General features: G+C 63.6%; 17 non-coding genes across 17 annotated transcripts; all 17 read left to right on the forward strand.

The window, feature by feature from the left end:
- The first annotated feature begins 1,232 nt into the window (after positions 1-1,232).
- On the forward strand, positions 1,233-1,351 carry LOC142874598 (5S ribosomal RNA). The gene has a single exon (XR_012922275.1). It is a non-coding gene; the product is annotated as a 5S ribosomal RNA (ribosomal RNA).
- A 3,474-nt stretch (positions 1,352-4,825) lies between these two features.
- Positions 4,826-4,944, forward strand: LOC142874602 (5S ribosomal RNA). Its single transcript, XR_012922277.1, has one exon. It is a non-coding gene; the product is annotated as a 5S ribosomal RNA (ribosomal RNA).
- A 3,508-nt stretch (positions 4,945-8,452) lies between these two features.
- On the forward strand, positions 8,453-8,571 carry LOC142874413 (5S ribosomal RNA). The gene has a single exon (XR_012922230.1). It is a non-coding gene; the product is annotated as a 5S ribosomal RNA (ribosomal RNA).
- A 3,504-nt stretch (positions 8,572-12,075) lies between these two features.
- On the forward strand, positions 12,076-12,194 carry LOC142874421 (5S ribosomal RNA). The gene has a single exon (XR_012922238.1). It is a non-coding gene; the product is annotated as a 5S ribosomal RNA (ribosomal RNA).
- A 3,506-nt stretch (positions 12,195-15,700) lies between these two features.
- LOC142874614 (5S ribosomal RNA) lies at positions 15,701-15,819 on the forward strand. Its single transcript, XR_012922282.1, has one exon. It is a non-coding gene; the product is annotated as a 5S ribosomal RNA (ribosomal RNA).
- A 3,474-nt stretch (positions 15,820-19,293) lies between these two features.
- On the forward strand, positions 19,294-19,412 carry LOC142874626 (5S ribosomal RNA). Its single transcript, XR_012922289.1, has one exon. It is a non-coding gene; the product is annotated as a 5S ribosomal RNA (ribosomal RNA).
- Positions 19,413-22,916: 3,504 nt separating this feature from the next.
- Positions 22,917-23,035, forward strand: LOC142874638 (5S ribosomal RNA). The gene has a single exon (XR_012922297.1). It is a non-coding gene; the product is annotated as a 5S ribosomal RNA (ribosomal RNA).
- A 3,473-nt stretch (positions 23,036-26,508) lies between these two features.
- Positions 26,509-26,627, forward strand: LOC142874650 (5S ribosomal RNA). Its single transcript, XR_012922308.1, has one exon. It is a non-coding gene; the product is annotated as a 5S ribosomal RNA (ribosomal RNA).
- Positions 26,628-30,116: 3,489 nt separating this feature from the next.
- LOC142874430 (5S ribosomal RNA) lies at positions 30,117-30,235 on the forward strand. The gene has a single exon (XR_012922247.1). It is a non-coding gene; the product is annotated as a 5S ribosomal RNA (ribosomal RNA).
- Positions 30,236-33,745: 3,510 nt separating this feature from the next.
- On the forward strand, positions 33,746-33,864 carry LOC142874662 (5S ribosomal RNA). Its single transcript, XR_012922318.1, has one exon. It is a non-coding gene; the product is annotated as a 5S ribosomal RNA (ribosomal RNA).
- A 3,503-nt stretch (positions 33,865-37,367) lies between these two features.
- Positions 37,368-37,486, forward strand: LOC142874420 (5S ribosomal RNA). The gene has a single exon (XR_012922237.1). It is a non-coding gene; the product is annotated as a 5S ribosomal RNA (ribosomal RNA).
- Positions 37,487-40,987: 3,501 nt separating this feature from the next.
- On the forward strand, positions 40,988-41,106 carry LOC142874675 (5S ribosomal RNA). The gene has a single exon (XR_012922326.1). It is a non-coding gene; the product is annotated as a 5S ribosomal RNA (ribosomal RNA).
- A 3,503-nt stretch (positions 41,107-44,609) lies between these two features.
- On the forward strand, positions 44,610-44,728 carry LOC142874688 (5S ribosomal RNA). Its single transcript, XR_012922331.1, has one exon. It is a non-coding gene; the product is annotated as a 5S ribosomal RNA (ribosomal RNA).
- A 3,489-nt stretch (positions 44,729-48,217) lies between these two features.
- LOC142874700 (5S ribosomal RNA) lies at positions 48,218-48,336 on the forward strand. The gene has a single exon (XR_012922342.1). It is a non-coding gene; the product is annotated as a 5S ribosomal RNA (ribosomal RNA).
- A 3,503-nt stretch (positions 48,337-51,839) lies between these two features.
- Positions 51,840-51,958, forward strand: LOC142874414 (5S ribosomal RNA). Its single transcript, XR_012922231.1, has one exon. It is a non-coding gene; the product is annotated as a 5S ribosomal RNA (ribosomal RNA).
- Positions 51,959-55,454: 3,496 nt separating this feature from the next.
- LOC142874415 (5S ribosomal RNA) lies at positions 55,455-55,573 on the forward strand. Its single transcript, XR_012922232.1, has one exon. It is a non-coding gene; the product is annotated as a 5S ribosomal RNA (ribosomal RNA).
- A 3,496-nt stretch (positions 55,574-59,069) lies between these two features.
- LOC142874416 (5S ribosomal RNA) lies at positions 59,070-59,188 on the forward strand. The gene has a single exon (XR_012922233.1). It is a non-coding gene; the product is annotated as a 5S ribosomal RNA (ribosomal RNA).
- The last annotated feature ends 1,929 nt before the right edge of the window (positions 59,189-61,117 follow it).

A 61,117-nucleotide genomic window follows, 5' to 3' on the forward strand; every position in this document is an offset into this window, starting at 1 on the left:
GCTTCGCATTCCCCCAGCAGCCAGTCGTGGGCTGAGGACACCTGGGGCGTTGGGAACTCCCTGGCTTCTCCTTGGCTTAACATCTGGAGCTGCTTGTGAATCGTGCCGCCACACACACCCAAGTGCAGGTGTCTTCTGCACAGACTGCGGGCCTCGCTCTTCTGAATGCCGCTAGCTCGCCACCCACCCACGGGTGAACCTGGTCAGGGTACTTTCTCTCGGGGGCAGACTCTGATCCCGGCGGGCTACCGGTGTCTCTGTTTGCTCGTTTCTTTCTTCCATTTCGGGAAAGGCTTCCTTACTGGGTGTGGAAATCTCCTATGCCTTTCCTCGCCTATTCTGTCAGCTTTAAAATTCTCTTTCAGTTGCCACCCTCACAGATGGATTAGGAAACTCTTTCCGGTGCACTCATTAGTGAAATGTCCTCAATGAAGCTGGAATCCAATATCTAATCGCCGATTTTTAGCGAGTCCACACGCCAGGGGGGTCGGGGTCCAATGCAGCCCCGGCCAGGCCCAGGCCCCTTGGACTGGGCCACAGGAGGACACAGAGGAGGGTCCCGGCCCCCACGGTCGCGTTGCCGGCAGTTCTCCAAGGGCTTGGGCGTTTTCCAGAGGTAGGAGATGGAGGGGACTGATTTCTTCAGCGCCCCACTAACCACGCCACCCCACCCATGGGACACATCCCAAGAGAGAGAGAGAGACGCCCCATACACTCGCTCCCCTCCCCCATGCGCTGTGCCCCAGCCCGGGCCCGGGGGAATAGGCGGCAGCCCACCCACAGGGTGGGGGGCGCAGCTGAAAGGGGTTGTCGGGGAGGGCGGCCCCTGCCTGGGGTCAAAGGGCGGGCGACCCGCGCGTGCGCAATCGGCGGCGGCGGCGGGGGCGGCCACGAGCTGGGGGTGGGCCAGGCGAGGAGAGGAAGGGGGCTGGAAGGTCTCCACCTTGGCGAGTCCAGCCGTGGAGGCGCATCTTGTGTGAGTGTGAGTGAGTGAGTGTGAGTGTGAGTGTGTGTGTGTGTGTGTGTGTGTGTATAGAGAGACAGCCCCCCACCCCGGCCCGCCGCTCCCTGCCCGCCCCGCCCCGCCCCGCCTGTCACCCCCGTCCCTCGGAGCCCGCCGGACCCGCCCGCCCGGTGCGGGTCAGCGCCGGCGCGGGGCCTGGGGCGGGAGGAGGCGGCGGGGAAGCGCAGAGAGGCTCGGCTTCTTGAGCGGGGCAGGGGCGCCCTCCGCCGTCTAGGGCCACACCACCCTGAACGCGCCCGATCTCGTCTGGTCTCGGAAGCTAAGCAGGGTCGGGCCTGGTTAGTACTTGGATGGGAGACCGCCTGGGAATACCGGGTGCCGTAGGCTTCTTTTTTTTTTTTTTTTTTTTTGCCTCTTGTTCTGTCCCCTCTCTGGGAGCGAGGCGGCGGCCCGGGGCGGGGGTCACCCCCACCCTCAGCGCCCGCCGCGGTGCCTGGCGCCCCAGCCCGCACCGTGGGGCCTCCTCTTGTCCCAAGCCGCGACACCGCCGTCACGCGGCAGCATGCGTGGCTTCTGGACTGTCAGGTCTCAGACCAAAGGTCTGCTCCGTGGGAACCGACACGCTGGAGGAAACCTTGAGAGTCTGAGAGGGGAGGGAGTTCCAGAAGAAGGCCAGGATGTCATTTTGAGGGAGTATGTGACCAGAACTCGTCCCGTTGCTTTTGGGGTTCTATGGGCTACACGTAGGAATCTTTGGTGGTGGCACCTGATGTTGGGGGATCCGGAGTCACACCCAGACCTGCCCCACAGGCCTCCTTTTACTTTTCTCTTCGGATTCATTATGTTTAAAAAGTGTCTCTTATCTCTATGATTGCATTTTCTTTTCTCTCTCTTTTCAAGCAGATGATGGGAGTCCAAGTATTAAGGTGACATGTGTTGCCCGTGCCCCCCTCCCCCCTGTGTTCTTATTCATTAACCTCTGATGTTGTTCCAGCGTATTGTGGGGGTACCAATGTTAAGGTCGGGTACGTTGCCCTCTCCCAGCCTCCCCCCTCGGGTCAGAGCCTCAAGTGCGCCCATCCCCCAGTCGGTGCGCACCCACCCCATTCCTAATGGAGGTGTATGCCCATCCCCTCCCCCCACCCGCCCGACACCCACCCGATGAAGGTGATTCCTCTGTGTCCACTTGGGTGTCCGTCGGTTCGTACCCATTTGCTGGTGAGCGCGAGCACGTGGTGCTCGTGTGTCCATTCTTGGGCTACCTGGCTTACTGGAACGGGTTCCAGCTCTGGCCAGGAGAACCACGAGAGGTGCCCTCTCACCGCTGCTCCTCCTAGCTGAATAGCACTCCGTGGTGTCCACGCGCCACATTTCATTTACGCACTCGTGGGTCGATGGGCACTCGGGTCGCTTCCAGGTCTTTGCGATTGTGACTTGTGCCCTGACTCTAACCCTAACCCTTACCCAGCCCCGTCTCCTCCTCGGCCCCTGCCTGACTGACTCCTTCCCGCCCGGCCTGTCACCTGTCACCGTCCTCTGCCCCTGCCTGACACGCTCCTCCCCGCCCGGGCCGTCACCGTCCTCGGCCCCTGCCTGACGGGGCTCCTCCGTCGCCTGGGCCTTCCAAGGGCTTGGTGTGGACGCTGGTTCCAGGACGCCCTCCCAGGAACCCGGTAGCAGGGCGGCCGCAGCGTCTCGCGCCACCCAACCGTCCGCCGGCCGGCGGCCGTCGCTAAGTGGCCTGCGGGGGACGTGCCCCCACTGTGGGGCGGGCGCCCAGCCTGGTGTCTTCTCTGAGGCCCCGTGGCTGCTTTTCCCCCCCCCGCAAGGGGAGAGCCGCGGAGGTGGGGACCGCCTCCTCGTGGGGACGTACACCCAGCTCTCCACGTCGGATTCCGGGGCTCTCTGTCCTGCCAGAAGGCCCAGCTGGCCTGCGGGTCCTTAGAGTGGCAAAAACATCCGAAAACTGAGATTGAGGGTCCGGTGGTTGTCTGCACTTTTGTGCTGGGCACCCCAGGGAGGCCCGGGGGCTGGCTGGACAACGCGGTCTGCTGGGCGGGGGGGGGGTTTGGAGGAGCAACTGATGCCCTTTGCACTTTGGGTAGCAAGTGTCTGAGGTGTCTCTGAGCCCTGCGCCATGTCGGGGGTGGGGGTGGGAGGTCGGGGGGGGGGTGGAGGAGCAGGAGGAGGAGGAGGTGGGAAGGGCCGTGGCCTGCAGTCGTGTTCCCGGGGTGGCTTCTTCCACAGGCTGCTTGGCCTGGGCTCCCTGCACCTGGGCCTTTGGAGGACTGGCCCTGTGCTTGCCAACGCTTCCCCTGCAGGGACCCAGAGCTGGGAGGTTGCATCTCTCAGCCCTGGGTCGGGCAGAGCCCCAGCGGGCCATGCCCACAACCTCTCTCAGCACGGGTCCCCCAGAAGGCTCCTTTGGGACCAGGATTCTCTTGCGGGTGACTCTTTAAGGTCTGGCCCCTGGATGGAGGGGCACCAGGAGTAGAGGAGCAGGAAGGGGAAGGGGTGGCCGTGCGAGGGGACACTTTCAGGCCAAGTCCCAGCTTCAGCCTGATCCTCCTGGGAACCCCGGGGTGTACGTCACACCTCCTGGTTGTCCCGCTCTGAGACAAGGAGCCGGGCTTCGCATTCCCCCAGCAGCCAGTCGTGGGCTGAGGACACCTGGGGCGTTGGGAACTCCCTGGCTTCTCCTTGGCTTAACATCTGGAGCTGCTTGTGAATCGTGCCGCCACACACACCCGAGTGCAGGTGTCTTCTGCACAGACTGCGGGCCTCGCTCTTCTGAATGCCGCTAGCTCGCCACCCACCCACGGGTGAACCTGGTCAGGGTACTTTCTCTCGGGGGCAGACTCTGATCCTGGCGGGCTACCGGTGTCTCTGTTTGCTCGTTTCTTTCTTCCATTTCGGGAAAGGCTTCCTTACTGGGTGTGGAAATCTCCTATGCCTTTCCTCGCCTATTCTGTCAGCTTTAAAATTCTCTTTCAGTTGCCACCCTCACAGATGGATTAGGAAACTCTTTCCGGTGCACTCATTAGTGAAATGACCTCAATGAAGCTGGAATCCAATATCTAATCGCCGATTTTTAGCGAGTCCACACGCCAGGGGGGTCGGGGTCCAATGCAGCCCCGGCCAGGCCCAGGCCCCTTGGAATGGGCCACAGGAGGACACAGAGGAGGGTCCCGGCCCCCACGGTCGCGTTGCCGGCAGTTCTCCAAGGGCTTGGGCGTTTTCCAGAGGTAGGAGATGGAGGGGACTGATTTCTTCAGCGCCCCACTAACCACGCCACCCCACCCATGGGACACATCCCAAGAGAGAGAGAGAGACGCCCCATACACTCGCTCCCCTCCCCCATGCGCTGTGCCCCAGCCCGGGCCCGGGGGAATAGGCGGCAGCCCACCCACAGGGTGGGGGGCGCAGCTGAAAGGGGTTGTCGGGGAGGGCGGCCCCTGCCTGGGGTCAAAGGGCGGGCGACCCGCGCGTGCGCAATCGGCGGCGGCGGCGGGGGCGGCCACGAGCTGGGGGTGGGCCAGGCGAGGAGAGGAAGGGGGCTGGAAGGTCTCCACCTTGGCGAGTCCAGCCGTGGAGGCGCATCTTGTGTGAGTGTGAGTGAGTGAGTGTGAGTGTGAGTGTGTGTGTGTGTGTGTGTGTGTGTATAGAGAGACAGCCCCCCACCCCGGCCCGCCGCTCCCTGCCCGCCCCGCCCCGCCCCGCCTGTCACCCCCGTCCCTCGGAGCCCGCCGGACCCGCCCGCCCGGTGCGGGTCAGCGCCGGCGCGGGGCCTGGGGCGGGAGGAGGCGGCGGGGAAGCGCAGAGAGGCTCGGCTTCTTGAGCGGGGCAGGGGCGCCCTCCGCCGTCTAGGGCCACACCACCCTGAACGCGCCCGATCTCGTCTGGTCTCGGAAGCTAAGCAGGGTCGGGCCTGGTTAGTACTTGGATGGGAGACCGCCTGGGAATACCGGGTGCCGTAGGCTTCTTTTTTTTTTTTTTTTTTTTTGCCTCTTGTTCTGTCCCCTCTCTGGGAGCGAGGCGGCGGCCCGGGGCGGGGGTCACCCCCACCCTCAGCGCCCGCCGCGGTGCCTGGCGCCCCAGCCCGCACCGTGGGGCCTCCTCTTGTCCCAAGCCGCGACACCGCCGTCACGCGGCAGCATGCGTGGCTTCTGGACTGTCAGGTCTCAGACCAAAGGTCTGCTCCGTGGGAACCGACACGCTGGAGGAAACCTTGAGAGTCTGAGAGGGGAGGGAGTTCCAGAAGAAGGCCAGGATGTCATTTTGAGGGAGTATGTGACCAGAACTCGTCCCGTTGCTTTTGGGGTTCTATGGGCTACACGTAGGAATCTTTGGTGGTGGCACCTGATGTTGGGGGATCCGGAGTCACACCCAGACCTGCCCCACAGGCCTCCTTTTACTTTTCTCTTCGGATTCATTATGTTTAAAAAGTGTCTCTTATCTCTATGATTGCATTTTCTTTTCTCTCTCTTTTCAAGCAGATGATGGGAGTCCAAGTATTAAGGTGACATGTGTTGCCCGTGCCCCCCTCCCCCCTGTGTTCTTATTCATTAACCTCTGATGTTGTTCCAGCGTATTGTGGGGGTACCAATGTTAAGGTCGGGTACGTTGCCCTCTCCCAGCCTCCCCCCTCGGGTCAGAGCCTCAAGTGCGCCCATCCCCCAGTCGGTGCGCACCCACCCCATTCCTAATGGAGGTGTATGCCCATCCCCTCCCCCCACCCGCCCGACACCCACCCGATGAAGGTGATTCCTCTGTGTCCACTTGGGTGTCCGTCGGTTCGTACCCATTTGCTGGTGAGCGCGAGCACGTGGTGCTCGTGTGTCCATTCTTGGGCTACCTGGCTTACTGGAACGGGTTCCAGCTCTGGCCAGGAGAACCACGAGAGGTGCCCTCTCACCGCTGCTCCTCCTAGCTGAATAGCACTCCGTGGTGTCCACGCGCCACATTTCATTTACGCACTCGTGGGTCGATGGGCACTCGGGTCGCTTCCAGGTCTTTGCGATTGTGACTTGTGCCCTGACTCTAACCCTAACCCTTACCCAGCCCCGTCTCCTCCTCGGCCCCTGCCTGACTGACTCCTTCCCGCCCGGCCTGTCACCTGTCACCGTCCTCTGCCCCTGCCTGACACGCTCCTCCCCGCCCGGGCCGTCACCGTCCTCGGCCCCTGCCTGACGGGGCTCCTCCGTTGCCTGGGCCTTCCAAGGGCTTGGTGTGGACGCTGGTTCCAGGACGCCCTCCCAGGAACCCGGTAGCAGGGCGGCCGCAGCGTCTCGCGCCACCCAACCGTCCGCCGGCCGGCGGCCGTCGCTAAGTGGCCTGCGGGGGACGTGCCCCCACTGTGGGGCGGGCGCCCAGCCTGGTGTCTTCTCTGAGGCCCCGTGGCTGCTTTTCCCCCCCCCGCAAGGGGAGAGCCGCGGAGGTGGGGACCGCCTCCTCGTGGGGACGTACACCCAGCTCTCCACGTCGGATTCCGGGGCTCTCTGTCCTGCCAGAAGGCCCAGCTGGCCTGCGGGTCCTTAGAGTGGCAAAAACATCCGAAAACTGAGATTGAGGGTCCGGTGGTTGTCTGCACTTTTGTGCTGGGCACCCCAGGGAGGCCCGGGGGCTGGCTGGACAACGCGGTCTGCTGGGCGGGGGGGGGGGTTTGGAGGAGCAACTGATGCCCTTTGCACTTTGGGTAGCAAGTGTCTGAGGTGTCTCTGAGCCCTGCGCCATGTCGGGGGTGGGGGTGGGAGGTCGGGGGGGGGGGGGTGGAGGAGCAGGAGGAGGAGGAGGAGGAGGAGGTGGGAAGGGCCGTGGCCTGCAGTCGTGTTCCCGGGGTGGCTTCTTCCACAGGCTGCTTGGCCTGGGCTCCCTGCACCTGGGCCTTTGGAGGACTGGCCCTGTGCTTGCCAACGCTTCCCCTGCAGGGACCCAGAGCTGGGAGGTTGCATCTCTCAGCCCTGGGTCGGGCAGAGCCCCAGCGGGCCATGCCCACAACCTCTCTCAGCACGGGTCCCCCAGAAGGCTCCTTTGGGACCAGGATTCTCTTGCGGGTGACTCTTTAAGGTCTGGCCCCTGGATGGAGGGGCACCAGGAGTAGAGGAGCAGGAAGGGGAAGGGGGTGGCCGTGCGAGGGGACACTTTGAGGCCAAGTCCCAGCTTCAGCCTGATCCTCCTGGGAACCCCGGGGTGTACGTCACACCTCCTGGTTGTCCCGCTCTGAGACAAGGAGCCGGGCTTCGCATTCCCCCAGCAGCCAGTCGTGGGCTGAGGACACCTGGGGCGTTGGGAACTCCCTGGCTTCTCCTTGGCTTAACATCTGGAGCTGCTTGTGAATCGTGCCGCCACACACACCCGAGTGCAGGTGTCTTCTGCACAGACTGCGGGCCTCGCTCTTCTGAATGCCGCTAGCTCGCCACCCACCCACGGGTGAACCTGGTCAGGGTACTTTCTCTCGGGGGCAGACTCTGATCCTGGCGGGCTACCGGTGTCTCTGTTTGCTCGTTTCTTTCTTCCATTTCGGGAAAGGCTTCCTTACTGGGTGTGGAAATCTCCTATGCCTTTCCTCGCCTATTCTGTCAGCTTTAAAATTCTCTTTCAGTTGCCACCCTCACAGATGGATTAGGAAACTCTTTCCGGTGCACTCATTAGTGAAATGACCTCAATGAAGCTGGAATCCAATATCTAATCGCCGATTTTTAGCGAGTCCACACGCCAGGGTGGTCGGGGTCCAATGCAGCCCCGGCCAGGCCCAGGCCCCTTGGACTGGGCCACAGGAGGACACAGAGGAGGGTCCCGGCCCCCACGGTCGCGTTGCCGGCAGTTCTCCAAGGGCTTGGGCGTTTTCCAGAGGTAGGAGATGGAGGGTACTGATTTCTTCAGCGCCCCACTAACCACGCCACCCCACCCATGGGACACATCCCAAGAGAGAGAGAGAGACGCCCCATACACTCGCTCCCCTCCCCCATGCGCTGTGCCCCAGCCCGGGCCCGGGGGAATAGGCGGCAGCCCACCCACAGGGTGGGGGGCGCAGCTGAAAGGGGTTGTCGGGGAGGGCGGCCCCTGCCTGGGGTCAAAGGGCGGGCGACCCGCGCGTGCGCAATCGGCGGCGGCGGCGGGGGCGGCCACGAGCTGGGGGTGGGCCAGGCGAGGAGAGGAAGGGGGCTGGAAGGTCTCCACCTTGGCGAGTCCAGCCGTGGAGGCGCATCTTGTGTGAGTGTGAGTGAGTGAGTGTGAGTGTGAGTGTGTGTGTGTGTGTGTGTGTGTGTGTATAGAGAGACAGCCCCCCACCCCGGCCCGCCGCTCCCTGCCCGCCCCGCCCCGCCCCGCCTGTCACCCCCGTCCCTCGGAGCCCGCCGGACCCGGCCGGTGAACTCAACAGGCCCGCCCGGTGCGGGTCAGCGCCGGCGCGGGGCCTGGGGCGGGAGGAGGCGGCGGGGAAGCGCAGAGAGGCTCGGCTTCTTGAGCGGGGCAGGGGCGCCCTCCGCCGTCTAGGGCCACACCACCCTGAACGCGCCCGATCTCGTCTGGTCTCGGAAGCTAAGCAGGGTCGGGCCTGGTTAGTACTTGGATGGGAGACCGCCTGGGAATACCGGGTGCCTTAGGCTTCTTTTTTTTTTTTTTTTTTTTTTGCCTCTTGTTCTGTCCCCTCTCTGGGAGCGAGGCGGCGGCCCGGGGCGGGGGTCACCCCCACCCTCAGCGCCCGCCGCGGTGCCTGGCGCCCCAGCCCGCACCGTGGGGCCTCCTCTTGTCCCAAGCCGCGACACCGCCGTCACGCGGCAGCATGCGTGGCTTCTGGACTGTCAGGTCTCAGACCAAAGGTCTGCTCCGTGGGAACCGACACGCTGGAGGAAACCTTGAGAGTCTGAGAGGGGAGGGAGTTCCAGAAGAAGGCCAGGATGTCATTTTGAGGGAGTATGTGACCAGAACTCGTCCCGTTGCTTTTGGGGTTCTATGGGCTACACGTAGGAATCTTTGGTGGTGGCACCTGATGTTGGGGGATCCGGAGTCACACCCAGACCTGCCCCACAGGCCTCCTTTTACTTTTCTCTTCGGATTCATTATGTTTAAAAAGTGTCTCTTATCTCTATGATTGCATTTTCTTTTCTCTCTCTTTTCAAGCAGATGATGGGAGTCCAAGTATTAAGGTGACATGTGTTGCCCGTGCCCCCCTCCCCCCTGTGTTCTTATTCATTAACCTCTGATGTTGTTCCAGCGTATTGTGGGGGTACCAATGTTAAGGTCGGGTACGTTGCCCTCTCCCAGCCTCCCCCCTCGGGTCAGAGCCTCAAGTGCGCCCATCCCCCAGTCGGTGCGCACCCACCCCATTCCTAATGGAGGTGTATGCCCATCCCCTCCCCCCACCCGCCCGACACCCACCCGATGAAGGTGATTCCTCTGTGTCCACTTGGGTGTCCGTCGGTTCGTACCCATTTGCTGGTGAGCGCGAGCACGTGGTGCTCGTGTGTCCATTCTTGGGCTACCTGGCTTACTGGAACGGGTTCCAGCTCTGGCCAGGAGAACCACGAGAGGTGCCCTCTCACCGCTGCTCCTCCTAGCTGAATAGCACTCCGTGGTGTCCACGCGCCACATTTCATTTACGCACTCGTGGGTCGATGGGCACTCGGGTCGCTTCCAGGTCTTTGCGATTGTGACTTGTGCCCTGACTCTAACCCTAACCCTTACCCAGCCCCGTCTCCTCCTCGGCCCCTGCCTGACTGACTCCTTCCCGCCCGGCCTGTCACCTGTCACCGTCCTCTGCCCCTGCCTGACACGCTCCTCCCCGCCCGGGCCGTCACCGTCCTCGGCCCCTGCCTGACGGGGCTCCTCCGTCGCCTGGGCCTTCCAAGGGCTTGGTGTGGACGCTGGTTCCAGGACGCCCTCCCAGGAACCCGGTAGCAGGGCGGCCGCAGCGTCTCGCGCCACCCAACCGTCCGCCGGCCGGCGGCCGTCGCTAAGTGGCCTGCGGGGGACGTGCCCCCACTGTGGGGCGGGCGCCCAGCCTGGTGTCTTCTCTGAGGCCCCGTGGCTGCTTTTCCCCCCCCCGCAAGGGGAGAGCCGCGGAGGTGGGGACCGCCTCCTCGTGGGGACGTACACCCAGCTCTCCACGTCGGATTCCGGGGCTCTCTGTCCTGCCAGAAGGCCCAGCTGGCCTGCGGGTCCTTAGAGTGGCAAAAACATCCGAAAACTGAGATTGAGGGTCCGGTGGTTGTCTGCACTTTTGTGCTGGGCACCCCAGGGAGGCCCGGGGGCTGGCTGGACAACGCGGTCTGCTGGGCGGGGGGGGGGGTTTGGAGGAGCAACTGATGCCCTTTGCACTTTGGGTAGCAAGTGTCTGAGGTGTCTCTGAGCCCTGCGCCATGTCGGGGGTGGGGGTGGGAGGTCGGGGAAGGGGTGGAGGAGCAGGAGGAGGAGGAGGAGGAGGAGGTGGGAAGGGCCGTGGCCTGCAGTCGTGTTCCCGGGGTGGCTTCTTCCACAGGCTGCTTGGCCTGGGCTCCCTGCACCTGGGCCTTTGGAGGACTGGCCCTGTGCTTGCCAACGCTTCCCCTGCAGGGACCCAGAGCTGGGAGGTTGCATCTCTCAGCCCTGGGTCGGGCAGAGCCCCAGCGGGCCATGCCCACAACCTCTCTCAGCACGGGTCCCCCAGAAGGCTCCTTTGGGACCAGGATTCTCTTGCGGGTGACTCTTTAAGGTCTGGCCCCTGGATGGAGGGGCACCAGGAGTAGAGGAGCAGGAAGGGGAAGGGGGTGGCCGTGCGAGGGGACACTTTGAGGCCAAGTCCCAGCTTCAGCCTGATCCTCCTGGGAACCCCGGGGTGTACGTCACACCTCCTGGTTGTCCCGCTCTGAGACAAGGAGCCGGGCTTCGCATTCCCCCAGCAGCCAGTCGTGGGCTGAGGACACCTGGGGCGTTGGGAACTCCCTGGCTTCTCCTTGGCTTAACATCTGGAGCTGCTTGTGAATCGTGCCGCCACACACACCCGAGTGCAGGTGTCTTCTGCACAGACTGCGGGCCTCGCTCTTCTGAATGCCGCTAGCTCGCCACCCACCCACGGGTGAACCTGGTCAGGGTACTTTCTCTCGGGGGCAGACTCTGATCCTGGCGGGCTACCGGTGTCTCTGTTTGCTCGTTTCTTTCTTCCATTTCGGGAAAGGCTTCCTTACTGGGTGTGGAAATCTCCTATGCCTTTCCTCGCCTATTCTGTCAGCTTTAAAATTCTCTTTCAGTTGCCACCCTCACAGATGGATTAGGAAACTCTTTCCGGTGCACTCATTAGTGAAATGACCTCAATGAAGCTGGAATCCAATATCTAATCGCCGATTTTTAGCGAGTCCACACGCCAGGGGGGTCGGGGTCCAATGCAGCCCCGGCCAGGCCCAGGCCCCTTGGAATGGGCCACAGGAGGACACAGAGGAGGGTCCCGGCCCCCACGGTCGCGTTGCCGGCAGTTCTCCAAGGGCTTGGGCGTTTTCCAGAGGTAGGAGATGGAGGGGACTGATTTCTTCAGCGCCCCACTAACCACGCCACCCCACCCATGGGACACATCCCAAGAGAGAGAGAGAGACGCCCCATACACTCGCTCCCCTCCCCCATGCGCTGTGCCCCAGCCCGGGCCCGGGGGAATAGGCGGCAGCCCACCCACAGGGTGGGGGGCGCAGCTGAAAGGGGTTGTCGGGGAGGGCGGCCCCTGCCTGGGGTCAAAGGGCGGGCGACCCGCGCGTGCGCAATCGGCGGCGGCGGCGGGGGCGGCCACGAGCTGGGGGTGGGCCAGGCGAGGAGAGGAAGGGGGCTGGAAGGTCTCCACCTTGGCGAGTCCAGCCGTGGAGGCGCATCTTGTGTGAGTGTGAGTGAGTGAGTGTGAGTGTGAGTGTGTGTGTGTGTGTGTGTGTGTGTATAGAGAGACAGCCCCCCACCCCGGCCCGCCGCTCCCTGCCCGCCCCGCCCCGCCCCGCCTGTCACCCCCGTCCCTCGGAGCCCGCCGGACCCGGCCGGTGAACTCAACAGGCCCGCCCGGTGCGGGTCAGCGCCGGCGCGGGGCCTGGGGCGAGAGGAGGCGGCGGGGAAGCGCAGAGAGGCTCGGCTTCTTGAGCGGGGCAGGGGCGCCCTCCGCCGTCTAGGGCCACACCACCCTGAACGCGCCCGATCTCGTCTGGTCTCGGAAGCTAAGCAGGGTCGGGCCTGGTTAGTACTTGGATGGGAGACCGCCTGGGAATACTGGGTGCCGTAGGCTTCTTTTTTTTTTTTTTTTTTTTTTGCCTCTTGTTCTGTCCCCTCTCTGGGAGCGAGGCGGCGGCCCGGGGCGGGGGTCACCCCCACCCTCAGCGCCCGCCGCGGTGCCTGGCGCCCCAGCCCGCACCGTGGGGCCTCCTCTTGTCCCAAGCCGCGACACCGCCGTCACGCGGCAGCATGCGTGGCTTCTGGACTGTCAGGTCTCAGACCAAAGGTCTGCTCCGTGGGAACCGACACGCTGGAGGAAACCTTGAGAGTCTGAGAGGGGAGGGAGTTCCAGAAGAAGGCCAGGATGTCATTTTGAGGGAGTATGTGACCAGAACTCGTCCCGTTGCTTTTGGGGTTCTATGGGCTACACGTAGGAATCTTTGGTGGTGGCACCTGATGTTGGGGGATCCGGAGTCACACCCAGACCTGCCCCACAGGCCTCCTTTTACTTTTCTCTTCGGATTCATTATGTTTAAAAAGTGTCTCTTATCTCTATGATTGCATTTTCTTTTCTCTCTCTTTTCAAGCAGATGATGGGAGTCCAAGTATTAAGGTGACATGTGTTGCCCGTGCCCCCCTCCCCCCTGTGTTCTTATTCATTAACCTCTGATGTTGTTCCAGCGTATTGTGGGGGTACCAATGTTAAGGTCGGGTACGTTGCCCTCTCCCAGCCTCCCCCCTCGGGTCAGAGCCTCAAGTGCGCCCATCCCCCAGTCGGTGCGCACCCACCCCATTCCTAATGGAGGTGTATGCCCATCCCCTCCCCCCACCCGCCCGACACCCACCCGATGAAGGTGATTCCTCTGTGTCCACTTGGGTGTCCGTCGGTTCGTACCCATTTGCTGGTGAGCGCGAGCACGTGGTGCTCGTGTGTCCATTCTTGGGCTACCTGGCTTACTGGAACGGGTTCCAGCTCTGGCCAGGAGAACCACGAGAGGTGCCCTCTCACCGCTGCTCCTCCTAGCTGAATAGCACTCCGTGGTGTCCACGCGCCACATTTCATTTACGCACTCGTGGGTCGATGGGCACTCGGGTCGCTTCCAGGTCTTTGCGATTGTGACTTGTGCCCTGACTCTAACCCTAACCCTTACCCAGCCCCGTCTCCTCCTCGGCCCCTGCCTGACTGACTCCTTCCCGCCCGGCCTGTCACCTGTCACCGTCCTCTGCCCCTGCCTGACACGCTCCTCCCCGCCCGGGCCGTCACCGTCCTCGGCCCCTGCCTGACGGGGCTCCTCCGTTGCCTGGGCCTTCCAAGGGCTTGGTGTGGACGCTGGTTCCAGGACGCCCTCCCAGGAACCCGGTAGCAGGGCGGCCGCAGCGTCTCGCGCCACCCAACCGTCCGCCGGCCGGCGGCCGTCGCTAAGTGGCCTGCGGGGGACGTGCCCCCACTGTGGGGCGGGCGCCCAGCCTGGTGTCTTCTCTGAGGCCCCGTGGCTGCTTTTCCCCCCCCCGCAAGGGGAGAGCCGCGGAGGTGGGGACCGCCTCCTCGTGGGGACGTACACCCAGCTCTCCACGTCGGATTCCGGGGCTCTCTGTCCTGCCAGAAGGCCCAGCTGGCCTGCGGGTCCTTAGAGTGGCAAAAACATCCGAAAACTGAGATTGAGGGTCCGGTGGTTGTCTGCACTTTTGTGCTGGGCACCCCAGGGAGGCCCGGGGGCTGGCTGGACAACGCGGTCTGCTGGGCGGGGGGGGGGGTTTGGAGGAGCAACTGATGCCCTTTGCACTTTGGGTAGCAAGTGTCTGAGGTGTCTCTGAGCCCTGCGCCATGTCGGGGGTGGGGGTGGGAGGTCGGGGGGGGGGGGTGGAGGAGCAGGAGGAGGAGGAGGAGGAGGAGGTGGGAAGGGCCGTGGCCTGCAGTCGTGTTCCCGGGGTGGCTTCTTCCACAGGCTGCTTGGCCTGGGCTCCCTGCACCTGGGCCTTTGGAGGACTGGCCCTGTGCTTGCCAACGCTTCCCCTGCAGGGACCCAGAGCTGGGAGGTTGCATCTCTCAGCCCTGGGTCGGGCAGAGCCCCAGCGGGCCATGCCCACAACCTCTCTCAGCACGGGTCCCCCAGAAGGCTCCTTTGGGACCAGGATTCTCTTGCGGGTGACTCTTTAAGGTCTGGCCCCTGGATGGAGGGGCACCAGGAGTAGAGGAGCAGGAAGGGGAAGGGGGTGGCCGTGCGAGGGGACACTTTCAGGCCAAGTCCCAGCTTCAGCCTGATCCTCCTGGGAACCCCGGGGTGTACGTCACACCTCCTGGTTGTCCCGCTCTGAGACAAGGAGCCGGGCTTCGCATTCCCCCAGCAGCCAGTCGTGGGCTGAGGACACCTGGGGCGTTGGGAACTCCCTGGCTTCTCCTTGGCTTAACATCTGGAGCTGCTTGTGAATCGTGCCGCCACACACACCCGAGTGCAGGTGTCTTCTGCACAGACTGCGGGCCTCGCTCTTCTGAATGCCGCTAGCTCGCCACCCACCCACGGGTGAACCTGGTCAGGGTACTTTCTCTCGGGGGCAGACTCTGATCCTGGCGGGCTACCGGTGTCTCTGTTTGCTCGTTTCTTTCTTCCATTTCGGGAAAGGCTTCCTTACTGGGTGTGGAAATCTCCTATGCCTTTCCTCGCCTATTCTGTCAGCTTTAAAATTCTCTTTCAGTTGCCACCCTCACAGATGGATTAGGAAACTCTTTCCGGTGCACTCATTAGTGAAATGACCTCAATGAAGCTGGAATCCAATATCTAATCGCCGATTTTTAGCGAGTCCACACGCCAGGGTGGTCGGGGTCCAATGCAGCCCCGGCCAGGCCCAGGCCCCTTGGACTGGGCCACAGGAGGACACAGAGGAGGGTCCCGGCCCCCACGGTCGCGTTGCCGGCAGTTCTCCAAGGGCTTGGGCGTTTTCCAGAGGTAGGAGATGGAGGGGACTGATTTCTTCAGCGCCCCACTAACCACGCCACCCCACCCATGGGACACATCCCAAGAGAGAGAGAGAGACGCCCCATACACTCGCTCCCCTCCCCCATGCGCTGTGCCCCAGCCCGGGCCCGGGGGAATAGGCGGCAGCCCACCCACAGGGTGGGGGGCGCAGCTGAAAGGGGTTGTCGGGGAGGGCGGCCCCTGCCTGGGGTCAAAGGGCGGGCGACCCGCGCGTGCGCAATCGGCGGCGGCGGCGGGGGCGGCCACGAGCTGGGGGTGGGCCAGGCGAGGAGAGGAAGGGGGCTGGAAGGTCTCCACCTTGGCGAGTCCAGCCGTGGAGGCGCATCTTGTGTGAGTGTGAGTGAGTGAGTGTGAGTGTGAGTGTGTGTGTGTGTGTGTGTGTGTGTATAGAGAGACAGCCCCCCACCCCGGCCCGCCGCTCCCTGCCCGCCCCGCCCCGCCCCGCCTGTCACCCCCGTCCCTCGGAGCCCGCCGGACCCGGCCGGTGAACTCAACAGGCCCGCCCGGTGCGGGTCAGCGCCGGCGCGGGGCCTGGGGCGGGAGGAGGCGGCGGGGAAGCGCAGAGAGGCTCGGCTTCTTGAGCGGGGCAGGGGCGCCCTCCGCCGTCTAGGGCCACACCACCCTGAACGCGCCCGATCTCGTCTGGTCTCGGAAGCTAAGCAGGGTCGGGCCTGGTTAGTACTTGGATGGGAGACCGCCTGGGAATACCGGGTGCCGTAGGCTTCTTTTTTTTTTTTTTTTTTTTGCCTCTTGTTCTGTCCCCTCTCTGGGAGCGAGGCGGCGGCCCGGGGCGGGGGTCACCCCCACCCTCAGCGCCCGCCGCGGTGCCTGGCGCCCCAGCCCGCACCGTGGGGCCTCCTCTTGTCCCAAGCCACGACACCGCCGTCACGCGGCAGCATGCGTGGCTTCTGGACTGTCAGGTCTCAGACCAAAGGTCTGCTCCGTGGGAACCGACACGCTGGAGGAAACCTTGAGAGTCTGAGAGGGGAGGGAGTTCCAGAAGAAGGCCAGGATGTCATTTTGAGGGAGTATGTGACCAGAACTCGTCCCGTTGCTTTTGGGGTTCTATGGGCTACACGTAGGAATCTTTGGTGGTGGCACCTGATGTTGGGGGATCCGGAGTCACACCCAGACCTGCCCCACAGGCCTCCTTTTACTTTTCTCTTCGGATTCATTATGTTTAAAAAGTGTCTCTTATCTCTATGATTGCATTTTCTTTTCTCTCTCTTTTCAAGCAGATGATGGGAGTCCAAGTATTAAGGTGACATGTGTTGCCCGTGCCCCCCTCCCCCCTGTGTTCTTATTCATTAACCTCTGATGTTGTTCCAGCGTATTGTGGGGGTACCAATGTTAAGGTCGGGTACGTTGCCCTCTCCCAGCCTCCCCCCTCGGGTCAGAGCCTCAAGTGCGCCCATCCCCCAGTCGGTGCGCACCCACCCCATTCCTAATGGAGGTGTATGCCCATCCCCTCCCCCCACCCGCCCGACACCCACCCGATGAAGGTGATTCCTCTGTGTCCACTTGGGTGTCCGTCGGTTCGTACCCATTTGCTGGTGAGCGCGAGCACGTGGTGCTCGTGTGTCCATTCTTGGGCTACCTGGCTTACTGGAACGGGTTCCAGCTCTGGCCAGGAGAACCACGAGAGGTGCCCTCTCACCGCTGCTCCTCCTAGCTGAATAGCACTCCGTGGTGTCCACGCGCCACATTTCATTTACGCACTCGTGGGTCGATGGGCACTCGGGTCGCTTCCAGGTCTTTGCGATTGTGACTTGTGCCCTGACTCTAACCCTAACCCTTACCCAGCCCCGTCTCCTCCTCGGCCCCTGCCTGACTGACTCCTTCCCGCCCGGCCTGTCACCTGTCACCGTCCTCTGCCCCTGCCTGACACGCTCCTCCCCGCCCGGGCCGTCACCGTCCTCGGCCCCTGCCTGACGGGGCTCCTCCGTCGCCTGGGCCTTCCAAGGGCTTGGTGTGGACGCTGGTTCCAGGACGCCCTCCCAGGAACCCGGTAGCAGGGCGGCCGCAGCGTCTCGCGCCACCCAACCGTCCGCCGGCCGGCGGCCGTCGCTAAGTGGCCTGCGGGGGACGTGCCCCCACTGTGGGGCGGGCGCCCAGCCTGGTGTCTTCTCTGAGGCCCCGTGGCTGCTTTTCCCCCCCCCGCAAGGGGAGAGCCGCGGAGGTGGGGACCGCCTCCTCGTGGGGACGTACACCCAGCTCTCCACGTCGGATTCCGGGGCTCTCTGTCCTGCCAGAAGGCCCAGCTGGCCTGCGGGTCCTTAGAGTGGCAAAAACATCCGAAAACTGAGATTGAGGGTCCGGTGGTTGTCTGCACTTTTGTGCTGGGCACCCCAGGGAGGCCCGGGGGCTGGCTGGACAACGCGGTCTGCTGGGCGGGGGGGGGGGTTTGGAGGAGCAACTGATGCCCTTTGCACTTTGGGTAGCAAGTGTCTGAGGTGTCTCTGAGCCCTGCGCCATGTCGGGGGTGGGGGTGGGAGGTCGGGGGGGGGGTGGAGGAGCAGGAGGAGGAGGAGGTGGGAAGGGCCGTGGCCTGCAGTCGTGTTCCCGGGGTGGCTTCTTCCACAGGCTGCTTGGCCTGGGCTCCCTGCACCTGGGCCTTTGGAGGACTGGCCCTGTGCTTGCCAACGCTTCCCCTGCAGGGACCCAGAGCTGGGAGGTTGCATCTCTCAGCCCTGGGTCGGGCAGAGCCCCAGCGGGCCATGCCCACAACCTCTCTCAGCACGGGTCCCCCAGAAGGCTCCTTTGGGACCAGGATTCTCTTGCGGGTGACTCTTTAAGGTCTGGCCCCTGGATGGAGGGGCACCAGGAGTAGAGGAGCAGGAAGGGGAAGGGGTGGCCGTGCGAGGGGACACTTTCAGGCCAAGTCCCAGCTTCAGCCTGATCCTCCTGGGAACCCCGGGGTGTACGTCACACCTCCTGGTTGTCCCGCTCTGAGACAAGGAGCCGGGCTTCGCATTCCCCCAGCAGCCAGTCGTGGGCTGAGGACACCTGGGGCGTTGGGAACTCCCTGGCTTCTCCTTGGCTTAACATCTGGAGCTGCTTGTGAATCGTGCCGCCACACACACCCGAGTGCAGGTGTCTTCTGCACAGACTGCGGGCCTCGCTCTTCTGAATGCCGCTAGCTCGCCACCCACCCACGGGTGAACCTGGTCAGGGTACTTTCTCTCGGGGGCAGACTCTGATCCTGGCGGGCTACCGGTGTCTCTGTTTGCTCGTTTCTTTCTTCCATTTCGGGAAAGGCTTCCTTACTGGGTGTGGAAATCTCCTATGCCTTTCCTCGCCTATTCTGTCAGCTTTAAAATTCTCTTTCAGTTGCCACCCTCACAGATGGATTAGGAAACTCTTTCCGGTGCACTCATTAGTGAAATGACCTCAATGAAGCTGGAATCCAATATCTAATCGCCGATTTTTAGCGAGTCCACACGCCAGGGGGGTCGGGGTCCAATGCAGCCCCGGCCAGGCCCAGGCCCCTTGGAATGGGCCACAGGAGGACACAGAGGAGGGTCCCGGCCCCCACGGTCGCGTTGCCGGCAGTTCTCCAAGGGCTTGGGCGTTTTCCAGAGGTAGGAGATGGAGGGGACTGATTTCTTCAGCGCCCCACTAACCACGCCACCCCACCCATGGGACACATCCCAAGAGAGAGAGAGAGACGCCCCATACACTCGCTCCCCTCCCCCATGCGCTGTGCCCCAGCCCGGGCCCGGGGGAATAGGCGGCAGCCCACCCACAGGGTGGGGGGCGCAGCTGAAAGGGGTTGTCGGGGAGGGCGGCCCCTGCCTGGGGTCAAAGGGCGGGCGACCCGCGCGTGCGCAATCGGCGGCGGCGGCGGGGGCGGCCACGAGCTGGGGGTGGGCCAGGCGAGGAGAGGAAGGGGGCTGGAAGGTCTCCACCTTGGCGAGTCCAGCCGTGGAGGCGCATCTTGTGTGAGTGTGAGTGAGTGAGTGTGAGTGTGAGTGTGTGTGTGTGTGTGTGTGTGTGTATAGAGAGACAGCCCCCCACCCCGGCCCGCCGCTCCCTGCCCGCCCCGCCCCGCCCCGCCTGTCACCCCCGTCCCTCGGAGCCCGCCGGACCCGCCCGCCCGGTGCGGGTCAGCGCCGGCGCGGGGCCTGGGGCGGGAGGAGGCGGCGGGGAAGCGCAGAGAGGCTCGGCTTCTTGAGCGGGGCAGGGGCGCCCTCCGCCGTCTAGGGCCACACCACCCTGAACGCGCCCGATCTCGTCTGGTCTCGGAAGCTAAGCAGGGTCGGGCCTGGTTAGTACTTGGATGGGAGACCGCCTGGGAATACCGGGTGCCGTAGGCTTCTTTTTTTTTTTTTTTTTTTTTGCCTCTTGTTCTGTCCCCTCTCTGGGAGCGAGGCGGCGGCCCGGGGCGGGGGTCACCCCCACCCTCAGCGCCCGCCGCGGTGCCTGGCGCCCCAGCCCGCACCGTGGGGCCTCCTCTTGTCCCAAGCCGCGACACCGCCGTCACGCGGCAGCATGCGTGGCTTCTGGACTGTCAGGTCTCAGACCAAAGGTCTGCTCCGTGGGAACCGACACGCTGGAGGAAACCTTGAGAGTCTGAGAGGGGAGGGAGTTCCAGAAGAAGGCCAGGATGTCATTTTGAGGGAGTATGTGACCAGAACTCGTCCCGTTGCTTTTGGGGTTCTATGGGCTACACGTAGGAATCTTTGGTGGTGGCACCTGATGTTGGGGGATCCGGAGTCACACCCAGACCTGCCCCACAGGCCTCCTTTTACTTTTCTCTTCGGATTCATTATGTTTAAAAAGTGTCTCTTATCTCTATGATTGCATTTTCTTTTCTCTCTCTTTTCAAGCAGATGATGGGAGTCCAAGTATTAAGGTGACATGTGTTGCCCGTGCCCCCCTCCCCCCTGTGTTCTTATTCATTAACCTCTGATGTTGTTCCAGCGTATTGTGGGGGTACCAATGTTAAGGTCGGGTACGTTGCCCTCTCCCAGCCTCCCCCCTCGGGTCAGAGCCTCAAGTGCGCCCATCCCCCAGTCGGTGCGCACCCACCCCATTCCTAATGGAGGTGTATGCCCATCCCCTCCCCCCACCCGCCCGACACCCACCCGATGAAGGTGATTCCTCTGTGTCCACTTGGGTGTCCGTCGGTTCGTACCCATTTGCTGGTGAGCGCGAGCACGTGGTGCTCGTGTGTCCATTCTTGGGCTACCTGGCTTACTGGAACGGGTTCCAGCTCTGGCCAGGAGAACCACGAGAGGTGCCCTCTCACCGCTGCTCCTCCTAGCTGAATAGCACTCCGTGGTGTCCACGCGCCACATTTCATTTACGCACTCGTGGGTCGATGGGCACTCGGGTCGCTTCCAGGTCTTTGCGATTGTGACTTGTGCCCTGACTCTAACCCTAACCCTTACCCAGCCCCGTCTCCTCCTCGGCCCCTGCCTGACTGACTCCTTCCCGCCCGGCCTGTCACCTGTCACCGTCCTCTGCCCCTGCCTGACACGCTCCTCCCCGCCCGGGCCGTCACCGTCCTCGGCCCCTGCCTGACGGGGCTCCTCCGTTGCCTGGGCCTTCCAAGGGCTTGGTGTGGACGCTGGTTCCAGGACGCCCTCCCAGGAACCCGGTAGCAGGGCGGCCGCAGCGTCTCGCGCCACCCAACCGTCCGCCGGCCGGCGGCCGTCGCTAAGTGGCCTGCGGGGGACGTGCCCCCACTGTGGGGCGGGCGCCCAGCCTGGTGTCTTCTCTGAGGCCCCGTGGCTGCTTTTCCCCCCCCCGCAAGGGGAGAGCCGCGGAGGTGGGGACCGCCTCCTCGTGGGGACGTACACCCAGCTCTCCACGTCGGATTCCGGGGCTCTCTGTCCTGCCAGAAGGCCCAGCTGGCCTGCGGGTCCTTAGAGTGGCAAAAACATCCGAAAACTGAGATTGAGGGTCCGGTGGTTGTCTGCACTTTTGTGCTGGGCACCCCAGGGAGGCCCGGGGGCTGGCTGGACAACGCGGTCTGCTGGGCGGGGGGGGGGGTTTGGAGGAGCAACTGATGCCCTTTGCACTTTGGGTAGCAAGTGTCTGAGGTGTCTCTGAGCCCTGCGCCATGTCGGGGGTGGGGGTGGGAGGTCGGGGGGGGGGGTGGAGGAGCAGGAGGAGGAGGAGGAGGAGGAGGTGGGAAGGGCCGTGGCCTGCAGTCGTGTTCCCGGGGTGGCTTCTTCCACAGGCTGCTTGGCCTGGGCTCCCTGCACCTGGGCCTTTGGAGGACTGGCCCTGTGCTTGCCAACGCTTCCCCTGCAGGGACCCAGAGCTGGGAGGTTGCATCTCTCAGCCCTGGGTCGGGCAGAGCCCCAGCGGGCCATGCCCACAACCTCTCTCAGCACGGGTCCCCCAGAAGGCTCCTTTGGGACCAGGATTCTCTTGCGGGTGACTCTTTAAGGTCTGGCCCCTGGATGGAGGGGCACCAGGAGTAGAGGAGCAGGAAGGGGAAGGGGGTGGCCGTGCGAGGGGACACTTTCAGGCCAAGTCCCAGCTTCAGCCTGATCCTCCTGGGAACCCCGGGGTGTACGTCACACCTCCTGGTTGTCCCGCTCTGAGACAAGGAGCCGGGCTTCGCATTCCCCCAGCAGCCAGTCGTGGGCTGAGGACACCTGGGGCGTTGGGAACTCCCTGGCTTCTCCTTGGCTTAACATCTGGAGCTGCTTGTGAATCGTGCCGCCACACACACCCGAGTGCAGGTGTCTTCTGCACAGACTGCGGGCCTCGCTCTTCTGAATGCCGCTAGCTCGCCACCCACCCACGGGTGAACCTGGTCAGGGTACTTTCTCTCGGGGGCAGACTCTGATCCTGGCGGGCTACCGGTGTCTCTGTTTGCTCGTTTCTTTCTTCCATTTCGGGAAAGGCTTCCTTACTGGGTGTGGAAATCTCCTATGCCTTTCCTCGCCTATTCTGTCAGCTTTAAAATTCTCTTTCAGTTGCCACCCTCACAGATGGATTAGGAAACTCTTTCCGGTGCACTCATTAGTGAAATGACCTCAATGAAGCTGGAATCCAATATCTAATCGCCGATTTTTAGCGAGTCCACACGCCAGGGTGGTCGGGGTCCAATGCAGCCCCGGCCAGGCCCAGGCCCCTTGGACTGGGCCACAGGAGGACACAGAGGAGGGTCCCGGCCCCCACGGTCGCGTTGCCGGCAGTTCTCCAAGGGCTTGGGCGTTTTCCAGAGGTAGGAGATGGAGGGGACTGATTTCTTCAGCGCCCCACTAACCACGCCACCCCACCCATGGGACACATCCCAAGAGAGAGAGAGAGACGCCCCATACACTCGCTCCCCTCCCCCATGCGCTGTGCCCCAGCCCGGGCCCGGGGGAATAGGCGGCAGCCCACCCACAGGGTGGGGGGCGCAGCTGAAAGGGGTTGTCGGGGAGGGCGGCCCCTGCCTGGGGTCAAAGGGCGGGCGACCCGCGCGTGCGCAATCGGCGGCGGCGGCGGGGGCGGCCACGAGCTGGGGGTGGGCCAGGCGAGGAGAGGAAGGGGGCTGGAAGGTCTCCACCTTGGCGAGTCCAGCCGTGGAGGCGCATCTTGTGTGAGTGTGAGTGAGTGAGTGTGAGTGTGAGTGTGTGTGTGTGTGTGTGTGTGTGTATAGAGAGACAGCCCCCCACCCCGGCCCGCCGCTCCCTGCCCGCCCCGCCCCGCCCCGCCTGTCACCCCCGTCCCTCGGAGCCCGCCGGACCCGGCCGGTGAACTCAACAGGCCCGCCCGGTGCGGGTCAGCGCCGGCGCGGGGCCTGGGGCGGGAGGAGGCGGCGGGGAAGCGCAGAGAGGCTCGGCTTCTTGAGCGGGGCAGGGGCGCCCTCCGCCGTCTAGGGCCACACCACCCTGAACGCGCCCGATCTCGTCTGGTCTCGGAAGCTAAGCAGGGTCGGGCCTGGTTAGTACTTGGATGGGAGACCGCCTGGGAATACCGGGTGCCGTAGGCTTCTTTTTTTTTTTTTTTTTTTTGCCTCTTGTTCTGTCCCCTCTCTGGGAGCGAGGCGGCGGCCCGGGGCGGGGGTCACCCCCACCCTCAGCGCCCGCCGCGGTGCCTGGCGCCCCAGCCCGCACCGTGGGGCCTCCTCTTGTCCCAAGCCACGACACCGCCGTCACGCGGCAGCATGCGTGGCTTCTGGACTGTCAGGTCTCAGACCAAAGGTCTGCTCCGTGGGAACCGACACGCTGGAGGAAACCTTGAGAGTCTGAGAGGGGAGGGAGTTCCAGAAGAAGGCCAGGATGTCATTTTGAGGGAGTATGTGACCAGAACTCGTCCCGTTGCTTTTGGGGTTCTATGGGCTACACGTAGGAATCTTTGGTGGTGGCACCTGATGTTGGGGGATCCGGAGTCACACCCAGACCTGCCCCACAGGCCTCCTTTTACTTTTCTCTTCGGATTCATTATGTTTAAAAAGTGTCTCTTATCTCTATGATTGCATTTTCTTTTCTCTCTCTTTTCAAGCAGATGATGGGAGTCCAAGTATTAAGGTGACATGTGTTGCCCGTGCCCCCCTCCCCCCTGTGTTCTTATTCATTAACCTCTGATGTTGTTCCAGCGTATTGTGGGGGTACCAATGTTAAGGTCGGGTACGTTGCCCTCTCCCAGCCTCCCCCCTCGGGTCAGAGCCTCAAGTGCGCCCATCCCCCAGTCGGTGCGCACCCACCCCATTCCTAATGGAGGTGTATGCCCATCCCCTCCCCCCACCCGCCCGACACCCACCCGATGAAGGTGATTCCTCTGTGTCCACTTGGGTGTCCGTCGGTTCGTACCCATTTGCTGGTGAGCGCGAGCACGTGGTGCTCGTGTGTCCATTCTTGGGCTACCTGGCTTACTGGAACGGGTTCCAGCTCTGGCCAGGAGAACCACGAGAGGTGCCCTCTCACCGCTGCTCCTCCTAGCTGAATAGCACTCCGTGGTGTCCACGCGCCACATTTCATTTACGCACTCGTGGGTCGATGGGCACTCGGGTCGCTTCCAGGTCTTTGCGATTGTGACTTGTGCCCTGACTCTAACCCTAACCCTTACCCAGCCCCGTCTCCTCCTCGGCCCCTGCCTGACTGACTCCTTCCCGCCCGGCCTGTCACCTGTCACCGTCCTCTGCCCCTGCCTGACACGCTCCTCCCCGCCCGGGCCGTCACCGTCCTCGGCCCCTGCCTGACGGGGCTCCTCCGTCGCCTGGGCCTTCCAAGGGCTTGGTGTGGACGCTGGTTCCAGGACGCCCTCCCAGGAACCCGGTAGCAGGGCGGCCGCAGCGTCTCGCGCCACCCAACCGTCCGCCGGCCGGCGGCCGTCGCTAAGTGGCCTGCGGGGGACGTGCCCCCACTGTGGGGCGGGCGCCCAGCCTGGTGTCTTCTCTGAGGCCCCGTGGCTGCTTTTCCCCCCCCCGCAAGGGGAGAGCCGCGGAGGTGGGGACCGCCTCCTCGTGGGGACGTACACCCAGCTCTCCACGTCGGATTCCGGGGCTCTCTGTCCTGCCAGAAGGCCCAGCTGGCCTGCGGGTCCTTAGAGTGGCAAAAACATCCGAAAACTGAGATTGAGGGTCCGGTGGTTGTCTGCACTTTTGTGCTGGGCACCCCAGGGAGGCCCGGGGGCTGGCTGGACAACGCGGTCTGCTGGGCGGGGGGGGGGTTTGGAGGAGCAACTGATGCCCTTTGCACTTTGGGTAGCAAGTGTCTGAGGTGTCTCTGAGCCCTGCGCCATGTCGGGGGTGGGGGTGGGAGGTCGGGGGGGGGGTGGAGGAGCAGGAGGAGGAGGAGGTGGGAAGGGCCGTGGCCTGCAGTCGTGTTCCCGGGGTGGCTTCTTCCACAGGCTGCTTGGCCTGGGCTCCCTGCACCTGGGCCTTTGGAGGACTGGCCCTGTGCTTGCCAACGCTTCCCCTGCAGGGACCCAGAGCTGGGAGGTTGCATCTCTCAGCCCTGGGTCGGGCAGAGCCCCAGCGGGCCATGCCCACAACCTCTCTCAGCACGGGTCCCCCAGAAGGCTCCTTTGGGACCAGGATTCTCTTGCGGGTGACTCTTTAAGGTCTGGCCCCTGGATGGAGGGGCACCAGGAGTAGAGGAGCAGGAAGGGGAAGGGGTGGCCGTGCGAGGGGACACTTTCAGGCCAAGTCCCAGCTTCAGCCTGATCCTCCTGGGAACCCCGGGGTGTACGTCACACCTCCTGGTTGTCCCGCTCTGAGACAAGGAGCCGGGCTTCGCATTCCCCCAGCAGCCAGTCGTGGGCTGAGGACACCTGGGGCGTTGGGAACTCCCTGGCTTCTCCTTGGCTTAACATCTGGAGCTGCTTGTGAATCGTGCCGCCACACACACCCGAGTGCAGGTGTCTTCTGCACAGACTGCGGGCCTCGCTCTTCTGAATGCCGCTAGCTCGCCACCCACCCACGGGTGAACCTGGTCAGGGTACTTTCTCTCGGGGGCAGACTCTGATCCTGGCGGGCTACCGGTGTCTCTGTTTGCTCGTTTCTTTCTTCCATTTCGGGAAAGGCTTCCTTACTGGGTGTGGAAATCTCCTATGCCTTTCCTCGCCTATTCTGTCAGCTTTAAAATTCTCTTTCAGTTGCCACCCTCACAGATGGATTAGGAAACTCTTTCCGGTGCACTCATTAGTGAAATGACCTCAATGAAGCTGGAATCCAATATCTAATCGCCGATTTTTAGCGAGTCCACACGCCAGGGGGGTCGGGGTCCAATGCAGCCCCGGCCAGGCCCAGGCCCCTTGGAATGGGCCACAGGAGGACACAGAGGAGGGTCCCGGCCCCCACGGTCGCGTTGCCGGCAGTTCTCCAAGGGCTTGGGCGTTTTCCAGAGGTAGGAGATGGAGGGGACTGATTTCTTCAGCGCCCCACTAACCACGCCACCCCACCCATGGGACACATCCCAAGAGAGAGAGAGAGACGCCCCATACACTCGCTCCCCTCCCCCATGCGCTGTGCCCCAGCCCGGGCCCGGGGGAATAGGCGGCAGCCCACCCACAGGGTGGGGGGCGCAGCTGAAAGGGGTTGTCGGGGAGGGCGGCCCCTGCCTGGGGTCAAAGGGCGGGCGACCCGCGCGTGCGCAATCGGCGGCGGCGGCGGGGGCGGCCACGAGCTGGGGGTGGGCCAGGCGAGGAGAGGAAGGGGGCTGGAAGGTCTCCACCTTGGCGAGTCCAGCCGTGGAGGCGCATCTTGTGTGAGTGTGAGTGAGTGAGTGTGAGTGTGAGTGTGTGTGTGTGTGTGTGTGTGTGTATAGAGAGACAGCCCCCCACCCCGGCCCGCCGCTCCCTGCCCGCCCCGCCCCGCCCCGCCTGTCACCCCCGTCCCTCGGAGCCCGCCGGACCCGCCCGCCCGGTGCGGGTCAGCGCCGGCGCGGGGCCTGGGGCGGGAGGAGGCGGCGGGGAAGCGCAGAGAGGCTCGGCTTCTTGAGCGGGGCAGGGGCGCCCTCCGCCGTCTAGGGCCACACCACCCTGAACGCGCCCGATCTCGTCTGGTCTCGGAAGCTAAGCAGGGTCGGGCCTGGTTAGTACTTGGATGGGAGACCGCCTGGGAATACCGGGTGCCGTAGGCTTCTTTTTTTTTTTTTTTTTTTTTGCCTCTTGTTCTGTCCCCTCTCTGGGAGCGAGGCGGCGGCCCGGGGCGGGGGTCACCCCCACCCTCAGCGCCCGCCGCGGTGCCTGGCGCCCCAGCCCGCACCGTGGGGCCTCCTCTTGTCCCAAGCCGCGACACCGCCGTCACGCGGCAGCATGCGTGGCTTCTGGACTGTCAGGTCTCAGACCAAAGGTCTGCTCCGTGGGAACCGACACGCTGGAGGAAACCTTGAGAGTCTGAGAGGGGAGGGAGTTCCAGAAGAAGGCCAGGATGTCATTTTGAGGGAGTATGTGACCAGAACTCGTCCCGTTGCTTTTGGGGTTCTATGGGCTACACGTAGGAATCTTTGGTGGTGGCACCTGATGTTGGGGGATCCGGAGTCACACCCAGACCTGCCCCACAGGCCTCCTTTTACTTTTCTCTTCGGATTCATTATGTTTAAAAAGTGTCTCTTATCTCTATGATTGCATTTTCTTTTCTCTCTCTTTTCAAGCAGATGATGGGAGTCCAAGTATTAAGGTGACATGTGTTGCCCGTGCCCCCCTCCCCCCTGTGTTCTTATTCATTAACCTCTGATGTTGTTCCAGCGTATTGTGGGGGTACCAATGTTAAGGTCGGGTACGTTGCCCTCTCCCAGCCTCCCCCCTCGGGTCAGAGCCTCAAGTGCGCCCATCCCCCAGTCGGTGCGCACCCACCCCATTCCTAATGGAGGTGTATGCCCATCCCCTCCCCCCACCCGCCCGACACCCACCCGATGAAGGTGATTCCTCTGTGTCCACTTGGGTGTCCGTCGGTTCGTACCCATTTGCTGGTGAGCGCGAGCACGTGGTGCTCGTGTGTCCATTCTTGGGCTACCTGGCTTACTGGAACGGGTTCCAGCTCTGGCCAGGAGAACCACGAGAGGTGCCCTCTCACCGCTGCTCCTCCTAGCTGAATAGCACTCCGTGGTGTCCACGCGCCACATTTCATTTACGCACTCGTGGGTCGATGGGCACTCGGGTCGCTTCCAGGTCTTTGCGATTGTGACTTGTGCCCTGACTCTAACCCTAACCCTTACCCAGCCCCGTCTCCTCCTCGGCCCCTGCCTGACTGACTCCTTCCCGCCCGGCCTGTCACCTGTCACCGTCCTCTGCCCCTGCCTGACACGCTCCTCCCCGCCCGGGCCGTCACCGTCCTCGGCCCCTGCCTGACGGGGCTCCTCCGTCGCCTGGGCCTTCCAAGGGCTTGGTGTGGACGCTGGTTCCAGGACGCCCTCCCAGGAACCCGGTAGCAGGGCGGCCGCAGCGTCTCGCGCCACCCAACCGTCCGCCGGCCGGCGGCCGTCGCTAAGTGGCCTGCGGGGGACGTGCCCCCACTGTGGGGCGGGCGCCCAGCCTGGTGTCTTCTCTGAGGCCCCGTGGCTGCTTTTCCCCCCCCCGCAAGGGGAGAGCCGCGGAGGTGGGGACCGCCTCCTCGTGGGGACGTACACCCAGCTCTCCACGTCGGATTCCGGGGCTCTCTGTCCTGCCAGAAGGCCCAGCTGGCCTGCGGGTCCTTAGAGTGGCAAAAACATCCGAAAACTGAGATTGAGGGTCCGGTGGTTGTCTGCACTTTTGTGCTGGGCACCCCAGGGAGGCCCGGGGGCTGGCTGGACAACGCGGTCTGCTGGGCGGGGGGGGGGTTTGGAGGAGCAACTCATGCCCTTTGCACTTTGGGTAGCAAGTGTCTGAGGTGTCTCTGAGCCCTGCGCCATGTCGGGGGTGGGGGTGGGAGGTCGGGGGGGGGTGGAGGAGCAGGAGGAGGAGGAGGTGGGAAGGGCCGTGGCCTGCAGTCGTGTTCCCGGGGTGGCTTCTTCCACAGGCTGCTTGGCCTGGGCTCCCTGCACCTGGGCCTTTGGAGGACTGGCCCTGTGCTTGCCAATGCTTCCCCTGCAGGGACCCAGAGCTGGGAGGTTGCATCTCTCAGCCCTGGGTCGGGCAGAGCCCCAGCGGGCCATGCCCACAACCTCTCTCAGCACGGGTCCCCCAGAAGGCTCCTTTGGGACCAGGATTCTCTTGCGGGTGACTCTTTAAGGTCTGGCCCCTGGATGGAGGGGCACCAGGAGTAGAGGAGCAGGAAGGGGAAGGGGTGGCCGTGCGAGGGGACACTTTCAGGCCAAGTCCCAGCTTCAGCCTGATCCTCCTGGGAACCCCGGGGTGTACGTCACACCTCCTGGTTGTCCCGCTCTGAGACAAGGAGCCGGGCTTCGCATTCCCCCAGCAGCCAGTCGTGGGCTGAGGACACCTGGGGCGTTGGGAACTCCCTGGCTTCTCCTTGGCTTAACATCTGGAGCTGCTTGTGAATCGTGCCGCCACACACACCCGAGTGCAGGTGTCTTCTGCACAGACTGCGGGCCTCGCTCTTCTGAATGCCGCTAGCTCGCCACCCACCCACGGGTGAACCTGGTCAGGGTACTTTCTCTCGGGGGCAGACTCTGATCCTGGCGGGCTACCGGTGTCTCTGTTTGCTCGTTTCTTTCTTCCATTTCGGGAAAGGCTTCCTTACTGGGTGTGGAAATCTCCTATGCCTTTCCTCGCCTATTCTGTCAGCTTTAAAATTCTCTTTCAGTTGCCACCCTCACAGATGGATTAGGAAACTCTTTCCGGTGCACTCATTAGTGAAATGACCTCAATGAAGCTGGAATCCAATATCTAATCGCCGATTTTTAGCGAGTCCACACGCCAGGGGGGTCGGGGTCCAATGCAGCCCCGGCCAGGCCCAGGCCCCTTGGAATGGGCCACAGGAGGACACAGAGGAGGGTCCCGGCCCCCACGGTCGCGTTGCCGGCAGTTCTCCAAGGGCTTGGGCGTTTTCCAGAGGTAGGAGATGGAGGGGACTGATTTCTTCAGCGCCCCACTAACCACGCCACCCCACCCATGGGACACATCCCAAGAGAGAGAGAGAGACGCCCCATACACTCGCTCCCCTCCCCCATGCGCTGTGCCCCAGCCCGGGCCCGGGGGAATAGGCGGCAGCCCACCCACAGGGTGGGGGGCGCAGCTGAAAGGGGTTGTCGGGGAGGGCGGCCCCTGCCTGGGGTCAAAGGGCGGGCGACCCGCGCGTGCGCAATCGGCGGCGGCGGCGGGGGCGGCCACGAGCTGGGGGTGGGCCAGGCGAGGAGAGGAAGGGGGCTGGAAGGTCTCCACCTTGGCGAGTCCAGCCGTGGAGGCGCATCTTGTGTGAGTGTGAGTGAGTGAGTGTGAGTGTGAGTGTGTGTGTGTGTGTGTGTGTGTATAGAGAGACAGCCCCCCACCCCGGCCCGCCGCTCCCTGCCCGCCCCGCCCCGCCCCGCCTGTCACCCCCGTCCCTCGGAGCCCGCCGGACCCGGCCGGTGAACTCAACAGGCCCGCCCGGTGCGGGTCAGCGCCGGCGCGGGGCCTGGGGCGGGAGGAGGCGGCGGGGAAGCGCAGAGAGGCTCGGCTTCTTGAGCGGGGCAGGGGCGCCCTCCGCCGTCTAGGGCCACACCACCCTGAACGCGCCCGATCTCGTCTGGTCTCGGAAGCTAAGCAGGGTCGGGCCTGGTTAGTACTTGGATGGGAGACCGCCCGGGAATACCGGGTGCGGTAGGCTTCTTTTTTTTTTTTTTTTTTTTTTTGCCTCTTGTTCTGTCCCCTCTCTGGGAGCGAGGCGGCGGCCCGGGGCGGGGGTCACCCCCACCCTCAGCGCCCGCCGCGGTGCCTGGCGCCCCAGCCCGCACCGTGGGGCCTCCTCTTGTCCCAAGCCGCGACACCGCCGTCACGCGGCAGCATGCGTGGCTTCTGGACTGTCAGGTCTCAGACCAAAGGTCTGCTCCGTGGGAACCGACACGCTGGAGGAAACCTTGAGAGTCTGAGAGGGGAGGGAGTTCCAGAAGAAGGCCAGGATGTCATTTTGAGGGAGTATGTGACCAGAACTCGTCCCGTTGCTTTTGGGGTTCTATGGGCTACACGTAGGAATCTTTGGTGGTGGCACCTGATGTTGGGGGATCCGGAGTCACACCCAGACCTGCCCCACAGGCCTCCTTTTACTTTTCTCTTCGGATTCATTATGTTTAAAAAGTGTCTCTTATCTCTATGATTGCATTTTCTTTTCTCTCTCTTTTCAAGCAGATGATGGGAGTCCAAGTATTAAGGTGACATGTGTTGCCCGTGCCCCCCTCCCCCCTGTGTTCTTATTCATTAACCTCTGATGTTGTTCCAGCGTATTGTGGGGGTACCAATGTTAAGGTCGGGTACGTTGCCCTCTCCCAGCCTCCCCCCTCGGGTCAGAGCCTCAAGTGCGCCCATCCCCCAGTCGGTGCGCACCCACCCCATTCCTAATGGAGGTGTATGCCCATCCCCTCCCCCCACCCGCCCGACACCCACCCGATGAAGGTGATTCCTCTGTGTCCACTTGGGTGTCCGTCGGTTCGTACCCATTTGCTGGTGAGCGCGAGCACGTGGTGCTCGTGTGTCCATTCTTGGGCTACCTGGCTTACTGGAACGGGTTCCAGCTCTGGCCAGGAGAACCACGAGAGGTGCCCTCTCACCGCTGCTCCTCCTAGCTGAATAGCACTCCGTGGTGTCCACGCGCCACATTTCATTTACGCACTCGTGGGTCGATGGGCACTCGGGTCGCTTCCAGGTCTTTGCGATTGTGACTTGTGCCCTGACTCTAACCCTAACCCTTACCCAGCCCCGTCTCCTCCTCGGCCCCTGCCTGACTGACTCCTTCCCGCCCGGCCTGTCACCTGTCACCGTCCTCTGCCCCTGCCTGACACGCTCCTCCCCGCCCGGGCCGTCACCGTCCTCGGCCCCTGCCTGACGGGGCTCCTCCGTTGCCTGGGCCTTCCAAGGGCTTGGTGTGGACGCTGGTTCCAGGACGCCCTCCCAGGAACCCGGTAGCAGGGCGGCCGCAGCGTCTCGCGCCACCCAACCGTCCGCCGGCCGGCGGCCGTCGCTAAGTGGCCTGCGGGGGACGTGCCCCCACTGTGGGGCGGGCGCCCAGCCTGGTGTCTTCTCTGAGGCCCCGTGGCTGCTTTTCCCCCCCCCGCAAGGGGAGAGCCGCGGAGGTGGGGACCGCCTCCTCGTGGGGACGTACACCCAGCTCTCCACGTCGGATTCCGGGGCTCTCTGTCCTGCCAGAAGGCCCAGCTGGCCTGCGGGTCCTTAGAGTGGCAAAAACATCCGAAAACTGAGATTGAGGGTCCGGTGGTTGTCTGCACTTTTGTGCTGGGCACCCCAGGGAGGCCCGGGGGCTGGCTGGACAACGCGGTCTGCTGGGCGGGGGGGGGGGGTTTGGAGGAGCAACTGATGCCCTTTGCACTTTGGGTAGCAAGTGTCTGAGGTGTCTCTGAGCCCTGCGCCATGTCGGGGGTGGGGGTGGGAGGTCGGGGGGGGGGGGTGGAGGAGCAGGAGGAGGAGGAGGAGGAGGAGGTGGGAAGGGCCGTGGCCTGCAGTCGTGTTCCCGGGGTGGCTTCTTCCACAGGCTGCTTGGCCTGGGCTCCCTGCACCTGGGCCTTTGGAGGACTGGCCCTGTGCTTGCCAACGCTTCCCCTGCAGGGACCCAGAGCTGGGAGGTTGCATCTCTCAGCCCTGGGTCGGGCAGAGCCCCAGCGGGCCATGCCCACAACCTCTCTCAGCACGGGTCCCCCAGAAGGCTCCTTTGGGACCAGGATTCTCTTGCGGGTGACTCTTTAAGGTCTGGCCCCTGGATGGAGGGGCACCAGGAGTAGAGGAGCAGGAAGGGGAAGGGGGTGGCCGTGCGAGGGGACACTTTGAGGCCAAGTCCCAGCTTCAGCCTGATCCTCCTGGGAACCCCGGGGTGTACGTCACACCTCCTGGTTGTCCCGCTCTGAGACAAGGAGCCGGGCTTCGCATTCCCCCAGCAGCCAGTCGTGGGCTGAGGACACCTGGGGCGTTGGGAACTCCCTGGCTTCTCCTTGGCTTAACATCTGGAGCTGCTTGTGAATCGTGCCGCCACACACACCCGAGTGCAGGTGTCTTCTGCACAGACTGCGGGCCTCGCTCTTCTGAATGCCGCTAGCTCGCCACCCACCCACGGGTGAACCTGGTCAGGGTACTTTCTCTCGGGGGCAGACTCTGATCCTGGCGGGCTACCGGTGTCTCTGTTTGCTCGTTTCTTTCTTCCATTTCGGGAAAGGCTTCCTTACTGGGTGTGGAAATCTCCTATGCCTTTCCTCGCCTATTCTGTCAGCTTTAAAATTCTCTTTCAGTTGCCACCCTCACAGATGGATTAGGAAACTCTTTCCGGTGCACTCATTAGTGAAATGACCTCAATGAAGCTGGAATCCAATATCTAATCGCCGATTTTTAGCGAGTCCACACGCCAGGGTGGTCGGGGTCCAATGCAGCCCCGGCCAGGCCCAGGCCCCTTGGACTGGGCCACAGGAGGACACAGAGGAGGGTCCCGGCCCCCACGGTCGCGTTGCCGGCAGTTCTCCAAGGGCTTGGGCGTTTTCCAGAGGTAGGAGATGGAGGGTACTGATTTCTTCAGCGCCCCACTAACCACGCCACCCCACCCATGGGACACATCCCAAGAGAGAGAGAGAGACGCCCCATACACTCGCTCCCCTCCCCCATGCGCTGTGCCCCAGCCCGGGCCCGGGGGAATAGGCGGCAGCCCACCCACAGGGTGGGGGGCGCAGCTGAAAGGGGTTGTCGGGGAGGGCGGCCCCTGCCTGGGGTCAAAGGGCGGGCGACCCGCGCGTGCGCAATCGGCGGCGGCGGCGGGGGCGGCCACGAGCTGGGGGTGGGCCAGGCGAGGAGAGGAAGGGGGCTGGAAGGTCTCCACCTTGGCGAGTCCAGCCGTGGAGGCGCATCTTGTGTGAGTGTGAGTGAGTGAGTGTGAGTGTGAGTGTGTGTGTGTGTGTGTGTGTGTGTGTATAGAGAGACAGCCCCCCACCCCGGCCCGCCGCTCCCTGCCCGCCCCGCCCCGCCCCGCCTGTCACCCCCGTCCCTCGGAGCCCGCCGGACCCGGCCGGTGAACTCAACAGGCCCGCCCGGTGCGGGTCAGCGCCGGCGCGGGGCCTGGGGCGGGAGGAGGCGGCGGGGAAGCGCAGAGAGGCTCGGCTTCTTGAGCGGGGCAGGGGCGCCCTCCGCCGTCTAGGGCCACACCACCCTGAACGCGCCCGATCTCGTCTGGTCTCGGAAGCTAAGCAGGGTCGGGCCTGGTTAGTACTTGGATGGGAGACCGCCTGGGAATACCGGGTGCCGTAGGCTTCTTTTTTTTTTTTTTTTTTTTTGCCTCTTGTTCTGTCCCCTCTCTGGGAGCGAGGCGGCGGCCCGGGGCGGGGGTCACCCCCACCCTCAGCGCCCGCCGCGGTGCCTGGCGCCCCAGCCCGCACCGTGGGGCCTCCTCTTGTCCCAAGCCGCGACACCGCCGTCACGCGGCAGCATGCGTGGCTTCTGGACTGTCAGGTCTCAGACCAAAGGTCTGCTCCGTGGGAACCGACACGCTGGAGGAAACCTTGAGAGTCTGAGAGGGGAGGGAGTTCCAGAAGAAGGCCAGGATGTCATTTTGAGGGAGTATGTGACCAGAACTCGTCCCGTTGCTTTTGGGGTTCTATGGGCTACACGTAGGAATCTTTGGTGGTGGCACCTGATGTTGGGGGATCCGGAGTCACACCCAGACCTGCCCCACAGGCCTCCTTTTACTTTTCTCTTCGGATTCATTATGTTTAAAAAGTGTCTCTTATCTCTATGATTGCATTTTCTTTTCTCTCTCTTTTCAAGCAGATGATGGGAGTCCAAGTATTAAGGTGACATGTGTTGCCCGTGCCCCCCTCCCCCCTGTGTTCTTATTCATTAACCTCTGATGTTGTTCCAGCGTATTGTGGGGGTACCAATGTTAAGGTCGGGTACGTTGCCCTCTCCCAGCCTCCCCCCTCGGGTCAGAGCCTCAAGTGCGCCCATCCCCCAGTCGGTGCGCACCCACCCCATTCCTAATGGAGGTGTATGCCCATCCCCTCCCCCCACCCGCCCGACACCCACCCGATGAAGGTGATTCCTCTGTGTCCACTTGGGTGTCCGTCGGTTCGTACCCATTTGCTGGTGAGCGCGAGCACGTGGTGCTCGTGTGTCCATTCTTGGGCTACCTGGCTTACTGGAACGGGTTCCAGCTCTGGCCAGGAGAACCACGAGAGGTGCCCTCTCACCGCTGCTCCTCCTAGCTGAATAGCACTCCGTGGTGTCCACGCGCCACATTTCATTTACGCACTCGTGGGTCGATGGGCACTCGGGTCGCTTCCAGGTCTTTGCGATTGTGACTTGTGCCCTGACTCTAACCCTAACCCTTACCCAGCCCCGTCTCCTCCTCGGCCCCTGCCTGACTGACTCCTTCCCGCCCGGCCTGTCACCTGTCACCGTCCTCTGCCCCTGCCTGACACGCTCCTCCCCGCCCGGGCCGTCACCGTCCTCGGCCCCTGCCTGACGGGGCTCCTCCGTCGCCTGGGCCTTCCAAGGGCTTGGTGTGGACGCTGGTTCCAGGACGCCCTCCCAGGAACCCGGTAGCAGGGCGGCCGCAGCGTCTCGCGCCACCCAACCGTCCGCCGGCCGGCGGCCGTCGCTAAGTGGCCTGCGGGGGACGTGCCCCCACTGTGGGGCGGGCGCCCAGCCTGGTGTCTTCTCTGAGGCCCCGTGGCTGCTTTTCCCCCCCCCGCAAGGGGAGAGCCGCGGAGGTGGGGACCGCCTCCTCGTGGGGACGTACACCCAGCTCTCCACGTCGGATTCCGGGGCTCTCTGTCCTGCCAGAAGGCCCAGCTGGCCTGCGGGTCCTTAGAGTGGCAAAAACATCCGAAAACTGAGATTGAGGGTCCGGTGGTTGTCTGCACTTTTGTGCTGGGCACCCCAGGGAGGCCCGGGGGCTGGCTGGACAACGCGGTCTGCTGGGCGGGGGGGGGGGTTTGGAGGAGCAACTGATGCCCTTTGCACTTTGGGTAGCAAGTGTCTGAGGTGTCTCTGAGCCCTGCGCCATGTCGGGGGTGGGGGTGGGAGGTCGGGGAAGGGGTGGAGGAGCAGGAGGAGGAGGAGGAGGAGGAGGTGGGAAGGGCCGTGGCCTGCAGTCGTGTTCCCGGGGTGGCTTCTTCCACAGGCTGCTTGGCCTGGGCTCCCTGCACCTGGGCCTTTGGAGGACTGGCCCTGTGCTTGCCAACGCTTCCCCTGCAGGGACCCAGAGCTGGGAGGTTGCATCTCTCAGCCCTGGGTCGGGCAGAGCCCCAGCGGGCCATGCCCACAACCTCTCTCAGCACGGGTCCCCCAGAAGGCTCCTTTGGGACCAGGATTCTCTTGCGGGTGACTCTTTAAGGTCTGGCCCCTGGATGGAGGGGCACCAGGAGTAGAGGAGCAGGAAGGGGAAGGGGGTGGCCGTGCGAGGGGACACTTTGAGGCCAAGTCCCAGCTTCAGCCTGATCCTCCTGGGAACCCCGGGGTGTACGTCACACCTCCTGGTTGTCCCGCTCTGAGACAAGGAGCCGGGCTTCGCATTCCCCCAGCAGCCAGTCGTGGGCTGAGGACACCTGGGGCGTTGGGAACTCCCTGGCTTCTCCTTGGCTTAACATCTGGAGCTGCTTGTGAATCGTGCCGCCACACACACCCGAGTGCAGGTGTCTTCTGCACAGACTGCGGGCCTCGCTCTTCTGAATGCCGCTAGCTCGCCACCCACCCACGGGTGAACCTGGTCAGGGTACTTTCTCTCGGGGGCAGACTCTGATCCTGGCGGGCTACCGGTGTCTCTGTTTGCTCGTTTCTTTCTTCCATTTCGGGAAAGGCTTCCTTACTGGGTGTGGAAATCTCCTATGCCTTTCCTCGCCTATTCTGTCAGCTTTAAAATTCTCTTTCAGTTGCCACCCTCACAGATGGATTAGGAAACTCTTTCCGGTGCACTCATTAGTGAAATGACCTCAATGAAGCTGGAATCCAATATCTAATCGCCGATTTTTAGCGAGTCCACACGCCAGGGTGGTCGGGGTCCAATGCAGCCCCGGCCAGGCCCAGGCCCCTTGGACTGGGCCACAGGAGGACACAGAGGAGGGTCCCGGCCCCCACGGTCGCGTTGCCGGCAGTTCTCCAAGGGCTTGGGCGTTTTCCAGAGGTAGGAGATGGAGGGGACTGATTTCTTCAGCGCCCCACTAACCACGCCACCCCACCCATGGGACACATCCCAAGAGAGAGAGAGAGACGCCCCATACACTCGCTCCCCTCCCCCATGCGCTGTGCCCCAGCCCGGGCCCGGGGGAATAGGCGGCAGCCCACCCACAGGGTGGGGGGCGCAGCTGAAAGGGGTTGTCGGGGAGGGCGGCCCCTGCCTGGGGTCAAAGGGCGGGCGACCCGCGCGTGCGCAATCGGCGGCGGCGGCGGGGGCGGCCACGAGCTGGGGGTGGGCCAGGCGAGGAGAGGAAGGGGGCTGGAAGGTCTCCACCTTGGCGAGTCCAGCCGTGGAGGCGCATCTTGTGTGAGTGTGAGTGAGTGAGTGTGAGTGTGAGTGTGTGTGTGTGTGTGTGTGTGTGTATAGAGAGACAGCCCCCCACCCCGGCCCGCCGCTCCCTGCCCGCCCCGCCCCGCCCCGCCTGTCACCCCCGTCCCTCGGAGCCCGCCGGACCCGGCCGGTGAACTCAACAGGCCCGCCCGGTGCGGGTCAGCGCCGGCGCGGGGCCTGGGGCGGGAGGAGGCGGCGGGGAAGCGCAGAGAGGCTCGGCTTCTTGAGCGGGGCAGGGGCGCCCTCCGCCGTCTAGGGCCACACCACCCTGAACGCGCCCGATCTCGTCTGGTCTCGGAAGCTAAGCAGGGTCGGGCCTGGTTAGTACTTGGATGGGAGACCGCCTGGGAATACCGGGTGCCATAGGCTTCTTTTTTTTTTTTTTTTTTTTGCCTCTTGTTCTGTCCCCTCTCTGGGAGCGAGGCGGCGGCCCGGGGCGGGGGTCACCCCCACCCTCAGCGCCCGCCGCGGTGCCTGGCGCCCCAGCCCGCACCGTGGGGCCTCCTCTTGTCCCAAGCCACGACACCGCCGTCACGCGGCAGCATGCGTGGCTTCTGGACTGTCAGGTCTCAGACCAAAGGTCTGCTCCGTGGGAACCGACACGCTGGAGGAAACCTTGAGAGTCTGAGAGGGGAGGGAGTTCCAGAAGAAGGCCAGGATGTCATTTTGAGGGAGTATGTGACCAGAACTCGTCCCGTTGCTTTTGGGGTTCTATGGGCTACACGTAGGAATCTTTGGTGGTGGCACCTGATGTTGGGGGATCCGGAGTCACACCCAGACCTGCCCCACAGGCCTCCTTTTACTTTTCTCTTCGGATTCATTATGTTTAAAAAGTGTCTCTTATCTCTATGATTGCATTTTCTTTTCTCTCTCTTTTCAAGCAGATGATGGGAGTCCAAGTATTAAGGTGACATGTGTTGCCCGTGCCCCCCTCCCCCCTGTGTTCTTATTCATTAACCTCTGATGTTGTTCCAGCGTATTGTGGGGGTACCAATGTTAAGGTCGGGTACGTTGCCCTCTCCCAGCCTCCCCCCTCGGGTCAGAGCCTCAAGTGCGCCCATCCCCCAGTCGGTGCGCACCCACCCCATTCCTAATGGAGGTGTATGCCCATCCCCTCCCCCCACCCGCCCGACACCCACCCGATGAAGGTGATTCCTCTGTGTCCACTTGGGTGTCCGTCGGTTCGTACCCATTTGCTGGTGAGCGCGAGCACGTGGTGCTCGTGTGTCCATTCTTGGGCTACCTGGCTTACTGGAACGGGTTCCAGCTCTGGCCAGGAGAACCACGAGAGGTGCCCTCTCACCGCTGCTCCTCCTAGCTGAATAGCACTCCGTGGTGTCCACGCGCCACATTTCATTTACGCACTCGTGGGTCGATGGGCACTCGGGTCGCTTCCAGGTCTTTGCGATTGTGACTTGTGCCCTGACTCTAACCCTAACCCTTACCCAGCCCCGTCTCCTCCTCGGCCCCTGCCTGACTGACTCCTTCCCGCCCGGCCTGTCACCTGTCACCGTCCTCTACCCCTGCCTGACACGCTCCTCCCCGCCCGGGCCGTCACCGTCCTCGGCCCCTGCCTGACGGGGCTCCTCCGTCGCCTGGGCCTTCCAAGGGCTTGGTGTGGACGCTGGTTCCAGGACGCCCTCCCAGGAACCCGGTAGCAGGGCGGCCGCAGCGTCTCGCGCCACCCAACCGTCCGCCGGCCGGCGGCCGTCGCTAAGTGGCCTGCGGGGGACGTGCTCCCACTGTGGGGCAGGCGCCCAGCCTGGTGTCTTCTCTGAGGCCCCGTGGCTGCTTTTCCCCCCCCGCAAGGGGAGAGCCGCGGAGGTGGGGACCGCCTCCTCGTGGGGACGTACACCCAGCTCTCCACGTCGGATTCCGGGGCTCTCTGTCCTGCCAGAAGGCCCAGCTGGCCTGCGGGTCCTTAGAGTGGCAAAAACATCCGAAAACTGAGATTTAGGGTCTGGTGGTTGTCTGCACTTTTGTGCTGGGCACCCCAGGGAGGCCCGGGGGCTGGCTGGACAACGCGGTCTGCTGGGCGGGGGGGGGGGTTTGGAGGAGCAACTGATGCCCTTTGCACTTTGGGTAGCAAGTGTCTGAGGTGTCTCTGAGCCCTGCGCCATGTCGGGGGTGGGGGTGGGAGGTCGGGGGGGGTGGAGGAGCAGGAGGAGGAGGAGGAGGAGGAGGTGGGAAGGGCCGTGGCCTGCAGTCGTGTTCCAGGGGTGGCTTCTTCCACAGGCTGCTTGGCCTGGGCTCCCTGCACCTGGGCCTTTAGAGGACTGGCCCTGTGCTTGCCAACGCTTCCCCTGCAGGGACCCAGAGCTGGGAGGTTGCATCTCTCAGCCCTGGGTCGGGCAGAGCCCCAGCGGGCCATGCCCACAACCTCTCTCAGCACGGGTCCCCCAGAAGGCTCCTTTGGGACCAGGATTCTCTTGCGGGTGACTCTTTAAGGTCTGGCCCCTGGATGGAGGGGCACCAGGAGTAGAGGAGCAGGAAGGGGAAGGGGGTGGCCGTGCGAGGGGACACTTTGAGGCCAAGTCCCAGCTTCAGCCTGATCCTCCTGGGAACCCCGGGGTGTACGTCACACCTCCTGGTTGTCCCGCTCTGAGACAAGGAGCCGGGCTTCGCATTCCCCCAGCAGCCAGTCGTGGGCTGAGGACACCTGGGGCGTTGGGAACTCCCTGGCTTCTCCTTGGCTTAACATCTGGAGCTGCTTGTGAATCGTGCCGCCACACACACCCGAGTGCAGGTGTCTTCTGCACAGACTGCGGGCCTCGCTCTTCTGAATGCCGCTAGCTCGCCACCCACCCACGGGTGAACCTGGTCAGGGTACTTTCTCTCGGGGGCAGACTCTGATCCTGGCGGGCTACCAGTGTCTCTGTTTGCTCGTTTCTTTCTTCCATTTCGGGAAAGGCTTCCTTACTGGGTGTGGAAATCTCCTATGCCTTTCCTCGCCTATTCTGTCAGCTTTAAAATTCTCTTTCAGTTGCCACCCTCACAGATGGATTAGGAAACTCTTTCCGGTGCACTCATTAGTGAAATGACCTCAATGAAGCTGGAATCCAATATCTAATCGCCGATTTTTAGCGAGTCCACACGCCAGGGGGGTCGGGGTCCAATGCAGCCCCGGCCAGGCCCAGGCCCCTTGGACTGGGCCACAGGAGGACACAGAGGAGGGTCCCGGCCCCCACGGTCGCGTTGCCGGCAGTTCTCCAAGGGCTTGGGCGTTTTCCAGAGGTAGGAGATGGAGGGTACTGATTTCTTCAGCGCCCCACTAACCACGCCACCCCACCCATGGGACACATCCCAAGAGAGAGAGAGAGACGCCCCATACACTCGCTCCCCTCCCCCATGCGCTGTGCCCCAGCCCGGGCCCGGGGGAATAGGCGGCAGCCCACCCACAGGGTGGGGGGCGCAGCTGAAAGGGGTTGTCGGGGAGGGCGGCCCCTGCCTGGGGTCAAAGGGCGGGCGACCCGCACGTGCGCAATCGGCGGCGGCGGCGGGGGCGGCCACGAGCTGGGGGTGGGCCAGGCGAGGAGAGGAAGGGGGCTGGAAGGTCTCCACCTTGGCGAGTCCAGCCGTGGAGGCGCATCTTGTGTGAGTGTGAGTGAGTGAGTGTGAGTGTGAGTGTGTGTGTGTGTGTGTGTGTGTGTGTATAGAGAGACAGCCCCCCACCCCGGCCCGCCGCTCCCTGCCCGCCCCGCCCCGCCCCGCCTGTCACCCCCGTCCCTCGGAGCCCGCCGGACCCGGCCGGTGAACTCAACAGGCCCGCCCGGTGCGGGTCAGCGCCGGCGCGGGGCCTGGGGCGGGAGGAGGCGGCGGGGAAGCGCAGAGAGGCTCGGCTTCTTGAGCGGGGCAGGGGCGCCCTCCGCCGTCTAGGGCCACACCACCCTGAACGCGCCCGATCTCGTCTGGTCTCGGAAGCTAAGCAGGGTCGGGCCTGGTTAGTACTTGGATGGGAGACCGCCTGGGAATACCGGGTGCCGTAGGCTTCTTTTTTTTTTTTTTTTTTTTTGCCTCTTGTTCTGTCCCCTCTCTGGGAGCGAGGCGGCGGCCCGGGGCGGGGGTCACCCCCACCCTCAGCGCCCGCCGCGGTGCCTGGCGCCCCAGCCCGCACCGTGGGGCCTCCTCTTGTCCCAAGCCGCGACACCGCCGTCACGCGGCAGCATGCGTGGCTTCTGGACTGTCAGGTCTCAGACCAAAGGTCTGCTCCGTGGGAACCGACACGCTGGAGGAAACCTTGAGAGTCTGAGAGGGGAGGGAGTTCCAGAAGAAGGCCAGGATGTCATTTTGAGGGAGTATGTGACCAGAACTCGTCCCGTTGCTTTTGGGGTTCTATGGGCTACACGTAGGAATCTTTGGTGGTGGCACCTGATGTTGGGGGATCCGGAGTCACACCCAGACCTGCCCCACAGGCCTCCTTTTACTTTTCTCTTCGGATTCATTATGTTTAAAAAGTGTCTCTTATCTCTATGATTGCATTTTCTTTTCTCTCTCTTTTCAAGCAGATGATGGGAGTCCAAGTATTAAGGTGACATGTGTTGCCCGTGCCCCCCTCCCCCCTGTGTTCTTATTCATTAACCTCTGATGTTGTTCCAGCGTATTGTGGGGGTACCAATGTTAAGGTCGGGTACGTTGCCCTCTCCCAGCCTCCCCCCTCGGGTCAGAGCCTCAAGTGCGCCCATCCCCCAGTCGGTGCGCACCCACCCCATTCCTAATGGAGGTGTATGCCCATCCCCTCCCCCCACCCGCCCGACACCCACCCGATGAAGGTGATTCCTCTGTGTCCACTTGGGTGTCCGTCGGTTCGTACCCATTTGCTGGTGAGCGCGAGCACGTGGTGCTCGTGTGTCCATTCTTGGGCTACCTGGCTTACTGGAACGGGTTCCAGCTCTGGCCAGGAGAACCACGAGAGGTGCCCTCTCACCGCTGCTCCTCCTAGCTGAATAGCACTCCGTGGTGTCCACGCGCCACATTTCATTTACGCACTCGTGGGTCGATGGGCACTCGGGTCGCTTCCAGGTCTTTGCGATTGTGACTTGTGCCCTGACTCTAACCCTAACCCTTACCCAGCCCCGTCTCCTCCTCGGCCCCTGCCTGACTGACTCCTTCCCGCCCGGCCTGTCACCTGTCACCGTCCTCTGCCCCTGCCTGACACGCTCCTCCCCGCCCGGGCCGTCACCGTCCTCGGCCCCTGCCTGACGGGGCTCCTCCGTCGCCTGGGCCTTCCAAGGGCTTGGTGTGGACGCTGGTTCCAGGACGCCCTCCCAGGAACCCGGTAGCAGGGCGGCCGCAGCGTCTCGCGCCACCCAACCGTCCGCCGGCCGGCGGCCGTCGCTAAGTGGCCTGCGGGGGACGTGCCCCCACTGTGGGGCGGGCGCCCAGCCTGGTGTCTTCTCTGAGGCCCCGTGGCTGCTTTTCCCCCCCCCGCAAGGGGAGAGCCGCGGAGGTGGGGACCGCCTCCTCGTGGGGACGTACACCCAGCTCTCCACGTCGGATTCCGGGGCTCTCTGTCCTGCCAGAAGGCCCAGCTGGCCTGCGGGTCCTTAGAGTGGCAAAAACATCCGAAAACTGAGATTGAGGGTCCGGTGGTTGTCTGCACTTTTGTGCTGGGCACCCCAGGGAGGCCCGGGGGCTGGCTGGACAACGCGGTCTGCTGGGCGGGGGGGGGGGTTTGGAGGAGCAACTGATGCCCTTTGCACTTTGGGTAGCAAGTGTCTGAGGTGTCTCTGAGCCCTGCGCCATGTCGGGGGTGGGGGTGGGAGGTCGGGGAAGGGGTGGAGGAGCAGGAGGAGGAGGAGGAGGAGGAGGTGGGAAGGGCCGTGGCCTGCAGTCGTGTTCCCGGGGTGGCTTCTTCCACAGGCTGCTTGGCCTGGGCTCCCTGCACCTGGGCCTTTGGAGGACTGGCCCTGTGCTTGCCAACGCTTCCCCTGCAGGGACCCAGAGCTGGGAGGTTGCATCTCTCAGCCCTGGGTCGGGCAGAGCCCCAGCGGGCCATGCCCACAACCTCTCTCAGCACGGGTCCCCCAGAAGGCTCCTTTGGGACCAGGATTCTCTTGCGGGTGACTCTTTAAGGTCTGGCCCCTGGATGGAGGGGCACCAGGAGTAGAGGAGCAGGAAGGGGAAGGGGGTGGCCGTGCGAGGGGACACTTTGAGGCCAAGTCCCAGCTTCAGCCTGATCCTCCTGGGAACCCCGGGGTGTACGTCACACCTCCTGGTTGTCCCGCTCTGAGACAAGGAGCCGGGCTTCGCATTCCCCCAGCAGCCAGTCGTGGGCTGAGGACACCTGGGGCGTTGGGAACTCCCTGGCTTCTCCTTGGCTTAACATCTGGAGCTGCTTGTGAATCGTGCCGCCACACACACCCGAGTGCAGGTGTCTTCTGCACAGACTGCGGGCCTCGCTCTTCTGAATGCCGCTAGCTCGCCACCCACCCACGGGTGAACCTGGTCAGGGTACTTTCTCTCGGGGGCAGACTCTGATCCTGGCGGGCTACCGGTGTCTCTGTTTGCTCGTTTCTTTCTTCCATTTCGGGAAAGGCTTCCTTACTGGGTGTGGAAATCTCCTATGCCTTTCCTCGCCTATTCTGTCAGCTTTAAAATTCTCTTTCAGTTGCCACCCTCACAGATGGATTAGGAAACTCTTTCCGGTGCACTCATTAGTGAAATGACCTCAATGAAGCTGGAATCCAATATCTAATCGCCGATTTTTAGCGAGTCCACACGCCAGGGTGGTCGGGGTCCAATGCAGCCCCGGCCAGGCCCAGGCCCCTTGGACTGGGCCACAGGAGGACACAGAGGAGGGTCCCGGCCCCCACGGTCGCGTTGCCGGCAGTTCTCCAAGGGCTTGGGCGTTTTCCAGAGGTAGGAGATGGAGGGGACTGATTTCTTCAGCGCCCCACTAACCACGCCACCCCACCCATGGGACACATCCCAAGAGAGAGAGAGAGACGCCCCATACACTCGCTCCCCTCCCCCATGCGCTGTGCCCCAGCCCGGGCCCGGGGGAATAGGCGGCAGCCCACCCACAGGGTGGGGGGCGCAGCTGAAAGGGGTTGTCGGGGAGGGCGGCCCCTGCCTGGGGTCAAAGGGCGGGCGACCCGCGCGTGCGCAATCGGCGGCGGCGGCGGGGGCGGCCACGAGCTGGGGGTGGGCCAGGCGAGGAGAGGAAGGGGGCTGGAAGGTCTCCACCTTGGCGAGTCCAGCCGTGGAGGCGCATCTTGTGTGAGTGTGAGTGAGTGAGTGTGAGTGTGAGTGTGTGTGTGTGTGTGTGTGTGTGTATAGAGAGACAGCCCCCCACCCCGGCCCGCCGCTCCCTGCCCGCCCCGCCCCGCCCCGCCTGTCACCCCCGTCCCTCGGAGCCCGCCGGACCCGGCCGGTGAACTCAACAGGCCCGCCCGGTGCGGGTCAGCGCCGGCGCGGGGCCTGGGGCGGGAGGAGGCGGCGGGGAAGCGCAGAGAGGCTCGGCTTCTTGAGCGGGGCAGGGGCGCCCTCCGCCGTCTAGGGCCACACCACCCTGAACGCGCCCGATCTCGTCTGGTCTCGGAAGCTAAGCAGGGTCGGGCCTGGTTAGTACTTGGATGGGAGACCGCCTGGGAATACCGGGTGCCGTAGGCTTCTTTTTTTTTTTTTTTTTTTTGCCTCTTGTTCTGTCCCCTCTCTGGGAGCGAGGCGGCGGCCCGGGGCGGGGGTCACCCCCACCCTCAGCGCCCGCCGCGGTGCCTGGCGCCCCAGCCCGCACCGTGGGGCCTCCTCTTGTCCCAAGCCACGACACCGCCGTCACGCGGCAGCATGCGTGGCTTCTGGACTGTCAGGTCTCAGACCAAAGGTCTGCTCCGTGGGAACCGACACGCTGGAGGAAACCTTGAGAGTCTGAGAGGGGAGGGAGTTCCAGAAGAAGGCCAGGATGTCATTTTGAGGGAGTATGTGACCAGAACTCGTCCCGTTGCTTTTGGGGTTCTATGGGCTACACGTAGGAATCTTTGGTGGTGGCACCTGATGTTGGGGGATCCGGAGTCACACCCAGACCTGCCCCACAGGCCTCCTTTTACTTTTCTCTTCGGATTCATTATGTTTAAAAAGTGTCTCTTATCTCTATGATTGCATTTTCTTTTCTCTCTCTTTTCAAGCAGATGATGGGAGTCCAAGTATTAAGGTGACATGTGTTGCCCGTGCCCCCCTCCCCCCTGTGTTCTTATTCATTAACCTCTGATGTTGTTCCAGCGTATTGTGGGGGTACCAATGTTAAGGTCGGGTACGTTGCCCTCTCCCAGCCTCCCCCCTCGGGTCAGAGCCTCAAGTGCGCCCATCCCCCAGTCGGTGCGCACCCACCCCATTCCTAATGGAGGTGTATGCCCATCCCCTCCCCCCACCCGCCCGACACCCACCCGATGAAGGTGATTCCTCTGTGTCCACTTGGGTGTCCGTCGGTTCGTACCCATTTGCTGGTGAGCGCGAGCACGTGGTGCTCGTGTGTCCATTCTTGGGCTACCTGGCTTACTGGAACGGGTTCCAGCTCTGGCCAGGAGAACCACGAGAGGTGCCCTCTCACCGCTGCTCCTCCTAGCTGAATAGCACTCCGTGGTGTCCACGCGCCACATTTCATTTACGCACTCGTGGGTCGATGGGCACTCGGGTCGCTTCCAGGTCTTTGCGATTGTGACTTGTGCCCTGACTCTAACCCTAACCCTTACCCAGCCCCGTCTCCTCCTCGGCCCCTGCCTGACTGACTCCTTCCCGCCCGGCCTGTCACCTGTCACCGTCCTCTACCCCTGCCTGACACGCTCCTCCCCGCCCGGGCCGTCACCGTCCTCGGCCCCTGCCTGACGGGGCTCCTCCGTCGCCTGGGCCTTCCAAGGGCTTGGTGTGGACGCTGGTTCCAGGACGCCCTCCCAGGAACCCGGTAGCAGGGCGGCCGCAGCGTCTCGCGCCACCCAACCGTCCGCCGGCCGGCGGCCGTCGCTAAGTGGCCTGCGGGGGACGTGCTCCCACTGTGGGGCAGGCGCCCAGCCTGGTGTCTTCTCTGAGGCCCCGTGGCTGCTTTTCCCCCCCCGCAAGGGGAGAGCCGCGGAGGTGGGGACCGCCTCCTCGTGGGGACGTACACCCAGCTCTCCACGTCGGATTCCGGGGCTCTCTGTCCTGCCAGAAGGCCCAGCTGGCCTGCGGGTCCTTAGAGTGGCAAAAACATCCGAAAACTGAGATTGAGGGTCTGGTGGTTGTCTGCACTTTTGTGCTGGGCACCCCAGGGAGGCCCGGGGGCTGGCTGGACAACGCGGTCTGCTGGGCGGGGGGGGGGGTTTGGAGGAGCAACTGATGCCCTTTGCACTTTGGGTAGCAAGTGTCTGAGGTGTCTCTGAGCCCTGCGCCATGTCGGGGGTGGGGGTGGGAGGTCGGGGGGGGTGGAGGAGCAGGAGGAGGAGGAGGAGGAGGAGGTGGGAAGGGCCGTGGCCTGCAGTCGTGTTCCAGGGGTGGCTTCTTCCACAGGCTGCTTGGCCTGGGCTCCCTGCACCTGGGCCTTTAGAGGACTGGCCCTGTGCTTGCCAACGCTTCCCCTGCAGGGACCCAGAGCTGGGAGGTTGCATCTCTCAGCCCTGGGTCGGGCAGAGCCCCAGCGGGCCATGCCCACAACCTCTCTCAGCACGGGTCCCCCAGAAGGCTCCTTTGGGACCAGGATTCTCTTGCGGGTGACTCTTTAAGGTCTGGCCCCTGGATGGAGGGGCACCAGGAGTAGAGGAGCAGGAAGGGGAAGGGGGTGGCCGTGCGAGGGGACACTTTGAGGCCAAGTCCCAGCTTCAGCCTGATCCTCCTGGGAACCCCGGGGTGTACGTCACACCTCCTGGTTGTCCCGCTCTGAGACAAGGAGCCGGGCTTCGCATTCCCCCAGCAGCCAGTCGTGGGCTGAGGACACCTGGGGCGTTGGGAACTCCCTGGCTTCTCCTTGGCTTAACATCTGGAGCTGCTTGTGAATCGTGCCGCCACACACACCCGAGTGCAGGTGTCTTCTGCACAGACTGCGGGCCTCGCTCTTCTGAATGCCGCTAGCTCGCCACCCACCCACGGGTGAACCTGGTCAGGGTACTTTCTCTCGGGGGCAGACTCTGATCCTGGCGGGCTACCAGTGTCTCTGTTTGCTCGTTTCTTTCTTCCATTTCGGGAAAGGCTTCCTTACTGGGTGTGGAAATCTCCTATGCCTTTCCTCGCCTATTCTGTCAGCTTTAAAATTCTCTTTCAGTTGCCACCCTCACAGATGGATTAGGAAACTCTTTCCGGTGCACTCATTAGTGAAATGACCTCAATGAAGCTGGAATCCAATATCTAATCGCCGATTTTTAGCGAGTCCACACGCCAGGGGGGTCGGGGTCCAATGCAGCCCCGGCCAGGCCCAGGCCCCTTGGACTGGGCCACAGGAGGACACAGAGGAGGGTCCCGGCCCCCACGGTCGCGTTGCCGGCAGTTCTCCAAGGGCTTGGGCGTTTTCCAGAGGTAGGAGATGGAGGGTACTGATTTCTTCAGCGCCCCACTAACCACGCCACCCCACCCATGGGACACATCCCAAGAGAGAGAGAGAGACGCCCCATACACTCGCTCCCCTCCCCCATGCGCTGTGCCCCAGCCCGGGCCCGGGGGAATAGGCGGCAGCCCACCCACAGGGTGGGGGGCGCAGCTGAAAGGGGTTGTCGGGGAGGGCGGCCCCTGCCTGGGGTCAAAGGGCGGGCGACCCGCGCGTGCGCAATCGGCGGCGGCGGCGGGGGCGGCCACGAGCTGGGGGTGGGCCAGGCGAGGAGAGGAAGGGGGCTGGAAGGTCTCCACCTTGGCGAGTCCAGCCGTGGAGGCGCATCTTGTGTGAGTGTGAGTGAGTGAGTGTGTGTGTGTGTGTGTGTGTGTGTGTATAGAGAGACAGCCCCCCACCCCGGCCCGCCGCTCCCTGCCCGCCCCGCCCCGCCCCGCCTGTCACCCCCGTCCCTCGGAGCCCGCCGGACCCGGCCGGTGAACTCAACAGGCCCGCCCGGTGCGGGTCAGCGCCGGCGCGGGGCCTGGGGCGGGAGGAGGCGGCGGGGAAGCGCAGAGAGGCTCGGCTTCTTGAGCGGGGCAGGGGCGCCCTCCGCCGTCTAGGGCCACACCACCCTGAACGCGCCCGATCTCGTCTGGTCTCGGAAGCTAAGCAGGGTCGGGCCTGGTTAGTACTTGGATGGGAGACCGCCTGGGAATACCGGGTGCCGTAGGCTTCTTTTTTTTTTTTTTTTTTTTTGCCTCTTGTTCTGTCCCCTCTCTGGGAGCGAGGCGGCGGCCCGGGGCGGGGGTCACCCCCACCCTCAGCGCCCGCCGCGGTGCCTGGCGCCCCAGCCCGCACCGTGGGGCCTCCTCTTGTCCCAAGCCGCGACACCGCCGTCACGCGGCAGCATGCGTGGCTTCTGGACTGTCAGGTCTCAGACCAAAGGTCTGCTCCGTGGGAACCGACACGCTGGAGGAAACCTTGAGAGTCTGAGAGGGGAGGGAGTTCCAGAAGAAGGCCAGGATGTCATTTTGAGGGAGTATGTGACCAGAACTCGTCCCGTTGCTTTTGGGGTTCTATGGGCTACACGTAGGAATCTTTGGTGGTGGCACCTGATGTTGGGGGATCCGGAGTCACACCCAGACCTGCCCCACAGGCCTCCTTTTACTTTTCTCTTCGGATTCATTATGTTTAAAAAGTGTCTCTTATCTCTATGATTGCATTTTCTTTTCTCTCTCTTTTCAAGCAGATGATGGGAGTCCAAGTATTAAGGTGACATGTGTTGCCCGTGCCCCCCTCCCCCCTGTGTTCTTATTCATTAACCTCTGATGTTGTTCCAGCGTATTGTGGGGGTACCAATGTTAAGGTCGGGTACGTTGCCCTCTCCCAGCCTCCCCCCTCGGGTCAGAGCCTCAAGTGCGCCCATCCCCCAGTCGGTGCGCACCCACCCCATTCCTAATGGAGGTGTATGCCCATCCCCTCCCCCCACCCGCCCGACACCCACCCGATGAAGGTGATTCCTCTGTGTCCACTTGGGTGTCCGTCGGTTCGTACCCATTTGCTGGTGAGCGCGAGCACGTGGTGCTCGTGTGTCCATTCTTGGGCTACCTGGCTTACTGGAACGGGTTCCAGCTCTGGCCAGGAGAACCACGAGAGGTGCCCTCTCACCGCTGCTCCTCCTAGCTGAATAGCACTCCGTGGTGTCCACGCGCCACATTTCATTTACGCACTCGTGGGTCGATGGGCACTCGGGTCGCTTCCAGGTCTTTGCGATTGTGACTTGTGCCCTGACTCTAACCCTAACCCTTACCCAGCCCCGTCTCCTCCTCGGCCCCTGCCTGACTGACTCCTTCCCGCCCGGCCTGTCACCTGTCACCGTCCTCTGCCCCTGCCTGACACGCTCCTCCCCGCCCGGGCCGTCACCGTCCTCGGCCCCTGCCTGACGGGGCTCCTCCGTCGCCTGGGCCTTCCAAGGGCTTGGTGTGGACGCTGGTTCCAGGACGCCCTCCCAGGAACCCGGTAGCAGGGCGGCCGCAGCGTCTCGCGCCACCCAACCGTCCGCCGGCCGGCGGCCGTCGCTAAGTGGCCTGCGGGGGACGTGCCCCCACTGTGGGGCGGGCGCCCAGCCTGGTGTCTTCTCTGAGGCCCCGTGGCTGCTTTTCCCCCCCCCGCAAGGGGAGAGCCGCGGAGGTGGGGACCGCCTCCTCGTGGGGACGTACACCCAGCTCTCCACGTCGGATTCCGGGGCTCTCTGTCCTGCCAGAAGGCCCAGCTGGCCTGCGGGTCCTTAGAGTGGCAAAAACATCCGAAAACTGAGATTGAGGGTCCGGTGGTTGTCTGCACTTTTGTGCTGGGCACCCCAGGGAGGCCCGGGGGCTGGCTGGACAACGCGGTCTGCTGGGCGGGGGGGGGGTTTGGAGGAGCAACTGATGCCCTTTGCACTTTGGGTAGCAAGTGTCTGAGGTGTCTCTGAGCCCTGCGCCATGTCGGGGGTGGGGGTGGGAGGTCGGGGGGGGGTGGAGGAGCAGGAGGAGGAGGAGGAGGAGGAGGTGGGAAGGGCCGTGGCCTGCAGTCGTGTTCCAGGGGTGGCTTCTTCCACAGGCTGCTTGGCCTGGGCTCCCTGCACCTGGGCCTTTGGAGGACTGGCCCTGTGCTTGCCAACGCTTCCCCTGCAGGGACCCAGAGCTGGGAGGTTGCATCTCTCAGCCCTGGGTCGGGCAGAGCCCCAGCGGGCCATGCCCACAACCTCTCTCAGCACGGGTCCCCCAGAAGGCTCCTTTGGGACCAGGATTCTCTTGCGGGTGACTCTTTAAGGTCTGGCCCCTGGATGGAGGGGCACCAGGAGTAGAGGAGCAGGAAGGGGAAGGGGGTGGCCGTGCGAGGGGACACTTTGAGGCCAAGTCCCAGCTTCAGCCTGATCCTCCTGGGAACCCCGGGGTGTACGTCACACCTCCTGGTTGTCCCGCTCTGAGACAAGGAGCCGGGCTTCGCATTCCCCCAGCAGCCAGTCGTGGGCTGAGGACACCTGGGGCGTTGGGAACTCCCTGGCTTCTCCTTGGCTTAACATCTGGAGCTGCTTGTGAATCGTGCCGCCACACACACCCGAGTGCAGGTGTCTTCTGCACAGACTGCGGGCCTCGCTCTTCTGAATGCCGCTAGCTCGCCACCCACCCACGGGTGAACCTGGTCAGGGTACTTTCTCTCGGGGGCAGACTCTGATCCTGGCGGGCTACCGGTGTCTCTGTTTGCTCGTTTCTTTCTTCCATTTCGGGAAAGGCTTCCTTACTGGGTGTGGAAATCTCCTATGCCTTTCCTCGCCTATTCTGTCAGCTTTAAAATTCTCTTTCAGTTGCCACCCTCACAGATGGATTAGGAAACTCTTTCCGGTGCACTCATTAGTGAAATGACCTCAATGAAGCTGGAATCCAATATCTAATCGCCGATTTTTAGCGAGTCCACACGCCAGGGGGGTCGGGGTCCAATGCAGCCCCGGCCAGGCCCAGGCCCCTTGGACTGGGCCACAGGAGGACACAGAGGAGGGTCCCGGCCCCCACGGTCGCGTTGCCGGCAGTTCTCCAAGGGCTTGGGCGTTTTCCAGAGGTAGGAGATGGAGGGGACTGATTTCTTCAGCGCCCCACTAACCACGCCACCCCACCCATGGGACACATCCCAAGAGAGAGAGAGAGACGCCCCATACACTCGCTCCCCTCCCCCATGCGCTGTGCCCCAGCCCGGGCCCGGGGGAATAGGCGGCAGCCCACCCACAGGGTGGGGGGCGCAGCTGAAAGGGGTTGTCGGGGAGGGCGGCCCCTGCCTGGGGTCAAAGGGCGGGCGACCCGCGCGTGCGCAATCGGCGGCGGCGGCGGGGGCGGCCACGAGCTGGGGGTGGGCCAGGCGAGGAGAGGAAGGGGGCTGGAAGGTCTCCACCTTGGCGAGTCCAGCCGTGGAGGCGCATCTTGTGTGAGTGTGAGTGAGTGAGTGTGAGTGTGAGTGTGTGTGTGTGTGTGTGTGTGTGTGTATAGAGAGACAGCCCCCCACCCCGGCCCGCCGCTCCCTGCCCGCCCCGCCCCGCCCCGCCTGTCACCCCCGTCCCTCGGAGCCCGCCGGACCCGGCCGGTGAACTCAACAGGCCCGCCCGGTGCGGGTCAGCGCCGGCGCGGGGCCTGGGGCGGGAGGAGGCGGCGGGGAAGCGCAGAGAGGCTCGGCTTCTTGAGCGGGGCAGGGGCGCCCTCCGCCGTCTAGGGCCACACCACCCTGAACGCGCCCGATCTCGTCTGGTCTCGGAAGCTAAGCAGGGTCGGGCCTGGTTAGTACTTGGATGGGAGACCGCCTGGGAATACCGGGTGCCTTAGGCTTCTTTTTTTTTTTTTTTTTTTTTTGCCTCTTGTTCTGTCCCCTCTCTGGGAGCGAGGCGGCGGCCCGGGGCGGGGGTCACCCCCACCCTCAGCGCCCGCCGCGGTGCCTGGCGCCCCAGCCCGCACCGTGGGGCCTCCTCTTGTCCCAAGCCGCGACACCGCCGTCACGCGGCAGCATGCGTGGCTTCTGGACTGTCAGGTCTCAGACCAAAGGTCTGCTCCGTGGGAACCGACACGCTGGAGGAAACCTTGAGAGTCTGAGAGGGGAGGGAGTTCCAGAAGAAGGCCAGGATGTCATTTTGAGGGAGTATGTGACCAGAACTCGTCCCGTTGCTTTTGGGGTTCTATGGGCTACACGTAGGAATCTTTGGTGGTGGCACCTGATGTTGGGGGATCCGGAGTCACACCCAGACCTGCCCCACAGGCCTCCTTTTACTTTTCTCTTCGGATTCATTATGTTTAAAAAGTGTCTCTTATCTCTATGATTGCATTTTCTTTTCTCTCTCTTTTCAAGCAGATGATGGGAGTCCAAGTATTAAGGTGACATGTGTTGCCCGTGCCCCCCTCCCCCCTGTGTTCTTATTCATTAACCTCTGATGTTGTTCCAGCGTATTGTGGGGGTACCAATGTTAAGGTCGGGTACGTTGCCCTCTCCCAGCCTCCCCCCTCGGGTCAGAGCCTCAAGTGCGCCCATCCCCCAGTCGGTGCGCACCCACCCCATTCCTAATGGAGGTGTATGCCCATCCCCTCCCCCCACCCGCCCGACACCCACCCGATGAAGGTGATTCCTCTGTGTCCACTTGGGTGTCCGTCGGTTCGTACCCATTTGCTGGTGAGCGCGAGCACGTGGTGCTCGTGTGTCCATTCTTGGGCTACCTGGCTTACTGGAACGGGTTCCAGCTCTGGCCAGGAGAACCACGAGAGGTGCCCTCTCACCGCTGCTCCTCCTAGCTGAATAGCACTCCGTGGTGTCCACGCGCCACATTTCATTTACGCACTCGTGGGTCGATGGGCACTCGGGTCACTTCCAGGTCTTTGCGATTGTGACTTGTGCCCTGACTCTAACCCTAACCCTTACCCAGCCCCGTCTCCTCCTCGGCCCCTGCCTGACTGACTCCTTCCCGCCCGGCCTGTCACCTGTCACCGTCCTCTGCCCCTGCCTGACACGCTCCTCCCCGCCCGGGCCGTCACCGTCCTCGGCCCCTGCCTGACGGGGCTCCTCCGTCGCCTGGGCCTTCCAAGGGCTTGGTGTGGACGCTGGTTCCAGGACGCCCTCCCAGGAACCCGGTAGCAGGGCGGCCGCAGCGTCTCGCGCCACCCAACCGTCCGCCGGCCGGCGGCCGTCGCTAAGTGGCCTGCGGGGGACGTGCCCCCACTGTGGGGCGGGCGCCCAGCCTGGTGTCTTCTCTGAGGCCCCGTGGCTGCTTTTCCCCCCCCCGCAAGGGGAGAGCCGCGGAGGTGGGGACCGCCTCCTCGTGGGGACGTACACCCAGCTCTCCACGTCGGATTCCGGGGCTCTCTGTCCTGCCAGAAGGCCCAGCTGGCCTGCGGGTCCTTAGAGTGGCAAAAACATCCGAAAACTGAGATTGAGGGTCCGGTGGTTGTCTGCACTTTTGTGCTGGGCACCCCAGGGAGGCCCGGGGGCTGGCTGAACAACGCGGTCTGCTGGGCGGGGGGGGGTTTGGAGGAGCAACTGATGCCCTTTGCACTTTGGGTAGCAAGTGTCTGAGGTGTCTCTGAGCCCTGCGCCATGTCGGGGGTGGGGGTGGGAGGTCGGGGGGGGGGGGTGGAGGAGCAGGAGGAGGAGGAGGTGGGAAGGGCCGTGGCCTGCAGTCGTGTTCCCGGGGTGGCTTCTTCCACAGGCTGCTTGGCCTGGGCTCCCTGCACCTGGGCCTTTGGAGGACTGGCCCTGTGCTTGCCAACGCTTCCCCTGCAGGGACCCAGAGCTGGGAGGTTGCATCTCTCAGCCCTGGGTCGGGCAGAGCCCCAGCGGGCCATGCCCACAACCTCTCTCAGCACGGGTCCCCCAGAAGGCTCCTTTGGGACCAGGATTCTCTTGCGGGTGACTCTTTAAGGTCTGGCCCCTGGATGGAGGGGCACCAGGAGTAGAGGAGCAGGAAGGGGAAGGGGTGGCCGTGCGAGGGGACACTTTCAGGCCAAGTCCCAGCTTCAGCCTGATCCTCCTGGGAACCCCGGGGTGTACGTCACACCTCCTGGTTGTCCCGCTCTGAGACAAGGAGCCGGGCTTCGCATTCCCCCAGCAGCCAGTCGTGGGCTGAGGACACCTGGGGCGTTGGGAACTCCCTGGCTTCTCCTTGGCTTAACATCTGGAGCTGCTTGTGAATCGTGCCGCCACACACACCCGAGTGCAGGTGTCTTCTGCACAGACTGCGGGCCTCGCTCTTCTGAATGCCGCTAGCTCGCCACCCACCCACGGGTGAACCTGGTCAGGGTACTTTCTCTCGGGGGCAGACTCTGATCCTGGCGGGCTACCGGTGTCTCTGTTTGCTCGTTTCTTTCTTCCATTTCGGGAAAGGCTTCCTTACTGGGTGTGGAAATCTCCTATGCCTTTCCTCGCCTATTCTGTCAGCTTTAAAATTCTCTTTCAGTTGCCACCCTCACAGATGGATTAGGAAACTCTTTCCGGTGCACTCATTAGTGAAATGACCTCAATGAAGCTGGAATCCAATATCTAATCGCCGATTTTTAGCGAGTCCACACGCCAGGGGGGTCGGGGTCCAATGCAGCCCCGGCCAGGCCCAGGCCCCTTGGAATGGGCCACAGGAGGACACAGAGGAGGGTCCCGGCCCCCACGGTCGCGTTGCCGGCAGTTCTCCAAGGGCTTGGGCGTTTTCCAGAGGTAGGAGATGGAGGGGACTGATTTCTTCAGCGCCCCACTAACCACGCCACCCCACCCATGGGACACATCCCAAGAGAGAGAGAGAGACGCCCCATACACTCGCTCCCCTCCCCCATGCGCTGTGCCCCAGCCCGGGCCCGGGGGAATAGGCGGCAGCCCACCCACAGGGTGGGGGGCGCAGCTGAAAGGGGTTGTCGGGGAGGGCGGCCCCTGCCTGGGGTCAAAGGGCGGGCGACCCGCGCGTGCGCAATCGGCGGCGGCGGCGGGGGCGGCCACGAGCTGGGGGTGGGCCAGGCGAGGAGAGGAAGGGGGCTGGAAGGTCTCCACCTTGGCGAGTCCAGCCGTGGAGGCGCATCTTGTGTGAGTGTGAGTGAGTGAGTGTGAGTGTGAGTGTGTGTGTGTGTGTGTGTGTGTGTGTATAGAGAGACAGCCCCCCACCCCGGCCCGCCGCTCCCTGCCCGCCCCGCCCCGCCCCGCCTGTCACCCCCGTCCCTCGGAGCCCGCCGGACCCGGCCGGTGAACTCAACAGGCCCGCCCGGTGCGGGTCAGCGCCGGCGCGGGGCCTGGGGCGGGAGGAGGCGGCGGGGAAGCGCAGAGAGGCTCGGCTTCTTGAGCGGGGCAGGGGCGCCCTCCGCCGTCTAGGGCCACACCACCCTGAACGCGCCCGATCTCGTCTGGTCTCGGAAGCTAAGCAGGGTCGGGCCTGGTTAGTACTTGGATGGGAGACCGCCTGGGAATACCGGGTGCCTTAGGCTTCTTTTTTTTTTTTTTTTTTTTTTGCCTCTTGTTCTGTCCCCTCTCTGGGAGCGAGGCGGCGGCCCGGGGCGGGGGTCACCCCCACCCTCAGCGCCCGCCGCGGTGCCTGGCGCCCCAGCCCGCACCGTGGGGCCTCCTCTTGTCCCAAGCCGCGACACCGCCGTCACGCGGCAGCATGCGTGGCTTCTGGACTGTCAGGTCTCAGACCAAAGGTCTGCTCCGTGGGAACCGACACGCTGGAGGAAACCTTGAGAGTCTGAGAGGGGAGGGAGTTCCAGAAGAAGGCCAGGATGTCATTTTGAGGGAGTATGTGACCAGAACTCGTCCCGTTGCTTTTGGGGTTCTATGGGCTACACGTAGGAATCTTTGGTGGTGGCACCTGATGTTGGGGGATCCGGAGTCACACCCAGACCTGCCCCACAGGCCTCCTTTTACTTTTCTCTTCGGATTCATTATGTTTAAAAAGTGTCTCTTATCTCTATGATTGCATTTTCTTTTCTCTCTCTTTTCAAGCAGATGATGGGAGTCCAAGTATTAAGGTGACATGTGTTGCCCGTGCCCCCCTCCCCCCTGTGTTCTTATTCATTAACCTCTGATGTTGTTCCAGCGTATTGTGGGGGTACCAATGTTAAGGTCGGGTACGTTGCCCTCTCCCAGCCTCCCCCCTCGGGTCAGAGCCTCAAGTGCGCCCATCCCCCAGTCGGTGCGCACCCACCCCATTCCTAATGGAGGTGTATGCCCATCCCCTCCCCCCACCCGCCCGACACCCACCCGATGAAGGTGATTCCTCTGTGTCCACTTGGGTGTCCGTCGGTTCGTACCCATTTGCTGGTGAGCGCGAGCACGTGGTGCTCGTGTGTCCATTCTTGGGCTACCTGGCTTACTGGAACGGGTTCCAGCTCTGGCCAGGAGAACCACGAGAGGTGCCCTCTCACCGCTGCTCCTCCTAGCTGAATAGCACTCCGTGGTGTCCACGCGCCACATTTCATTTACGCACTCGTGGGTCGATGGGCACTCGGGTCACTTCCAGGTCTTTGCGATTGTGACTTGTGCCCTGACTCTAACCCTAACCCTTACCCAGCCCCGTCTCCTCCTCGGCCCCTGCCTGACTGACTCCTTCCCGCCCGGCCTGTCACCTGTCACCGTCCTCTGCCCCTGCCTGACACGCTCCTCCCCGCCCGGGCCGTCACCGTCCTCGGCCCCTGCCTGACGGGGCTCCTCCGTCGCCTGGGCCTTCCAAGGGCTTGGTGTGGACGCTGGTTCCAGGACGCCCTCCCAGGAACCCGGTAGCAGGGCGGCCGCAGCGTCTCGCGCCACCCAACCGTCCGCCGGCCGGCGGCCGTCGCTAAGTGGCCTGCGGGGGACGTGCCCCCACTGTGGGGCGGGCGCCCAGCCTGGTGTCTTCTCTGAGGCCCCGTGGCTGCTTTTCCCCCCCCCGCAAGGGGAGAGCCGCGGAGGTGGGGACCGCCTCCTCGTGGGGACGTACACCCAGCTCTCCACGTCGGATTCCGGGGCTCTCTGTCCTGCCAGAAGGCCCAGCTGGCCTGCGGGTCCTTAGAGTGGCAAAAACATCCGAAAACTGAGATTGAGGGTCCGGTGGTTGTCTGCACTTTTGTGCTGGGCACCCCAGGGAGGCCCGGGGGCTGGCTGAACAACGCGGTCTGCTGGGCGGGGGGGGGTTTGGAGGAGCAACTGATGCCCTTTGCACTTTGGGTAGCAAGTGTCTGAGGTGTCTCTGAGCCCTGCGCCATGTCGGGGGTGGGGGTGGGAGGTCGGGGGGGGGGGGTGGAGGAGCAGGAGGAGGAGGAGGTGGGAAGGGCCGTGGCCTGCAGTCGTGTTCCCGGGGTGGCTTCTTCCACAGGCTGCTTGGCCTGGGCTCCCTGCACCTGGGCCTTTGGAGGACTGGCCCTGTGCTTGCCAACGCTTCCCCTGCAGGGACCCAGAGCTGGGAGGTTGCATCTCTCAGCCCTGGGTCGGGCAGAGCCCCAGCGGGCCATGCCCACAACCTCTCTCAGCACGGGTCCCCCAGAAGGCTCCTTTGGGACCAGGATTCTCTTGCGGGTGACTCTTTAAGGTCTGGCCCCTGGATGGAGGGGCACCAGGAGTAGAGGAGCAGGAAGGGGAAGGGGTGGCCGTGCGAGGGGACACTTTCAGGCCAAGTCCCAGCTTCAGCCTGATCCTCCTGGGAACCCCGGGGTGTACGTCACACCTCCTGGTTGTCCCGCTCTGAGACAAGGAGCCGGGCTTCGCATTCCCCCAGCAGCCAGTCGTGGGCTGAGGACACCTGGGGCGTTGGGAACTCCCTGGCTTCTCCTTGGCTTAACATCTGGAGCTGCTTGTGAATCGTGCCGCCACACACACCCGAGTGCAGGTGTCTTCTGCACAGACTGCGGGCCTCGCTCTTCTGAATGCCGCTAGCTCGCCACCCACCCACGGGTGAACCTGGTCAGGGTACTTTCTCTCGGGGGCAGACTCTGATCCTGGCGGGCTACCGGTGTCTCTGTTTGCTCGTTTCTTTCTTCCATTTCGGGAAAGGCTTCCTTACTGGGTGTGGAAATCTCCTATGCCTTTCCTCGCCTATTCTGTCAGCTTTAAAATTCTCTTTCAGTTGCCACCCTCACAGATGGATTAGGAAACTCTTTCCGGTGCACTCATTAGTGAAATGACCTCAATGAAGCTGGAATCCAATATCTAATCGCCGATTTTTAGCGAGTCCACACGCCAGGGGGGTCGGGGTCCAATGCAGCCCCGGCCAGGCCCAGGCCCCTTGGAATGGGCCACAGGAGGACACAGAGGAGGGTCCCGGCCCCCACGGTCGCGTTGCCGGCAGTTCTCCAAGGGCTTGGGCGTTTTCCAGAGGTAGGAGATGGAGGGGACTGATTTCTTCAGCGCCCCACTAACCACGCCACCCCACCCATGGGACACATCCCAAGAGAGAGAGAGAGACGCCCCATACACTCGCTCCCCTCCCCCATGCGCTGTGCCCCAGCCCGGGCCCGGGGGAATAGGCGGCAGCCCACCCACAGGGTGGGGGGCGCAGCTGAAAGGGGTTGTCGGGGAGGGCGGCCCCTGCCTGGGGTCAAAGGGCGGGCGACCCGCGCGTGCGCAATCGGCGGCGGCGGCGGGGGCGGCCACGAGCTGGGGGTGGGCCAGGCGAGGAGAGGAAGGGGGCTGGAAGGTCTCCACCTTGGCGAGTCCAGCCGTGGAGGCGCATCTTGTGTGAGTGTGAGTGAGTGAGTGTGAGTGTGAGTGTGTGTGTGTGTGTGTGTGTGTGTGTATAGAGAGACAGCCCCCCACCCCGGCCCGCCGCTCCCTGCCCGCCCCGCCCCGCCCCGCCTGTCACCCCCGTCCCTCGGAGCCCGCCGGACCCGGCCGGTGAACTCAACAGGCCCGCCCGGTGCGGGTCAGCGCCGGCGCGGGGCCTGGGGCGGGAGGAGGCGGCGGGGAAGCGCAGAGAGGCTCGGCTTCTTGAGCGGGGCAGGGGCGCCCTCCGCCGTCTAGGGCCACACCACCCTGAACGCGCCCGATCTCGTCTGGTCTCGGAAGCTAAGCAGGGTCGGGCCTGGTTAGTACTTGGATGGGAGACCGCCTGGGAATACCGGGTGCCTTAGGCTTCTTTTTTTTTTTTTTTTTTTTTTGCCTCTTGTTCTGTCCCCTCTCTGGGAGCGAGGCGGCGGCCCGGGGCGGGGGTCACCCCCACCCTCAGCGCCCGCCGCGGTGCCTGGCGCCCCAGCCCGCACCGTGGGGCCTCCTCTTGTCCCAAGCCGCGACACCGCCGTCACGCGGCAGCATGCGTGGCTTCTGGACTGTCAGGTCTCAGACCAAAGGTCTGCTCCGTGGGAACCGACACGCTGGAGGAAACCTTGAGAGTCTGAGAGGGGAGGGAGTTCCAGAAGAAGGCCAGGATGTCATTTTGAGGGAGTATGTGACCAGAACTCGTCCCGTTGCTTTTGGGGTTCTATGGGCTACACGTAGGAATCTTTGGTGGTGGCACCTGATGTTGGGGGATCCGGAGTCACACCCAGACCTGCCCCACAGGCCTCCTTTTACTTTTCTCTTCGGATTCATTATGTTTAAAAAGTGTCTCTTATCTCTATGATTGCATTTTCTTTTCTCTCTCTTTTCAAGCAGATGATGGGAGTCCAAGTATTAAGGTGACATGTGTTGCCCGTGCCCCCCTCCCCCCTGTGTTCTTATTCATTAACCTCTGATGTTGTTCCAGCGTATTGTGGGGGTACCAATGTTAAGGTCGGGTACGTTGCCCTCTCCCAGCCTCCCCCCTCGGGTCAGAGCCTCAAGTGCGCCCATCCCCCAGTCGGTGCGCACCCACCCCATTCCTAATGGAGGTGTATGCCCATCCCCTCCCCCCACCCGCCCGACACCCACCCGATGAAGGTGATTCCTCTGTGTCCACTTGGGTGTCCGTCGGTTCGTACCCATTTGCTGGTGAGCGCGAGCACGTGGTGCTCGTGTGTCCATTCTTGGGCTACCTGGCTTACTGGAACGGGTTCCAGCTCTGGCCAGGAGAACCACGAGAGGTGCCCTCTCACCGCTGCTCCTCCTAGCTGAATAGCACTCCGTGGTGTCCACGCGCCACATTTCATTTACGCACTCGTGGGTCGATGGGCACTCGGGTCACTTCCAGGTCTTTGCGATTGTGACTTGTGCCCTGACTCTAACCCTAACCCTTACCCAGCCCCGTCTCCTCCTCGGCCCCTGCCTGACTGACTCCTTCCCGCCCGGCCTGTCACCTGTCACCGTCCTCTGCCCCTGCCTGACACGCTCCTCCCCGCCCGGGCCGTCACCGTCCTCGGCCCCTGCCTGACGGGGCTCCTCCGTCGCCTGGGCCTTCCAAGGGCTTGGTGTGGACGCTGGTTCCAGGACGCCCTCCCAGGAACCCGGTAGCAGGGCGGCCGCAGCGTCTCGCGCCACCCAACCGTCCGCCGGCCGGCGGCCGTCGCTAAGTGGCCTGCGGGGGACGTGCCCCCACTGTGGGGCGGGCGCCCAGCCTGGTGTCTTCTCTGAGGCCCCGTGGCTGCTTTTCCCCCCCCCGCAAGGGGAGAGCCGCGGAGGTGGGGACCGCCTCCTCGTGGGGACGTACACCCAGCTCTCCACGTCGGATTCCGGGGCTCTCTGTCCTGCCAGAAGGCCCAGCTGGCCTGCGGGTCCTTAGAGTGGCAAAAACATCCGAAAACTGAGATTGAGGGTCCGGTGGTTGTCTGCACTTTTGTGCTGGGCACCCCAGGGAGGCCCGGGGGCTGGCTGAACAACGCGGTCTGCTGGGCGGGGGGGGGTTTGGAGGAGCAACTGATGCCCTTTGCACTTTGGGTAGCAAGTGTCTGAGGTGTCTCTGAGCCCTGCGCCATGTCGGGGGTGGGGGTGGGAGGTCGGGGGGGGGGGGTGGAGGAGCAGGAGGAGGAGGAGGTGGGAAGGGCCGTGGCCTGCAGTCGTGTTCCCGGGGTGGCTTCTTCCACAGGCTGCTTGGCCTGGGCTCCCTGCACCTGGGCCTTTGGAGGACTGGCCCTGTGCTTGCCAACGCTTCC

Source organism: Microcebus murinus, chromosome 12 (genome assembly GCF_040939455.1).
Source record: "Microcebus murinus isolate Inina chromosome 12, M.murinus_Inina_mat1.0, whole genome shotgun sequence".
Classification (NCBI taxonomy): Eukaryota; Metazoa; Chordata; class Mammalia; order Primates; family Cheirogaleidae; genus Microcebus; species Microcebus murinus.